Source organism: Bidens hawaiensis, unplaced genomic scaffold (genome assembly GCF_021521415.1).
Source record: "Bidens hawaiensis isolate Kalapana, Puna unplaced genomic scaffold, B.hawaiensis_p1.1 tig00013823_1, whole genome shotgun sequence".
Lineage (NCBI taxonomy): Eukaryota > Viridiplantae > Streptophyta > Magnoliopsida > Asterales > Asteraceae > Bidens > Bidens hawaiensis.
In genome coordinates, this window is record NW_027492183.1 from 57931 (window position 1) to 130019 (window position 72089).

A 72089-nucleotide genomic window follows, 5' to 3' on the forward strand; every position below is an offset into this window, starting at 1 on the left:
TGTGGATACATGTATTGAGAAATAGGACCCGGATAAGGAACCGGGGGATAAAATAATAAAAAGTACCGAGGATGCTGAAATTTCTAGAGCATCGGTTGATGATAAGTCTGGCTTATCGGGCCATAGTTATGATAGTGCCAAATTAGATCTCCCGTTTGACATTAACCAGAAATATCGAGTAACCGTCACTCCCAACCGAAATTAATAAATCCCTTACCCTACCAATACCGGTACCGTATATCTTGATAACCCCCTATGTTCACCCGAACCGCCGACCCTCACGTATGGACGGATCTGTACCTGAACCCATTCCTATTCCATTAAGGTAAAAAAAAATAAATAAATAAATAAAATAAAATAAAATAATAATAATAATAAATTTGATAATAAATGAGCAGATAAAAATAATATATATAGAAATATATATTTGTATTTCTCACTCTCAAACATATGAGACATACCACCTCCAGATCGAGAGTTACCGATTTTAGCGAACCTAGAACGCCTGAGGTCATTGACTGAGCAAGTGATAGAGTTCCCATAATAGTAATTGACAATTTTTGAAGGCAACATGGGTTGCGCGATTACTTTTAACCTTGCAACTCCCTATGTTATCCTTACATCCGTTAGATGCCTATACCCATGTATACTCGAATAGAATGATTACCCATACACAAAGAGGTGTTGGAATCATTATAGCATAGTTGGTTGTTCGTTCGTAGGTGGTATACCGTGTATGCCGGGTATAAAAATAGACACGGATATTATAACTCCGTGGTACGTAATCGTTTGGTGCTCACGGTAAGCATGTATCGGTTATGCTGTCTTGCAGAAGGATATTGAAATCAAGTATATTAAACATTAATCTTTGTTGAGAAAGATCTATATGTCAGTTGGTGACAAGAATTATGAAACATATTTAAACGTTAACCGACGTCAGGTTAAGTCCATATGCTATTATATTTGTGGGACATATATACTAGATACTGGTATGTGTAATATGTATGATAATATTTGGTGTGTATGTGTACCTGCTGTTATGATTGAGCTGGTAACGAGTTATACGGTGAGATTAGTATTGATTACTGCGTACGGGATGGGTACGGCAGAATGACATAAAGAGAGTAACTCCAATGATGGAGATTTATATGATTCAGTAGATTGCTCAAAGATAGCAGATGATGATACCGAATGACGTAGCACAGATCACTGCTAGTGTTGATGCAAATGTGATCGCATAATTATGGATCGAGCAATCACATGAATAGAAATATTTCAATTCTTAGTGGTATTACTAAGAGTGATAATGTCCCACCGAATATTATTATGACAACAAGTATTAATTATAAACTAAACATGAATAGTAGTCGTAATGAATTAGATCCGGTATGAAGGATATGTTTGTTGGTTGTGTTAAGGAAATTATTAATAGTTTGCTGATGGTAAAGGGAGGAATAGATTAGCGAGTGGATAAAAAAGATCGAAATGGTTAAGGATATTGGTAAGAGTCTAGAACATGGTGTAGTGAAATATGCTACAGATATGTTGGTAGATTATGTTGTATCGTGATGGAACACGATGGTACAAAATTATAGTTAGAAAATTATTACTCAGACGATATGGTCAGAATTTAAAATTCTTGTGCTAGAGCACTTTTATTCAAGTAATTAAGTTCAGAGATTGGAAACTGAGCTATGGCAGATAGAAATGTGGTGTGCTGATCACTTAGAACACATTAATCGTTTGAAGGAATTGTCATGTCTGGTAACATGGCTAATTACTCCTGAAACTAAGCGAAGTGAGCGCTATATTGGGGACTAACTCCATCGATAAGGAGTAGAGTCAATCCTGTAAAATATACAACCTTTGGAAGGGTTGTGTCGCAAGCCAGCATTGAAATATTTGACTCTATGGGAAGCGGACTGGAAGGACGTTAGATGAGACGTCGAGTGTTAAAGAAGAGAAATGATAAAGGTATAGTGCAAGATAGGTTTTCGAATAAGTAGGTATGTCCTACAACCCAGAATTATACTAAGACTAGTTCTGGTGTGAAAACATGAACCGCATGAAGGGTCTTTCCCTAAATGTGGAAAATATGGTTATCGGCAGGAAGGAGAATGTCGAGGGATAGTAGGCCACAGGTGTGGTACAGATGGATGTAATGCCCCAATTGTAGAACCAATTGAAGCCTTGTGAACCGGGAACCCCAACCCATTCGTGTACAACCACTCCGAACCCAACAGTTTCAATAAGAATCCATCCAAAGAAATCAAATGATGCCAAACGGTTGTACTTGCTATGAATGTGGCAGTACAGAACGTTTCAAGAGAAATTGCCCAAAGTTGAACCAAGGTGTCGTTGGAAGACGAACCTCATGACAAGCATCAACCTCTGATCAAGCAAGGATCTGTGCTTTTGTGAGTAATTCGAATAAAGCACGTCATGATCCAAAGGTGGTATTAAGTACGTGGTAGTTTTAAATCAATAGGCTTCAGTGATATATTTACGGTCGTCAATAGAAGTTAGTTCCTATTGACCTCCTATCATTTGGAAAGATACCGATTAGTGAAACTATAGAACCCTATACTGTAGAATCGCTAACGGTAAATCACTAATGGTTAACTAAATTGTTTGGAATTGTCCTATTATTCTGAACGATTAACTTTTCCTTATTGACCTACGACCAGTAAAGTTAAGAGGTTTTGACGTAATAGTTAACATGGATTGGCTAACTCAACATGAAGCTGAAATCAAATATGAAAAGAAGATGATTAGAAGCTCTCTTTCGGACGATGAAGCGATTAGATACAGAGAAAAGTGTACGATTTAAAAGAAAACATATAGAAGATATCCAGGTGGTACGCGAATTTCCACAAGTTTTCCCAGAAGAACTTCCTGGATTACCGCCAACCCGACAGGTCGAATTCAGTATCGATCTAATACCAGGAGCATATCCTATTGCCAAAGTATCTTACCGACTTGCACCAACTGAAATGCAAGAATTATCCAATCAGTTGCAAGAATTGTTGGATAAGGTTTTATACGACCTAGTTAGTCACCATGGGGTGCACCAGTGTTATTTGGGAAATGAATGACGAAAGTGTTAGGATATGTATCGATTAGGGAGAATTGAATAAAGTGACGATCAAGAATAGGTATTCACTTCTTCGAAGTAAATGATCTATTTAATCAACTGCAAGGGGCGATTTATTTTTAGAAAATTGATCTTAGATATAGCTTCACCAAATTAAAATCCAAGAGGAGGACGTTGCAACAACAGAGTTTCGGACTCGCTACGGCCATTACGAGTTCTTAGTTATGCCTTTCGGGCTAACGAATGCGCAGGCAGTGTTCATGGAACTCATGAACCGAGTCTGTAAACTTTATTTTGACAAATTTGTCATAGCATTCATTGATGATATTTTGATATATTTGCAACGTAAAGAAGAGCACGAACGAAGGTTAAGGAAAATTGTGGAAGTGTTAAAGCAAGAGGAGTTGTACGCGAAGTTCTCGAAATGTGATTTTGAATACAGAAAGCATAATCCCTTGGTCATGTTGTAAAGCAACAAGGATTTCACATAGATCCAAATAAGGTAGAAACCATTAAATTTGGCAGTCACCCAAGACGCCAAAGGAAATGCGCCAATTTTTAGGACTAGCCGGAGACTATCAGCGGCTTATTGAAGAATTTGTAGCATTACCTAACTCATAATCCTTTGTACGACGCAAATGTACAAATTTTATAGATGATAAGAGACCGCAGTCTCATATTCAACGAAGATGGGTCGAGTTGTGAAGCGATTATGACTGTGACATCCGTTATCACCCCGGCAAGGCTAACGTAGTAGCCGATGCCTTGAGTAGGAAAGATCGGGTTAAGCCATTGCGAGTGCGAGCGCTGGGGATGATAGTCCAGTCGAACCTTTCGGACCTGATTCGAGTCGCTCAACGTGAGGCGTTGAAAGAGGAACGATTGGAAAAGGAGGGGCTTTACGGCAATGAGAAGAATTTCGAACAGCGCGTGGACGAAATTCTCTATTTCAAAAATCGGATTTGGATCTCGACCCTCCATGACCTTCGTGAATTAATCATGGACGAAGCGTATAGATCGAAATATTCCATACATCCGGGATCGGATTAGACTATTGATGATACGAATATCTGAAAGGATTTTATTAATGGCCGAGTTTCGAGAAAGATATGATTACGTATGTTGAAGAATATTTAAGTTATGCAAGAGATAAGGCTGCACACCGAAAACCCTAGGGAACGCCACAACGACAGAAAATTCGCCAATGATAGTGGGAATAGATTACAATGGATTTCGGGACGCAAATTCCCAAGGTATATCAAAGGCATGATGTAAATTGGGTAATCGCGGATCGATTAACCAATCCTCGCATTTCATCCCAATCCATGACGATTACCACAATGAACTCTCGCCCAAGTTCATGATGGTGAAACGGTATCTCGTCGTGGAGTACCATTTTCAATTATCTCAGATCGAAATAGTCATCCTACTTCCATTATTGGAAGGCGGGGAAGGAAGCATCGAGAGCTTGAAGCTTTCTATGGGTGAAGTAATTATCACCAATTTGTTAAATTGAAAATGGGCGTCACTCAAGCCATAAGATTTGAATCGATTCGAGAAACAACCAATCGGATTTATAATATTTAAGATAAGTTGAAAGCAGCGCGAGATTGGCAAAGGATTTATGCCAACATTCAAAGGAAACCATTGTCACTGGAAAGAGGTGACAAGGTATTTTTAAGGCATCACCTTAGAGAGGTGATATGAGGTTTGGCAAAACCGAAAATAGCTCCTTAATATATTGGACCTCATGAGACTATCTCCATGATTGGTCATTTAGTTTATCGATTAAAGTACTCCAGGGGCTAAGTACTATACTTGATGCTTTGCCATGTATACGGATTGAAAAGTACCTAAGTGATGAGGCAACGAAAGTACCAGTAATGGAGGTACTCATAGAAGACACGCTTGATATCATAAATAATTCCGTAGAAATAGTAGACGGGAAAACTAAACAGTTTGGACAAACCAAGCTTTATTGATTAAGATTAAGTGGAATTCACAGCGAGGACCAGATTATACCTGGTAACGCGAGGGTGAATTCTGAAGGAAAAACACCCACCTATCTCTCGGAAGGGGATAGTGGGCGTGTAAAATTTCGAGGACGAAATTTCTTAACGGGGGGAGAATGTAACGATTCCGACTAAACCAGATATGCCCTAACCGGTAGACAATAGTTACGTTATATTTATTGTCGGGTACATGAATTACCATAGTAATTATACGAGAATACATGGTTCACTGTATTGATTGTACGTGAATATATAATTCATCGTATTGATTATGCGATTAATTGATCGATAGTTATTGAAACCCGAACGAATCGAGGGTTCAATTGTTGACGATATCTATGATATTTAGTGATGTTTACGAAGTATTAAAGCTTCGGGATAAGTGAATTAAAGCACAGAAAAAGAATTTTCGATTTAATGGTACGTCGGTACATTAAACGAAACCTTCAATACCAAACCGAGCAAGAGACAATCGATCAAGCCGAAAAAGATGCGCAATTATTAATAATATGATGTTTTAAGTTAATAAATGTCATGGTTTAAGTTTTTTTAAAGTTTTTAAATCGGTTTTATATAAATTTCATTTTTAAGCCGAAAACGACCGTTTTAGCCTCGTTTTAATCCGAATTAGACATTTAACCGAAAAACGAACTGAACCAGATTATCCAAAACATTATCCGGATTTCGAGAATCCAAACATGTGGCTAAGAATGGAGAGGTGGGTCCCACCCCACCCCCCTTGATGTTCCGATCGGACTCCCCCTTACACCCCATTCCTTTATTATTTTTTTTCCAAACAAACATTCAACAATCCTCTTTTCTCCACACCAAGATCCAAAAATCCAGAATTTTAGCAAGAAAACCGAGGTAAAAATCGAGTTATTTACGTGTTCATCTTCGTGTCTTGAGTTTATTTGCAAGAAAATGAGGTTTCAAAGATGAAAAACGATTCTTGCATGATCAAGTGAAGTATACGGGTTATACAAGGGATCTTGGTCCAAGAAAGGAGTTAAACGAACCAAAAACGAATTTTTACGGTTTAAACTTTAGTTTTGAAACAATAATCGAAACTATAGTGTAAGAAGCTTGATTGTGAGTGTAACTTGCTTGGTATTGTGGTATGTTGGTTGTAGGTTCTGTATTTAGTGGTAAATAAGGCGGAAAGACGAGTGTGTAGCTTGTAGTGACTGAAAACAAAAGGTATATTCGGTTTATGTTCGGTTATGGATTTTTGGACAGATTGTGGATGGTTTAGAGTAAGATCATGAAATTTTACAGAGGTGTTAAATACATGAAAATATGAGTTTTATGAAAATTTGGTAATTTTTGGATAAAGGATGAATATTTGGTGAATTTAATGCTCGGTTTTGGCTAAAAATGGTGAAAAATAGTCAAATATCATGAAAAATTCTGGAAAATTGCAGATAATATTTTTATAACATTTAAAAGTCACACACAAAATTTTAGGTCAGTTGGAGAAGTCTAAGTAGGCTTTTCGGTTAAACGAGTTCTAGGATTTTCTAGCTCGGTTTTAGTGAAAATGGCATGTAAAAAAAGATTTTGGTTTTGGAAAAATTACAGGGGATTATGTGGATTGCAGGGGACATCCAGGAAAAATTTGGGATTTTTCTAAGGCCGTTTGGTATTTACGACATATTTAGTGTTTAAATGGTGTTTAAAAATTGATAAATAAATATTAAATATAAAAATTAATTCTGGAAATATTTTTATAAAATTCCCCACTGTCAAAAAGTGATTTGTGCAAAATTTCAAGATCCGAGATTAAACGGATAATTATTTGTGCTAATTATCAAACTTTTAAAGTTTAAAACGCGTAAACCGGTAAAGTTTGCCTAAACGAGCTGACCGGTGTATAAAAACCCTAAAAATGAACTATTTTCATATAACTGAGTTAAACAAGTAAAAATAAATCATCCGAAAATTATTCGGATATTTTGGGTAATTTTAAACGATTTAACAGTTTCCGGTGCACTAAAGACGGAAACGGATCCCAAGGCCAATCGGGGCGTCTAAACCGAACTCTAAATTCACAACTTTAATTAAATTATCAGTCAACAACTATTTTCGGATCGTTTGTGACCAAACTCATTTTTGAAACGTAAAAACGGATAACCGTGCTAGGCACGCAAAACGGGAAAAACTACTAATAGTGATTTTGACTAGTGAACTCTAAACGATATCACAATCTGAGTCCGAAGAAGTGTTTCTGGGTTAACATTGCCCCCGGAATGGTTACAGTACTGGGTTAACAGTGTCCCCAGATGTACCGGTTAACACGGTTAAAGTTATATTAATAGTAATTGTATAGTAACGATCATAGGGATCATATTACAGATTGGACGTGTTAACTGATAATGACTGTTGTTACCTGCTTGCATGTGCTAAGGTGAGTTTCACGAGCCCCTTTTTCTGAATTGTTTTAAATATGTTCCTGGGGCGGAAAGCATGTTACTATTGAAATGTTTAAGTACATACTGAACGCATGGATTTGCGTGTATTTATAAATATTTGATTGTACGGGAATCGTACAGAATGGGTACAGTACTGGGTTAACAGTGTCCCCAGATGTCCCCAGAAGTGTTTCTGGGTTAACATTGCCCCCGGAATGGGTACAGTACTGGATTAACAGTGTCCCCAGATGTCCCTAGAAGTGTTTCTGGGATAACATTGCCCCCGGAATAGGTACTGTACTGGGTTAACAGTGTCCCCAGATGTCCCTAGAAGTGTTTCTGGGTTAACATTGCCCCCGGAACGGGTACAGTACTGGGTTAACAGAGGTTTCACTTGTGGGCTCAGCATAATTACATCGATAATATTATATTTTGATAATGATTTATCATGGTTTACTCGAATTGTGAAACTCACCAACTATTCGTAGTTGACCCGTTTTCTCACATGCTTTTCAGGTACAATTAAGATGAAGTGATTGCTTACGTGCTAAGTGCTTGATGTGTGTAAGATTTGCGTGTGGGATGTTAGGATACATTATATTACATAGAATTATGTATCGTATTGTATGATGTGTGTATCACCTAGACGGTAATGAATTATGAGATAATGTAATTTGAAGTATATTAATGTATTCAGTTTTCTTTATAAACAATGTGGTTGATATCAGAGGTGTCTGTTGCATCCCGGTTACGTTTCCGCTGCGGTTACGGGGTGTTACAGTTCGCCTAGTCCCAACTTGCGATACACAGAATACAGCATGAGATTAATACTGGCTCCAAGATCTGCCAGCGCATGGAGGACCGTATTATCACTCAAGATGCAGGGAATTGTGAAACTCCCAGGATCGGACATCTTTTCAGGTAACTTTCTCTGCAAGACTGCAGAGCAACCAGCACTCAGGGGAATGGACGAGACTTCGGCTAACTTCTCTTTGTTCGAAAGAATATCCTTAAGAAACTTTGCGTATTTGGGCATTTGTGTAAGTGCCTCAAGGAAAGGAATATTAAGATGAAGTTGCTTCAGAAGATCAAGAAATTTGGAGTTTTGCTCCTAGTCTCTATCCCTACGGACTCTCCCGGGAAATGGGAGTCTAGGTTTGTAGACTCTCGGTGGTGTGCTGGGTAATGGTTGGTTCTCGGCCTGTGCTGTACTTCCTGGGTTGTGCCTCTGATGCACCCTGGCCGGTGGAGACTCCAACTGAATCTCCTCGTCTACCTGCTCCTCTACATCTACCGCAGGTTCGTTAACGACTCCTCTCTTCGCTTCCTGAATCACGGGCTCGCTGCGTGCCCATGCACCGCTCCTTGTCGTCACAGCCTTCGCGAACGCCTTCGGATTTTGTTCAGTGTTACTTGGAACTGTACCTGGCGACCTTTCATTTAGACGACTTGCTATCTCTTCCATCTGACGCTCAAGATTTTGAATTGACGCTCCTTGATTTCTCATGAATGACTCGTGCTCCCGGAATTTCTCTTGAGTTTCTTTGTGACGGGAGTCCCCCCGAGTCATATACTGCGACAACATCTGTGTCTGCTGTGCCATCATCTCCTCCAACGTGGACTTCTTCTCCCCACTACTCGTTCCCTCACCGGAATCCTGGAATAGGCTCTGACGTTGCTGGAAGCCGGACTGATTTCCGTTCCTCCAATTGGAATTTTGGTTACCTCTCCACCCCGAATTATAAGAATTGAAAGAACGTTGATTTCGGTTTTGATTATTGACGAAGTCGACTGCCTCCTCCTGGAAACCTACGGGGCATTGAACGGTATCGTGTCCCCCTCTACAGATCTCGCATAACTTACTTTTCACCTGCAAGTCGTTCACGATCTTTGCTAACGCTTCAACTTGTGCCGCAAGTGCGGTGCTCATGTCAACCGAATGCATGCCGCGTGACAGGGAGTCAACGGTTTTGGTACTCTTAACTGGTGGTCGCTGGTATCCACTCATGGCTAAACCGTTAAACAAGGCAATGCACTCATCCGTATCTTTCGTTGTCAGTAGGTTACCTCCTGCAGCTGTGTCGAGCATACTCTGAGTTGTGTACGTCACTCCGTTGTAGAACTTCTCGACAACCGCCCAGTCTTGTAGGCCGTGGTTTGGACATAACGCGAGTAGATTTTTGAACCTTTCCCACACCTCGTAAAAGCTCTCGGTGTCCTCCATCTGGAAAGAATGAATTTGGTTACGCAAACGAGCGGCCTTAGCAGGAGGATCGTATTTTTCAAGAAATTGGGTCTGCATGGCAGCCCAAGTAGCAATGGATCCCTGTGGGAGGGACTCAAGCCACAGACTCGCATGATCCACGAGTGAGAACGGAAAGATTCGGAGTTTGATGGCGTCTTCGGATACGCCGGCAAGATGAAACGTGTCGCAGATACGTGCAATACGAGTGAGATGAGAATGCGGGTTCTCGTGGAGCAACCCGTGAAACTGAGCAGAATGAGCCATCGTGTTCAGAACGTTAGATGGAATCTGCCAAGTCGTTTGAACTCCTATAGCTGGTGGAGCAATGTTGGATCCCGCGCCAGCATCGACCGGACGGGCCCGGTCTGCAACTGTCCTCCTCGGTAGTGGATTCGCGTCGCCCATAATCCTATCCCTAATGACGGGTTTAGAAAAAGTAGGAGAAGAGAACGTATTACCGACGAATGTAGATGAACTGGAAGACGGTTTTCTACGACAAGTAGTAAATAAAAGAAATTATAATTAGCTAAACTATTTTAAACTAACAAACAAAACAAATAAGAAAGACAAGTAGTAAACAAGGCAAGTCTTAACTCGAGTCGTTCTTAATACGCCTCAAACCGTGTCCCCGGCAACGGCGCCAAAAACTTGATGTGCGAAAATATATATATAAATAAAACACACGTCGCAACTAAGCTTTAAAAACCAAACAATCTATCCTAGTTCACACAAACGGCAAGTGTACCGATCGCGTATAGCACAGATAAGGAAAGTCCGGATATCGAACTCGAAGACACGTGAAAACGTTTATAATTACTAAACTCTAATCAAGACTCACCAAAATATTTAATTGATTTATTTTAAATGTAATTTAACTACTTAATTTAACTGAATGAAAACTTTTAACAAAACTTTGAAAACTTTGACTGCAGTGATAAAAACGTCTACCTAGGAATGAATCATGTTGATAGAAATAACAAGACAACGGATTGAAAATATTCAAGACACCGGTTATAAAAGATGACACACCTAAAACTTGTTTAAGAAAGTCAAATTACCTCTCAGTCTCTCTAACAATCTCTAACTTATTTTAGTTGATTTTAAAGAATAAACCGGACAAACAATTATTAACGTGTTCAAATACCGACTCACCTCTCGGTCTCACCGACACACTAACCTAATGGAAACGAATACTACGAAACCAAGGATAGAGGAACAATTTAACTTAACCCAAATTAAACCAACTAATTGCACATAAACACTCAAACTTGACAAGAAAAAAACCCGCTCTCGCGCAGTCTTAATTCTAACAATTAAAAGCAACGAGACAATATTACTTCTTATCACCTCTCGGTCTCAAAGAAGGTGTATTTTAACTGATTTTAGATGATTATATTACCCACTTATCCCTACGGTTGTACTTCCCGCAAATAAACCCAAAACACCAAGTAAAGAGTTTAACAAGCAATCAATTAATCAAAACCGATTCAATTAACTAATGCAAGAGGATTATAAGTAATTACAAGTAAAACACAGCCATCACACACAATCTAATTTATGGTTTAGTTAAACTTTACATCAATAATTTAAGTCTTGAACATTAACAATCCATTAAACAAGTTAAAACCATTCAACAATCATCTATCCTAGGTAGAACAAACAAGTTTAGCTACTCATAGATTTTGGACAGCCATGCATACTCAAGAAAAACACCATAAACATCATCATAAACATTATAAAACTCGTTCAAGATCCAAACAATATCAATAACAAGACAAACAATCAATCAATTGCAAAACAATTCAAAACAAAAGATCAAATCAACAAAGTCAGGGTTCTTGAACAATAATTAAAGTTTCAAGATGTTTTACTAAGTATTATGGCTGAGATCTTTGCTTGTTTGAAGCCCCAAGCAGCTGCCCCGATATTCCTCTTCCTTCTCCAGCCGCCAACAGCCCTCAGCCGCCTTGCTTTTTCTTTTTTTTCTTTCTTTCTTTTCCGGCTGACTTGCGACCGGAACTCTAGGGTTTTAGGGTTCTTTTGTTGTGATTTCGGGATTAGTGGATTAATTATGGCTGGAAACTCATGTTATTCATTAAATATAATAATATAAAAGGCTTTTAAGAAGTGGGCTTGGGTCGGGCCTTGACTTATAAGTTTGAAAGTTGCACAATTAAGCCCCTAAACTCTTCAATTTAACTCTTTTTTCCACCAAACTTCACAGCCTACAAGTAAACAATAATATTTGTAATATTAAGCATAAACAAACCATAAAACTTAATAATTATACTAAAAACAATTAAAACATGATAAAAATGATACGGAAAGTAAGTGTGTTTCACTACACATCAATATGCAAGAAAAATCCTGATAGCCTCAAGTCTTGCAACTGATGCAAAGACTTCCTCAAAGTCTATTCCCTCTTCCTGAAGGCATCCCAGTGCCACAAGCCTAACTTTATTCTTAATCACTGTTCCCCTCTCATCCCTTTTGTTTCTAAAAACCCATTTTGTTCCAATTGCATATATGTTTCTTGGCCTATCTACAAGATCCTAGACATGTAGATCTCTGAACTGTGCCAACTCCTCTTGCATTGCCTCCACCCAACTATTGTCTTTTAGAGCCTGAATAATGTTCTTTGGTTCTATTTGGGATAGAATGCAAGAGTACAAACAGATGTTTGTAGATTCAGAATGACTTCTTGTAACTCTTTCATATATATCTCCAATGATGTTTTCAGAAGGATGATTCTTTTCAACATAAGGGGTTTGAACTGCTATATCTGCAGACATACTTGTGTCAAGATTTGATTCATTGAGTTATGGTTCCTCAATGATCAATTCTGTTTCAGCATCATGAAACTCTGGTGCCTCTTCATTGTTCTGTCTTGAAGTGGATGCACCATTGTTTTCCATGTTCAATCTTTCAAACAAATCTTGAAACCTTGCTGTTGCTACAGCTTCCTCTTCATTTGCTTGGTTGCTTGGGTTTCCTTCATCCTGAACTTGATCATTCTACACTTCTTAATTGTCTTGATTGACATCTGCATGATCTTTTTCTGGACTGTGATTGTTCTCTTGATCAATGTCTTGAACTTGTTCAACAACATCACTTGAGGGATCCTTTATAAATGTATACTCCTTTTCTTTACTAGCAACCTTCTTCCACAACTTTTCTAAGTCCAATGTTTTCTTCTTGTTCTCTTCATTCACACTGGTCTTGTAGAATGAATCATTAAAGTCTTCAGGATAAATCTTGAAAGACCTTATCAATTTCTCATGATCAAATATCCATGTTGCACCATCAACTGTGTTGAACTGATTTACATTAAAGATAATGTCAGATGATTCAATAACACTCAAATGGTCTTTCACATATACTCTGTATGCTTTTGAGTGTATAGAATAACCAACAAAGAAGCAATCCAAGGATTTTATTTGAAACTTGTTCAAGTAATCCCTGGTGTTTAGAAGAAAACATTTACATCCAAAAGGCATGAAAAACTTGATGTAAGGCTTTCTATTATAGAAAATTTCATATGGTGTCTTGTTGTGCCTTTTGTTGATAGGTACCCTATTCTGAACATAGCAGGTAGTATTAATGGCTTCAGCCCAGAATGTAACTGGTAGATTTGCATCTGCTAGCATGGTTCTTGTAGCTTCAATAAGTGTCATGTTTCTTCTTTCTGCAACACCATTCTGTTCAGGAGTTCTGTTGAGTCAAAGATTTGACCAAACTGAGATATATGGAAGATTGGAATCTTCTCAACCTCCTCAGAATTAACTAAGTATGGATCCGGGCACACCTTAGACCTCCGAGCAAGCTTTTACTTATCTGGGTATGATATTTTGTCTATTAGGCAAGGTTATCTTCAAGAAGTCTTCTTCAGTGGATATCCGAGCAAGGTCTGCTAATTAGTGCACTACCGAGTATGGTTCACTGATATATGCATGTTCGGGCAAGGATCACTTTACAAGCAGGTTTGTTCTTCATAGCTAAGTAAAGTTCACTTCCGAGTAAGATTTAGGCTAACCAAGCTCAAGAAACCAAGTATTTGGAAGATCGGGCAAGCTATTCATTAATAAAGATGGTCCATGTACGCCTAGTGTTTAATTAAGTATTACAAGTATCATCGGGCAGGATTCAACTCTAGCAAGGTAAAGTGCCTCCAAGCACACTTTGCTAATAAGCTTATTCCAGGCAAGGAGTTGATAGGACTATTGAAGAACAAGGTTGCTCGAAAGGGTTTGTCGGGCAAAGTCTAATAAAGCCAAGAAGATTGAAGTCTACCCGGTGAGTATTTTACTTGGTAAAATACTCTTCATCTAAAGTCTACCCGGAAACTGATCCCGAGCAGACTTCTATGTTACCAAGTTACGAAGGATAGACGAGCATACTCGGAAAGACAAGATTGATGCAAAGCCTACCCGGAAGACTTGTTTCACACTTAGAATATTTCTGAATATGTAATTTGAATATGTATTATCGGATAAGGTTTCTAGAAGGAATGACAGCTGTCCACAGGTGTCAGGCCTATATAAGGAATAATTAGGGCACACCAAAAAAAAGAGAGACACACAACACGGAAATTAACACAGAGAGGCAGACAGGCACATTTATTGAGAGAGAATATTGTGTGACGGCTGTCCTAGGATTCCTACAAAAACCATAAATCGATTATCCAATTTGTATTAGTAACTTTATATGAATGGAAATCTTTTGAGTGAATCATGTCTGTATTAATTACCTTTGAATACTTATTTAGCAACCATATGTTTGTTATTGATTCCGCCTTTAACAAACGGTAATCTTTCTAAATATAGCAACCCGTCATTAACTCTCTTGTCGACACATTTACATGTGTGAGTTATGACATAATTTAAGTAAGATCCATCTGAAAATCGGGGACCTGACAAGTGGTATCAGAGCTTGTTGCTGCTATTTTGGAAAGATTTGTGTTGCTGATTGAAGATTTGAGGAAAGATGACGTAAGCAGACCACTGTTCCATTGGTTTGTGATGTCAGAAGTTCTGTTCTTTATTTTTCTTCCAGATCTACAATCTACTGGTGTTTTCTCTTCCTTATTTCAATTAAAGCTTTAATCTTTATATCTAAATCTTGCTCTAATCATATCAGACACATCAGATCTGATCAACTTGTTTTTCAGATCTGATTATTTTTAAACTTTGCTTTTTTTCTAAGAAACTAATTTTAAGTCTTTGAAAATGTCTGGATATGAGGAACAAGAGGTGTCTACTAACAAGATATCAAGATTGTATGGACAGGAAAACTTTACTAGGTGGAAAGTGCTTTTTGAGGCAGCAGTGTGCTACAATGATGTTGATATGTGGAACTCCATCAAGAATGGTCCACAAGCTGCTGCTGAAGATGGTGCAAATACAGCTGGAACTGCAGCTCTAAGAGAAAGAATGAGAAAGGTGGATGACAGGGCCTTAGCTATGATTAAGCTGGGACTGTCTTGGGAGATTTTAACCAAGGTGGCACATCACACAACTGCCAAACAAATGTATGATGCCATCCTTGAGATGTATGAGGGGAATACTGAGCTGAAGAACATAAAGAAGCAAAGATTGAAGCAACAGTTGGAAAGGTTCAAGTATAAGGAAGGAGAAAGGTTGAAATCAATACTAGAACGCTTTCTAGGTATTGTGAATGAGTTGAGGACAACTGACTATGTCATGACAGACTTTGATTTAAACACAAATTTACTCAACTCAATGCCAAAGGAATGGTATACTGCTTGCAAGTTCATCCTTCAGAAGCATAATTTCAATGAATTGAAATTGGATGATGTAATATGCTTTCTTCAAGCTGTAGAGCTTGAAATGATTGAGAATGAAATGATTAAGGAAGAAAGACCCTGCTTCAATGTCTCAAATGCATTGATTGCACCAATGGGTAACCTGACTACCAAGAATCAACAACAAATTCCCATTATTGAAGAACCAGTTGAGCACAATGTTGATACTCCAAAATCTTTCATTGGAAGTAGAACAAGTAATCAAGAAAATCAGCAGAGGTTCAATGTGCAGCTGATTGATGACACTGACTCTACCTCTATGGCAAGTGGGAATGTTCCTCACACTGGTGGTGGACATGGTCAAAACTGTGATACACAGGCATTGCTGTATATGTTCACTGAATCATATAATGCATTTGTTGCAAAGAATTTGATTCACACAAGTGTAGTACAAGATGATTTAGAGCAAATTGATGCAGATGATTTGGAAGACATGGATTTGAAATGGCAAGCTGCCATGTTGGCTTTGAGAAGTAAAAGGTTGTATAACAGAACTGGTAGGTTACTGGTTTCTGGTCCTAATGACAAGATTGGATTTGACAAGTTAAAAGTAATTTGCTACAATTGTCAGCAACCTGGTCATTTTGCAAGAGAATGCAATCAACCAAGAAACTTTCAGATGAATCAATTCCAGAATCAACAACCAAGAGGTCAGCAGCAATACCAACAAAATCAGCCAAGATTCAACAATAACAATTTCAATCCCAACAACAATTACAATCCCAACTTCAATAACTTTCATCCTCAAATGAACAATCAACAACAAAGAATGCAACAGAATCAAGGTTTTCAAATGAACAATAATCAGAACCTTCAGGCAGTTCAAAATGTTCCAAACAACACTGTTCAAGTCAACCAAAATCAACAAAGAAACCAAGGAAATGTGGCAATAACTACACAACATGAAGGTAACTTTGATTGGAGTAATCATGAAGAAGACATTGCAAAGGATATCAAGAGAGCAAATGTGGCATTCATGGCCATAATTGAGAAAGAAACTGTATCTTCATCTCAGGAACAGTCCACTCCTCTGAATGAAATATGGTATATGGATAGTGGATGTTCTAGGCACATGACTTGTGATAAAAGATCACTTGTTAACTATGAAGAAAAGTATGAAAGACCTGTAGCATTTGGGAGTGATGAAAATGGTGGAAAGATTGTGGGGAAAGGAATCTTAACAAATTGAAAGGTTTCTTTTGATAATGTGTTTCATGTTGAAGGTCTTCAATATAATATGCTGAGTATATCACAAATGTGTGATAAGGGATACAAAGTCAGTTTTGATGATTCCCATTGTTTCATCCTAAAACCTGAGTTTGTCATTCCACCTGAAATGATTATGATGATAGCACCAAGAAATGGCAACTTGTATGAACTGAATATGAAAGAAGTTGTTTCAAGAGGGGTGCATGTTTTATTTCCAAAGCCACTGAAAATAAATCCAAATTGTGGCATAGGAAACTATGCCATGTGAACTTAAAAAACATGAATAGACTTGTCAAAGGTGAGCATGTCATAGGCTTACCTAAAAGAGAGTTCAAATTGGAAGATCATTGTAATTCATGTCAAAAGGGAAAACAACACAAATCTACTCATAAGCCTAAGCTCATCAATTCAATTGATCAAATACTTGAATTACTTCACATGGATCTCTTTGGTCCTGTGAGTGTGCCAAGTATAGGAAAGAAAAGATATTGTCTTGTGATCATTGATGACTATTCAAGATACACTTGGGTTTATTTCCTAAGTACCAAAGATGAGACTGCAGAGCTGATTAAAGGTTGTGTTACAATGATTGAGAACAAGTTGAATAAGAAGGTTAAAATGATGAGAAGTGACAATAGTACTGAGTTCAAGAATGGAGTTATGCAAGAATTTTGTGCAGAAAAGGGAATACTTCAACAATTCTCAGCTCCTAGAACTCCTGGACAAAATGGTGTTGCAGAAAAAAGAAATAGAACTTTGATAGAGGCTACAAGAACCATGCTTGCAGATGCTAACCTACCTGTTACCTTTTGGGCTGAAGCAATAAACACTGCTTGCTATGTTCAGAACAGGGTGCTTGTAAACAAAAGGCATAACAAGACTTCATATGAAATATTCCACAACAGAAAGCCCTATATCAAGTTTTTCAAGTCCTTTGGATGTAAATGTTTTCTTTTGAACACTAAAGATTATTTAAACAAGTTCCAAACAAAGTCTCTAGATTGTTTCTTTGTTGGATATTCTACACACTCAAAAGCTTACAGAGTATATGTGAAAGACCATTTGAGTGTTATAGAATCATCTGACATTACTTTTAATGAGAATCAATTCAATACAATTGATGGTGCAGCGTGGCTGTTTGATCATGAAAAGTTAATAAGGTCTTTCAAGATTTATCCTGAAGACTTTAATGATTCATTCTACAAGACCAGTGAAATTGAAGAGAAAAAGAAGAAACCAATGGACGTAGAAGAATTGTGGAAAAAGGTTGCTAGAAAAGAAAAGGAATATACCTTTGTGAAGAATTACTCAAATAATATTGTTGAACAAGTTCAAGAAGATAATCAAGATGTTCAGAATGATCAAGTTCAGAATGAGGAAGACTTAAGCAACTAAGCAAGTGAAGAAGAAGCTGCATCTACTGCAAGATTTCAGCATTTATTTGAAAGTTTGAAAATTGGAAACAATGGTGCATCTACTTCAGTACAACATAATGATGAAGCACCAGAATTTCATGATACAGAGACTGATTTGATCATTGAAGAACCAGAACTCAATGAGTCAAATCTTGACACAACTGTGTCTATAGATATGAATGTTCAAACTCCTTATGTGGAAAAGAATCATCCTTCTGAAAACATCATTGGAGATTTGCATGAAAGAGTTACAAGAAGTCACTCAGAAATTGCAAACATCTGTCTTTACTCCTGTTTTCTATCCCAAATAGAGCCTAAGAATATTGCTCAAGCACTGAAAGATAATAGTTTGGTGGAAGCCATGCAGGAAAAATTGGCACAGTTCAGAGATCTACATGTGTGAGATCTTGTTGATAAGCCATTTGACAGATATGCAATTGGAACTAAATGGGTTTTTAGAAACAAAAGTGATGAGAGGGGTTTGGTGATTAAGAACAAAGCTAGACTTGTGGCACTGGGATGTCTTCAAGAGGATGGAATAGACTTTGAGGAAGTCTTTGCTCCTGTAGCAAGACTTGAGGCTATCAGGATCTTTCTTGCAATTAAGGTGTTCTAGCTTGATGTTAAGTCTGCATTCCTAAATGGAAAGATTGATGAAGAGGTGTATGTAGCTCAACCTCCAGGTTTTGAGGATCCTTTGTATCCAAACTTGGTGTATAAGTTAAACAAAGCCCTTTATGGATTGCATCAGGCTCCTACAGCATGGTATGATGAGTTGTCAAATCATCTTCTTGAAAATGGTTTCAAAAGAGGAGCCATCGACAAGACGCTCTTCTACAAAAGAAAGGGATCAGACTTACTTCTGTTACAAGTGTATGTTGATGATATCATCTTTGGTTCCACAAATGAACAAATGTGTATGGAGTTTGAAGGGGTAATGAAGTCCAAATACAACATGAGTTTAATGGGAGAAATGAACTTCTTTCTTGGATTACAAATTCAACAAAAGGCTGAAGGGATTTTCATTCACCAATATAAGTATGTGCAGGACATCTTGAACAAGTTCAACTGTCATGAGTACAAAACTTCCTACACTCCAATGGATACCAAGGAAAAGATGATTGCAGATGAAAAGGGGGAGCCTGTAGATGAACATGAATACAGAGCAAAAATTGGATCTTTGATGTATCTGACTGCTACTAGACCAGATATCATGTTTGCTGTGTGTGTGTGTGTGCAAGATTCCAATCAAGTCCAAGAGTCTCCCACATGTATGCTGTTAAAAGAATATTCAGATATTTGAAGGGAAGACCAGATTTGGGAATTTGGTATCCAAAGAATCAATCATTTGATCTGATTGCCTACACAGACAGTGATTATGATGGATGCAATATGAGCAGAAAGTCAACATCAGGAGGATGTCAATTCTTGGGAGAAAGGCTAGTGTCATGGAAATGCAAGAAGCAAACAACTGTTTCAATCTCAACTGCAGAAGCAGAATATGTTGCTGTATCTGCCTGCTGTGCACAAGTTCTATGGATTCAGAACCAGATGCTGGACTATGGTTTGAATTTTCTGAACACCCCTATTCTTATTGATAATACTGCTGCATATTTTACTGTTAAGAATCCAGTTCAACATTCTAAGACTAAGCACATTGAAATCAGACATCACTTCATTAGAGATTGTAGTGAAAAAGGTTTGATCGAAATACAAAGGGTTGATACAAGTGACAATTTGGCTGACCTTTTCATCAAACCACTTGATAGAACCAGGTTCAACTTTCTTTTGAAAGCCCTGGGAATGATCAACTCTGATGAAATCTGATTAAGGAGGTGTGCTTGGTTGTATACCTCTATGTGCTAACTGAATACTTTGTTTAGAGGTTTCACAAATTGAATGTTGTGTGAATATGTTTGAGTATGATAATGAATATGTTATTGAATATGTTGACTGATATGTGCTTTGACTGATTATGTGTGCAAAAAATGACATAATTGATTTGATCAATATGTTTGCATGTTTATCAGTGAATATGTATTTGTGATGTTACGATAAGTAGTCTTGTTATGAATTATCTGCTAAAATGCTTATCTGACATCACTGACTTAAGTGGTTGAATATGTACTTTATCTGATCTTCTGATGTTATTAAAATAGGTTAGACATTGAATGTTTGTACTGTCTGCTTATCTTGATGATGTTATGCTTGATTAAGATTTGATTAGGTGCTGCAACAGTTTATGTCAAAATGTGTTTTATGTCAAAATTAAGTGATAAAATGAATTTTCTAATGAATTTTGCATTAATACTATATTTTGAATCAAAACATGAGCATGTTGTTAATGGTGAAGAGATATGATAAGATTATTCAGTTCAAGCTTTGATTAGAAGCTTAAAAGAAGGATATTTCAAGGAAAAGTCTCAGGTAGTTATCTTTGCTGAAAATTATGTCATTTGCCCAGTTGAAAGGACATATATTAACTTATATGTTTGTTCCTACAATCTGCTAAGATTAAAGGATAACCATTGACCTAAAAAACTGAATGCATTTGGGGCAATTATAACTTGTTTTTCTATTCTTTCACTTAAAACTATGTCAATAGCTCTGACTTTGAAATGACATATATTAACTTGTATGTTTGGTCCTGTTGACTACTTGTGGTCAAACAGGATAGCCATTTACCTGCCAATGAAGAGAAATTGGGGTGATTGAATGTTAAACTGTTTATTTGGGAAATGATAGTACATTGACTACTTAGCCAATTATATGGATTTATTAGGCTAAAAAGACTCTTAGTACAGTCATTAACATGTATGGTTGCTTTCTCATGTTATGTAAAATCTAAGGTGATATAAACATAAAGAAAATGCTAAGATTTATGTGGAGTTACATTGTTGTCTATTCATGTTCCTAAATAAATCTTTTCAAATGATAGGCAGAAAAGTGATTATCCAGTCATACACAAGCCTGTTGGTCTTTGGTTACCCAAAATTGAAACATCTTTGAAAAGAATGACAAAGAACTGCTGTGAACTACTTTATTTTCAAATATTTAGTCAACCAAAAGTTGATACATGTTCACAAATTTTTATTGGAAAAATTCAAATATGAGGGTTAATAACAGAACTACACGGGTGGAACAGAACTACACGGGTGGAGGCAATCATATAAGTCATTTAAACATCCTGAATGAAAGGCCTGTAAGTCCGACTTGCGTGGCTTGTAAGTCCAACGTTCTACCTCACATATGTTTGTAGATTTGAAAATAAAATCCTATAAATTTTCAAAAATATGTTCTTTCATTAAAAGTTTTTAACCAAAACCAGGGGGTCAAAGTCAAATTGGGGTGTTCTGGAGAAAGCCAAATAAGCCTTGAGGATAGATAAGGAGCATCAGAACACAACATGTGTTATCCATTAAATATTTATGCAAACTTAATTGAAACTTAATCATATCACCATAGAAATGAAAAACAAGTTAAGTCTAGACCTGCTATTAACATGTCTTTGTAGTCATAATAATGCTAAGGATGAAGTATTGAGAAAGCTACTTAGTCAATATGATCCCATTCCTGAGATCTTTTCAGTTTTACAAAAGAAAATGCTTTGAAATGAAATATAACTGAAATTTGATCTCTAAATGCACCATTTGCTCTTAAACTATGACCTTTAAAGATAAAATTGTTCTGACAAGTTGATAAGTGTTCTGACAAATTTAACAGGTGATTTAAGTCAAAAAGTGTTGCATTTTGCCTAAAATAGGTTGAATATGAAAGTTCGGGTAAGGTTTGATGTTATTAAACCTTCTCAAGCACAAACTGTTTGAACATGTATCTTCAGGTAAGGTATGATATTCTCAAACCTTTCCGGGTACAAAACAGTTGAATATGTGTGAGTATGTATTTTCGAGTAAGGTTTAATGTTTTATAACCTTTCCAGGTACACTTAGATGTTTTTATCTAAGTTTACTATTTTCGGGCATGCTTTGAAGTATTTGATACTTTTCGGGTAGAGTTATTATTTTAGTCACTTTCCGGGCAAGCCTGATTGTTTATAATTGCATATGTATTTTCGGGTAAGGTTTGATGATCCATAACCTTTCCAAGCAAGCTTTGTCATTGTTGACTAAGTTTATGATTTTCGGCCAAGCTTTGCATCTTGTTAATGCTGGATGAAATTCCAAGCAAACTTTGTGAACTCCTTGAGTACACCAAGTAAGCTTTGTGTGTGAATATGTTTTCTTTGAAATTACAAATGTTTTTGGGCAAACTTTGTTTTCCGAACACACTTTATATTTCGGGTACATTTTTGTTCCCCTAATATACTTGGTAATTTTTAAAAATCTTATTTTCCGGGTGCACTTTCTGCTAGAAGTCCTTTCCGGGCACACTTTGTACTCTAGGAAGATTATTCGGGTATACTTCGAATAAGAAGGGTGTTCGGGCACACTAACATTGTGAAGGTTGCTCGGGCACATTTTGTTTTCAAGTATACTTGAATGAATGTGTTACTTGATTGAATATGCTTTTAGTATGATTAATTGAATATGTTTCTGATTTTGATAGGGTTTATGCTAGATTAAGATCTTAATTTAAATTTGACAAATATTAATGGGCATCTTAATTGATTCCTAGTAAGAATATTTATTTGATATTTTATACTTGATTAATTTCCTTGTGATTAATTTCTCAAGAAATCTAGTATTTCGGGTAAGCTTTCTTCATAAGTATCTTGACTTTAAATTACATTACTTAACCAAGCAAGGTTTCTGATTAAAAGGGTTTAATATTATTCGAGTAAGCTTTGTATAAGTGGAAATATACCGAGTAGACCTTGCAAAGGATTACTTTTCTGAGTAAGGTTTGCTAAGCTTAAGATGATAAAGTGTTTATATGTTTTAAAATTTATTTTTAAATAACAAATGGATAATGTTGCGGTTTGACAGCTAATAATTCACAAATCGACAAAAAGCATTTAAAACCCACTTTCAAAAGGTATATTTTGAATTTTTTATCAACCAAATGTTGATTGATGTTCACAAAACATTTTGAAAAAAAATGCAAACATGAGGGTTAATTCTAGAACTACAGGGGTGGAGGCAATCATATAAGTCCTTTAAACATCCTGAATGAAATGCCAGTAAGTCCGAATTGCGTGGCATGTAAGTCCAATTTTCAACCTCACATATGTTTGTAAATTTGAAAAGTAAAATCTCAAAATTTTCAAAAATATGTTCTGTCATTAAAAGTTTTGACCAAATCCAGAGGGTCAAAGTCAAATTGGGGTGATCTGGAGAAAGCCAAATAAGCCTTGAGAATAGACAAGGAGCATCGTAAAACATCAGGTGTTATCCATTAAGAATCATACATGTTAATTGAAATTAAATCATATCACCAAATAGATGAAATTCATGTTAAGTCTAGACCTGTTGTTGACCTGTCTATGTTGTTATAATAATGCTGAGGGTGAAGTATTGAGAAAGCTACTTAGTCAATATGATCCCATTAATGAGATCTTTTCAGCAAAAGAAAGAAATTGTTTTGAAAGGAACCAAGACTGAAATTTGATCTCTAAGTGCACCATTTGCTCTTAAAAAATAATCTTTAATGAAAAGTACAGTTGATAATTGGTTTAAGTCAAAAAGAGATGTATTTTTCCTTCAAAAGGTTGAATATGTATTTTCGGGCAAGGTTTGATGTTATCAAACCTTCCCGGGCACAAAACAGTTGAATATGTATTATCGGGTAAGGTTTGATGTTTTCAAACCTTCCCGGGCACAACAGTTGAATATGTACTTTCGGGCAAGGTTTGATGTTTTATAACCTTTCCGGGCAAGCTTAGTCATTTTGGACTAAGATTATGATTTTCGGGCATGCTTTAAAGTATTTACACTTTCCGGGTAGAGTATACTTAATGTACTAAATTCCCGAGCAAGCTTGAAGTCTATGAATATGTGAACAAGAAAGCTTTCAACAAGATATTTCTTGTTCCGGGCAAGTTTTGCATACTATATGCTGCATGATGTACCGAGCAAGCTCTAGTGATATTAGACTTTCAAGCACACTTAGGTGTTTTAATGTTTAGTTTCATTCCGAGCAAGCTATGTGTTAGATGTGATTATGTTTATTTGATATTACAAGTGTTTCCGAGCAGACCTTGCTTTCCGGGCACACTTTATATTCCGGGCACACTTTGTTCCCTCAATATACTTAGTAATTTCAAATTTGACTTTCCAAGTACACTGTCTGCTAGATATCTTTTTCGGGGCACACTTTGTACTCTAGGAAGGTTGTTCGGACACTGGTGTTCGGGCACACTTTGTACTCTTAGGAAGGTTGTTCGGACACTGTTGTTCGGGCATACTTTGTACTCTAAGAAAGGTTGTTCGGGCACACTTTGCATCAAAGTATGCTTGATTGAATGTGTTTCTTATTCTGATAGGGTTTATGCTATATTAAGTTTTTTTTTAATTTGAAAAATGTATATGGGTATCTTAATTGATTCCTAGCAAGGATGCTTATTTGATATTTTATACTTGATTATTTATCTTGCGATTGGGTTCTCAAAGAGATCTGGTATTTCGAGTAAGCTTTCTTCATTATCACTTGACTTTAAATTATTTAATCTTAACCGAGCAAGCTTAGTAAGTGGAAGGTACTGGGCAAACCTTGTTAATTTCATACCAGGCAAGGTTTGACACTTGAACTTTATCTGATAAAATTTAAATGGATAAGTTTTAAATGTTTGACAGCTAAATAACTCACTACACGACAAAATGCATTTAAAACACACTTTCAAAAGGTATATAAGAGATAGTGAGAGATATTTTTCAACATTATTTTCCCTCTCTCTCTCTCTCCTTCCACTGCTTTCTCTAAGAAATCCTAACCGACTCATCGCATTCGCTTTAATCCAAACCCTAACTTTACCAGCCCTCTAATTCCAACTCGGTAAGCATTAATAATATGTTTTCCGATCACGATTAGATGATTATGAACTTTGATTATGTACTTTCGCTAACTCTCATTTTTGTGCGTAGGTTTTAAAATTGTCGAAGAACAGGTTCTTATGAAATTTCTATCCTTTCTTCTTCAATTTTATACCTTGAAATTGCTTAAAGTGATGAACTTTATGACTAATTTTACTTTGAATATGTTTGATTGTGATTTTCAGACATGGCAGATGAAGAAGTTCCGAGATATTTCTTTGAGCAAAAGCACAACATGTGCGCTCTTTTGCAAGTCACGGCCAAGAATGAAGATGTTGACACAATTATACAGTGGTTGCAACGATCGAATATCCGGTTCGCTCTAACTGAGAATCCTGTTTTATACTGGAACCATTCGTTAGACTTTTGGAACTCAACAACGTTGATGGAAGATGTGAATGGCCGATGGATTGAAGCCACACTTGCTAATCAAGAAGTACGGGTTGATGAGGCTGTAATTCGTAGATGTCTACAGTTGAACGACAATAACCCTAATCCTATCCATCTTACAACTGCTCAACTGTATATGATATTTGTCATGTGTATGGGTTATCAAGGGAATACAAAAGATGGGCAATTCCAGAAGGGCATGTTCCCTACCATGTACAGATTTTTTATTCATCATATAATACAGGTGTTTGCACCGAGGAAAGGGTCGTGGACCCTCATGAGCAGAAACTTGGCAAATGCCACTGATGCAGTCTTATTTAACTATCCTTTCAATTTTTCACGAATGATATTTGAAGGATTAGTGCAAAATCTGGAGAAGCCAATCAAGCAAAAGTTTCTGGCCTACCCGAGATTCCTACAAATAATTTTCAATCAAGAGTTGGAGAACTTACCAACTATAGGAATCACTAATATCCTACAAAATCCAGATACATTTAAGAGAATAGAAAATCTGGCTAGCACTAGCAGATTTGATCCAGAGCAGGTGTTTGAGGAGCTGCCATGGTTATTGATTGATGATATTATGATACCTCAATTGAATGTGTTACTATCTGAGGATGAGGATGTGCCAGGAAGTGATGAGGATGAGAATAGTGATGGAGATGATGGTAATGATGGTGATGCAGGAGATAATGCTGGAGATGAAGACATTGGTAATGAAGGGAATGCGGCTAAAGGTGACAACCTATACCAACACCACCTTTATCTCCACAACCACAAGACCACACCACCCAATCCCCAAGCCAAACCTTAACCCTAAGCAAGCTTGAAACATCAACACAAACATGCCCACCACCACAAACACCACCAACCAACAGCCCAATACACACAGATACAGTCATTCCAAGCCCACCCCATACTCAATCACCACCCCAACCAATTACAACAACCCATCCTACCCCTATCCATACCCAAACCATACCATAAACCAGTTCCCAATCACCACCTCAAACCACAACTCAAACCCCACCTGAATCACAAACACTAATTCCAAACATCAACCCTCTACCATTCCCCAGTGAAAACGTTTTTGAATATGCCAACCCACTAAACCCTCAAACCACTAATCAAGACCAATCTGAACCTGAACCTTTCTCTACCTCACCACCAATAACCCCTCCTTCTGGAAACTTTCTATTTCAAAGAAACTTAGATCTAATGATGGAAAATGCAAGGTTGAAGAAGAGAAATGAGGAGGTATCCAATGAGAATGTGCTGCTACTAGATAAGTTGGCCCGGGCAATGATGAAAATTCAAACCCTGGAGCAGGAGGTTGAGAAGACCTCAGCTGCCCCAAAACAGGGGGAGAATATTATTGTGCCAACTGATGCTGAGGTTAATGTAGATGATGTAGTGATGGAGGAGGCTGGTGATAGAAATGTTGATGGGTTGACATGCATTTTGAATGCTTATGATGATGATGAGGAGAGTGAAGAAAGGAGGATGGTGGATGTTGAGTATGAAGCTGATAGATCTGATACCAATTATGAGAACCGAGCCCCGGTGCGGAACCGTGAATAATGGGTATTAACGGTGGAGCTCGGATCCGGGTTAGGATCGTAACACGTATTCACTCTTGAACGATAATAATGGACGGATGTGGAGAGTTCATTTCGATTAACAATAATCAATAAAGTAGGATGAACAATTTTATATAATCGAAACACAATAGATAGATGTAGTAGTATGATTTCATTAACCGAATGATTGTCATGAAGAACACTCATACATACATTCATACATACAAAGGAACGGCCACCCGGGGAGATCTCTTCCTCGGGCAAACTCTCCTAATACAATAATAAATCTCACAATACACACATTACGTAAACAAATTACCTAAATCATCTATTTATACTAGTCTTGTGCCTTGGTCTTCACTCCACCGCCACTTGGATAAGACCAAAGGAATAAAATATAATATAATATTTCACCCATCAAATGCTTCAATTACTCCTTATAATATCTTGTCATCTTTCTTTAATTTCTTATTATAAACGAGTAACGATTCGATGCGTTGGTCTAAAATATAATACCCAACAGGGTGTACTTCCTAAATTCAAAAGATGAGACTGTTGAATTGATTAAAAGTTGTGTGACTAGAATTGAGAATCAATTGGATGTAGGGGTATAGGTAATGAGAAGTAACAATGGAACTGAGTTCAAAAATGGGATTATGACTGAATTTGTATTGCAAAAGGAATATTTCAGCAATTCAGTGCCCCAAGAACTTCTGAACAGAATGGTGTTGCATAAAGAATAAATATAACACTAATATAGGCTGCAAGGACCATGTTAGAATATGCTTATCTACGTGTATCATTTTGGGCAGAAGTTATTAATACCACTTTCTTTGTTCGGAACATGGTCCTTCTCAACAAAAGACAAAACAAATCTCCTTATGAAATTTCGTATAAAAGAAAGCCCTACATCAAGTTTCTCAAACCTTTTGGTTGTAAATGTTCTCTATTAAACACTAAAGACTATCTAAACAAATTCCAAGAAAAAGTCTTTAGACTGTGACCATGTTTGATATTCTTCACACTCAAAAGCATATAGAGTATATGTGAATCATCATCTGAGTGTAATTGAATTATCAGACATCACTTTCCTTGAGAATCAGTTTAATATTGTTGTTGGAACTAGTTGGTTGTTTGATTTAGAGAAGTTAATCAAATCCTTCAAAATCTATCTGGAAGACATTGATGAATATTTTTTATAGAACAAGCGTTCCTGAAGCAACCATTGAAGAGAAGATTGACTTAGACAAGTTATGGTCTAAAGTTGCTAATGAAGACACAGGGTTTTCATTCAAAAGAAAGATTTCAGTGTAATGATGAAGATGAGGAAAATGAACAAAATGGTGAACCTCAAGAACAAAAACACACTGAAACATCTTGTGGTCAAACTGATTATCAACAAGACCAGACTTAACATGACACACAGTCAATGTTTGAGAATCTGTTTCATAATCTAAATCTTTCAAACGATGCTGCTTCTACATCCATCAGAATATGGAGGAAGCTGTTTTGAATGATAGTGCACAAAATGTGAATATTGAAGAAAAACATGTTTACTAATCTGAATCAAATACTTTTTTGGCCAAAAACACGGATTAGGATGTTTATATCGTGTTTTTATGGTTTAAAAGCTCGATTAATAACTCTAATCGAACCCCTATGTTACAAGGCTTGATAATTGATGTGCTCTGCTTGGTTTTGTGATACATGACATGTAGATACACTATTTAGAGGTCCAAGAACCGGAAAGGGCTAGAAAAGAGCCTAAACACCAGAAAACCGCAAAGGTACTAACCGGATACTAGTTCAGGGGTTGTCTGTGTCTAGTTTGTGACATGCTTTTTGTTAGCTTATAAAATTTTTATGGACGTCAGGGATCATATGAATGAGTCCCTGTTCAAATTGGGTAAGTTTTCAATAAATGGAGAATATTTGGCGATTTTATTACTATTTATTTTTGTTTTATTGTGAAAATTAGCAAAATAGTTTTAGAAAATTTGTGGAGAATTCAGTAAGGTCCTTTTAGGATCACACATAAAATTTGGGGTTCATTGGATAAACCTAGCTATGGTTTTCGGATTCCCGTTTAATCAAGTTTTAATAATCGAATTATGCCCAAAAACGTAATTTAGCTAAAGATTTAAATTACGGAAATTTTATAGGTATTATATGAAAGTATTTTAACCACTGAGAAAAATAATCCGATTTTTCGGGTACCATTTGATATAAATGAAGGATTTATCGGTTAAAAATAATATATAAAATGAATTTTATAAATGAATAAGTAGGTTAAATAATTATGAATATATTTTTATAAACTTCTACACATTTTAATTTATAAGTGTATAAATTATCATAATTTAGAAATAAAAATTTATAATAAATTAAAGATTTAAAAAATATATGTTTCGAGAAAACCAGTAACGGTATTATTAACGAACTGACTGTAATATCAAAACATCAAAAGTGTCAGATATCATATTTTTGGATAACTTTTGTAAAAAAAAAGTTTTTAAGAGAATTCTGGACAATTCAGTTCGCGTTTTCTACAACCCAGACCGTATAAAAACGTAAACAAACCCTTTAACAAATCCAGATATCTAAACCCTAACTTTCATTTATAGTCTAAATCATTACATTTACTCAAGTTTGTGTGATCTTACTCATTTTTGAAAAGCGTAAACAATCAACATAACCAGGCACGGAAAACGCTGAAACTAAGCCAAAACCGATTTCGAACATTAGATATTGTACAACATCAAAATATAAGACGGATGACATTTTCGACGCGTAATAGCCATACCCAGACTAGTTATACCGCCAATTCAGTTTAAAGACTATATTAGTATTAACAATACAATACCGATTATATGGATCAAGCTATAATTGAGGCATACTACTTATATCAGCAGTTTCTGATACTATATCACGATAAGGAGAGTTTCATGACCCCTCTTTCAAAACTATTTTACGAACTTTTTGGGTGAAGCATGTTTACATATATAAATCTATCTGGAAAAGTGTTATGATGGCCATTATAATCATTTATATTATAATAGATCAAAATATTAGTTATACCTTATTATATATTAGTTTGGTAATTGTTGACGGGCCATATTACCCTTACTAGCTAATAAAGGGTTTTCTCTTGGTTGTACATAAAAAGAGATAAATATTAACATCAAAACTTAATCATACACACATAACAATTTTGTGGGTTTCCTCTCACCTAAACAGGGTTCCACTCAAGAAGCCTAACACCATCCTTAACTATACATCCTAAAGGGGAACTCGATCAAGCTGACAACTATGTCGTCTACATACATACTCTGCTGCGATTACTACTCTCCATGTTGTAACAGGTTCATAGGTTTAATATTTATTATCTTTTCTATTACTTACATGAAGAATTGATCAACATGTGGCATCAGATAGATGATGATTAATCAGTTCTTCCTGTTTTTCCTAAATATGGAATTGAATCAGAAGAAATGGACTAAAACTTGATGAACCCTAATTTTTTCGGTTTCTTTCATCATGTTCTATTAGGAAAACAATATATGAAACTATTTAAAATCTGTAAAATTCATATTTAATAAACTCTAATATTTTCGAAATCTGTTAATTTCATGTTTAAAGATTTCGATTCCAAGTTTTTTTCGTATGTTTAATTGTTAAAATTTTCGATAATGTTCTTCGTGTTCATCATTATTATCGAAAATTATACATATGTTGGTTCAAAATCTAGATTAAAATTTGTTAATGGTTATTTAGGGAAATATTTTTTAAAATCTTAGATAACTTAGAAGTTTTAATATTTTTCTTAAAAGATTAGAATACCCTTAAAATAGGAAGCAAATATAATTGTTAATCATTAAAAAGATTTGAACCAAATCTTATCATTATTAATTTAGTTAATAAAGATCATCGATTAGTCTATGGGTTTTCAAGTCATTGTATGGGTTTCTAACTAGTTTACCAACCATAAATCATAAACCTCAGAAACCCATAAACCCATTAAGATTCTCGAAAACTCAAAATTTTTGGAAACACAATTTTCCAAGAACTAAATTTTTCGAGAACTCTAATGATTTGCTATTAAATAAATAGTTTTGTAAATTGTTAAATAATATATATATATATATATATATATATATATACAAATCTAAGAAGGCTTAACTTGAATGAACATTTGATGTATCACTTCTGCCCAAAGGTGATTTGTTACATTTACCATATCATTCAAGTCTAATTAAAAGCTTTTGTTAGTTTTTGCCTAAGATGATACGAATGTCTCACTTCTGCCCAAAGGTGATGTGTTACATTTTTATCTAGCAAAACTAGCCCGTGCATAATTAAAATAATTGTATCACTTCTTCCCAAAGGTGATGTGTTACAATTTTTTTGCACACATACTTAAATAAATTTTAGTTATGCTCAAAGGTGATTTATTTTTTGTTTAGGTAGAACTTTTAAATATTGTCTATTAGTTTGATGTTAATAATAGACATATCACATCTTCAATAAAATATAATTAATGATCCTTCATTAATCTAATGATCATAACTTTTAATTTGTATTATTTTAACATCCCTCAATGTTACTCACTATAACATTCTTCTATAATTAACAATCTCATCCAAGTCATCCACTCTAATCTCAAAACACAACTGAATTTGTCTCATAAAAAGTTTTAATAACGTTTAGTTCTTCTCAGTTTTAATTATCTTTTAAGACATGATATGACTATCCTACTGCTCTTTCTAAAAACAATCATTCTATTAAAAACTAGAGCATAACAAATGAGATGAGTCAATCATAATGTCTTTTATGATAATGATAATCAAGAACTTAAATAAATGTTATCACTAGAGTTATTCTAGATTTAGTTTTTCCTAAAACTAATCGAAATAACTCCTAAGATGCATGCATTCCTTCTAAGTTCTAACTATAAGGTTAAATGTCAATACTGAATACATCGTAATATACAATACGTGACCCGTAAAATTAAGGGCTCACATATGAAAATAAGTACAATTTTCTAGTACATTACATTCTAAAATTTTCAATAGTACAATTTGGTGTCTTAAGAATCAACTATAACACTCAGAAGTACCAAAGGAAAATGAGTGTGTTGATGAGCAACATATGTACAAGAAAAGAAACGTCCGGTACTGGAAAATAAGATGTTATTCAACTGACTGATACTGAAACCTAAAAGAGGATAATTCTAAGGTTCATAGAAAAAATACAAGTATTACTTCCATCTTTAAGTTCTCTAAGGAGAAGTCTCATTGCAAATATATGTCATTAGATTATGCATAGGCATTACAAGACTATCCATAATTCAAAAGAACTGGCTAAAATTGATAGTTGTATAAATGATATTTAAGTATGTTAATCCTAATATTTCCATTAACACATGATTGGTTGAGTCTAGTTCTATATGTTTACCCGAAATCAACAAATAACTAACAAGAGTGTCAGTGATAAATTTACATGTTAAGGTTATTAGAACCATGATAAACTGTTTTTCTAATTACCCTTTATGATACCTTAAATATTCTGGAGATTAATCAGAATTTAGTATCAATACTTAAGCTACATTATGACAGTTGTGTGGTTTGCATAGCCAACATAAAGTCACTCTTACCTTAAACTCTTATATTATTTGTTATCAATATCTGGATTGAAACATTTATAAAATAGAATTAGATGATACTACATACTTTAACAACTTTTGTTATCATGCAAATAAGAATTTAACAAAAGAAAAATGACACTTATAAAATTCATCCATTAAAACAAAAAAAAAATTCATGAGAAATCATGGCATGGTTTATGAGGGTGATTTTTCATCTAATCTCATTCTTAGTGATTTTATTTCATGTGTTAGATGCCCTAAACATTACTTGGCTTAAGGAATAAGTATGGGTCCACCATAAGTTATATTACACTGATATTCGTGGAACTTATTCAAAACGGAATATTCAGAAATAATTCTTTTATCATTTAAAAGGCTATCTACTTGTATCTAATCTGACTTCTATGGTCCATTATTTTAAAGAGATCCATTCATATATACTTAATACGATTTCTTCTAAATATGTCCCTAAGTTTATTATGACATCTGGACGTTAATGAAATCAAATCAAGTCTAACATATATATGAGAAATTCCCACATCACATACATCACTGAAACTCCTTATGTAGTTTTTCTAGAGATATTAAAGATCATTGGGAGCCTTAAGAGTCTCAATTATAACTTGCAAGATTTGCAAGAGGTGGTGGAGTGAAAACTTGATAATATATCAATTACACCTCTTATACAAGAAACTGCTCCATCACAACACTATTTCATCAAAACTTACCTCTTTAGAATTTACTACTACTACTACTCTTACAAAAGTTTCAGTGTTGCTTAAACGTGAGCAAATTCAAATTTCTTACTAAAATAATCCTCACAAGAGAAACTACGATAACTTACATCATTAACTTTTCTCTATTAGAATCTATTGGTCTTTAAATATTGACCCTAAGCATGCTAATTTCCTAAAGGTTTCTAAAGTCAGTGTGAGCATGAAAAGTTCTTATAATGACTTGTTAAAAGTACAAGATGCAGGGGGGAAGAGAGTCATTAAATTTTACTCCAAATTTAACTCCAGTTACACACCTTGTACACCATACTTCACCAACTTTTACACACTTAGAATCCTGTAAATGATAGCAACCTAACCAAGAACTAATTCATAAAACTGAAACTTCAAATAAACCCAATAATCAACTCAGGAGGTCATCTAGGTTTTAAAACCTACTAACTTTAATGATTATGTAACCTCCCTACTAAAGTTAAAAATGGATGTTGGAAAGCTTATTGATCAGACATATTCTAATTAAATCATTAGCATCAATCAATCTACTTAATGGACTAAGCTATTATTAGCAAATTAAACTAAACTTCATAAGTCAGAATAACGTTTGAGATTTTGTTGAAACACCTAAGGGTTTTCATGACTAAATTAAATCCTAACACAAACGTTAAGAAATAAAGAAGTGTGACTGATTGTTAAAGGTTATATTCAAGAGGGAATAAATTATCAAAGAATCTTCTTACCTATATTACAAAAGATTTCTTTAAGTATCATTATTGTTCTAGTAGTTTATAATAGTTAAGAGCTACATTGGATGAACATTAAAACAACTTTCCCTAACAACTGAATTACATATTTACATGTTCATAAAACAACCTAAAAGTTCTAAACTGAAGGTCAAAGAACACTTAGTATGTAAGTCAATAATATCCATGTATGTGTTATTGCAGACATAATAATGTGATGAAATACTATTACAATTATTTTCATCAAGAACCAAGTGGATTAATGTACCTACCTCAAGATGAGTGGGAGCAACTAAAAACATATTTGTCTTATATATATGACATTTTTTTGACAATATATGTTACATAAGTCAAAGCATTGTCAACACATACTTTGATATGAAATATCTCAAAGATATCCCTTACGTGATAGATATCATAACATTATGAGATAGAACTAAATGGACATTAGTTAGTTCCATAAGTTTTTTTGCTTTAATGGGTCATTTCACATGTAACAAGCAATATTGCTCTTCTTTAGAGGATAAAGGATCATTGAGATTATCTTCTTATGCGTCATTAAGTAGAAGCCTTATATAGGTTCAAGTCTATACTCGTTTAGATATTACTCAAAATTGCAACACACTAGATATGTCTAGATTAATGTGAAGCATCTAAAAGAGTACTAAGATATCTTTAAAGGAAACGAAAGACTATAATTTAAAAATGAAAAAGTGAGAACTCAATTGATTGATTACTCTAAACTTTGTTATATTCAGAGATAAGAAAATGTAATTTTTGAGATATATTCTTATGTCAGCAGATAAATCTATCTCATGAAGGAGTCATAATAATCTGATAACAACAATCTAAGTTATAATGACATAATATGTTGATCAATCACAACGCAATTAGCAATAAATGTTGTTGAAAATTTATCAGTGGACTCATAAGTTTATTAACTCCATATAAATTATATATAAAAGACTTACTGTGATAAAGTCAGCTACCATGTTTTCTCAAACAGTAACAGTTCTAGAGGTGCTGCATTAAATTTCAATATGAAACTAATTATTCGTTTATGAACGAATTGAGTAATCTAAATTTTCGTATTGAATACATTCATGATATTCTTAAGGATCCGATAACTAAAAGTCTCACCCATAAATATTATGAAAGCGCTTATAATAATGACGGTTTATTGATGACTATGTGCAACTGCATATCATACTATGAATGGTTAACTATCAAATTTCCTCGTCAGTTTTGATTTTGTGCATCTCTTAATATGTTCTGCATGCATAATGACATATAGACGAATTAATATACAAATAAAACGTTCTGAAGGACGTACTTGAAAATTTTGATCATAAATACTTAGGTTTTAAATAAGGACTACAGTATGATTAATGGGGGTCTTGAGCTGATGTTCAATTCAATGACTGTATTTCTCTGCTCCATTTAAGTTTAAAGTTAAAATGAGTGTTAACTCTTGATCAGGCTTATTTAACACTCATAATAAATGATTACTCGGCCAAGTTAGAGAATGTAAGATTAAATATATAATTATATATATATATATGGCCATTATAATCATTTATATTATAATAGATCAAAATATTAGTTATACCTTATTATATATTAGTTTGGTAATTGTTGACGGGCCATATTACCCTTACTAGCTAATAAAGGGTTTCCCCTTGGGTGTATATAAAGAGAGATAAATAATAACATTAAAACCTAATCATACACACATAACAAGTTTGTGTGTTTCCTCTCACCTAAACTGGGTTCCTCTCAAGAACCCTAACACTATCCTTAACTATACATCCTAAAGGGGAACTCGATCAAGTTGACAACTATGTCGTCTACATACATACTCTACTGCGATTACTACTCTCCATGCTGTAACAGGTTCATAGGTTTAATATTTATTATGTTTTCTATTACTTACATGAAGAACTGATCAACACCGGAACATTATACAATTGCACATGACCACATAACTATACATACGTGCTATGTTGTGTTAGACATAGTACTGGGGCATGTGGCAGTTGAGGCCACACGAAGTGTGTGGGCAGTGGAGGCCACGTGATAAAAGCACGTCAAGGGTTCACGTGTGGCTTAGTATAATTACATCATATACATACATAACATGAATACTATAATTACGCATACCGATTTTGTTTAAACTTGTGAAACTCACCAACTATTCGTAGTTGACCCTTTTTAACATGCTTTTCATGTGTACCAATACTGGAAAAAAGTATTTATGAGCTATGTGCTTGGGCCGTGAATGTAACTACTATAGATAGACGCAAGTGTGCTGGTACGGAATAAAGTGGTTAACGTACTGATCAACGTTATGTAACACCTAGTTTGAAAACGAAGTTAGAATGATGTAATATAATTTAAATTAGTTTGTTAATGTTTCTTTATAAACAATGTAGTTGATACCAGAGCAGGGTCAACTCCGAGAAGACGAAATTGTTTTCGGCCAAATGCGAAATTTTTTTGGGCCCTAAGGAAAAGGAACATTTTGTTGGGTTTAAACAATTTATTTTAAGTGGGCATACTTGGTTTTGGTTTGAGTTGTGTAAAAAACTTTTGCATAAAAATAAACTTAAAAATGTCTCAAATAAGACTTGAACCCACAACCTCTAGCTATTTGTCATACCTCTTTGCCACTAGACCAAGATATTGTTTATGTAATTTTGTTGAAACATTGATTATACATGTTTTGTTTCATAAAAATACATATAATTTAAAAAAAAATCGGTCCTAGCGGGTTGTTGGGCCTTTGGCCGTCGACTACCCCGCCACACCCTTGGGGCGGGCCTGTCCCAGAGGTGTTTATTACATTCCCATTTTACGCTTCTGCTATTACTAGTCGGGGTGTGACATAACCTCACAAATATTATTAGGGTCTATCACCCTCCTTTCACATATATTATAGGGTCTGTCACCCTCCTTTCACATATATTATTAGAGTATACCACCCTCCTTTCACATATATTATTAGGGTCTGTCACCCTCATTTCATAGATATTATTAGGGTCTCCCACCCTCCTTTCATAGATATTATTGAGGTCTGCAACCCTCATAACCATACAATCATACAGTCATGCATACATTTCTTTATACATATATATTTATATATATACTTTCTTACATACTCTTAACATTTTCTATATCATTCATATATCATTCGTATATAATTCATATTGCATTCACATATCATACACTTACCACTCAAAGTAAGTGTATTAACTAATCACATCGAATATGCACACAGCCTGAAAACATAACAAGAAAATGGGGCTAGAAACTCACATGTGTTCTGTTCCTCTCTAAGTTAACTGTAATAACCCTCCTTAGATGTGCACGGCTAACTTTGCAATAATTATATGTATTAATTAACTACTTCTAACTATATCATATTTCTACGTTAGTGAAACCCTCAACAAACGGGGGTCCGGGGGCAGCACCTAGTAGGGTCTATGGGGCAGAGCCCCTAACTGGGGTTAATAAGGCTTCATTAAAAATTTATGTGAAATATGCATCTTTAAACGAATCAAATTTTATTCTAATCGAATCGAGTTTTCATTCTAATCCAATTGATATTTCATTCTAATCGAATTGAGTTTCAGTTCGATTCAATTCGTTTCACTTCAATTAGATTCGTTTCATTTCAATTTGATTTGTTTTTTCCTCCAAACGAATCGAATTTCGCCGAAACTTGATTCGAATCTGGTTTTTCATACCTTTGTATTCTAATCACTTTCTTACATCCTGTTATGCCCGTTTTACCGGTAAAACGAGTTCTGGGCCATAACAACCTCATTTTCTTGTTTTAACGTGGATTAAAGAATACTCGGGTGTCCCATTTCATTCAGAACTACTTGTTTAGGATCTAGTTTATGTTTTTCTGACATTATACAGCCCGATTTGCCCTAATATCAAATCTTATGGCAAACTGACCTCAAAAACGTAACCTTTACAACAAGAACGTACCTTACTTGGATCTGGTTTGGTTCAGGTCTGAGTTAACATGTGATAGACAGGTTTCTTGTTGTTTGATGATTCTAAAATCAATAAATCTTCCTCTCTCTAGCCCAGATCAGAATCCGGGTTATAGAAGAGTGTTTTTATGTGTTTTTGAGTGTGTAAGGAGGCTGAATGAAGGAAAATGGGAGTTTTAGGGAGGTTTAAGGGTGTTTAAATATTCCTAATCACATGGACCTAAGACCCATCACCATCCCCTATTTCAACTTTTATTGTCCAAGCCCACACTCTATTCTTTTTGTTTAACTTAACTAAATAATAACACACCATTGAGTAAACGAAATTCTTTAATTTATTATGATCAAAAGTAGGATGTTACATAGATATTGTTTTTGATGTTTTAGATACACCTGGTTTTACTGAATATCTTGCTAGTGAACAAAAGTCTACTAAACAACGAGTTGAGCTACAAAAGAAATTGCTAATCATGAAGAACTCAAATCAGAATGTTACATCTTCTGATCATCTAGAACATTTTGTTAATAAAGTTGTTGAGAAATATTATGATAAGTATGGTGATAGATCGGGGATTATGTCCTGGGGATATGATGGTAACAAGGATATGTGGTGGTAAAAAGGAAAAGTGGAAACATGGAGTACTACAAGAAAAAAGGATATTTTAGATCATGGACTAAAGTTGATCTGACTTAGTTATCTAGATCTCCGTTTCATAATCCATATGGTGAGCCTTAGTCCTGGAAGTTCTTTCACTTCTTGGGTATGCAATCTTCTCTAAGGAATTTTCTGATATCCTACAGGATAATCATATTTCAAGAAAGCTAATAGTGTTATTGTTCTTCTTACAAACAAAACAATGAGAACAGTATTGTAGCCACCTACCGACAAAGTGAAATCTATTCTCATTAATAAAAGGTTTCCTGAAGGTGCTTTGGATACCATGCAATTTCAAATGTATGATGGTGAAACGGCTTCTGTTGTAATCGAAATTAACAAGAATAAATACGGAATCATGGATTCTTGAGACTTGCTAAAGTTCGGAGCCTGCTGCCAAAGAATTCACAAGCATGGTTGCCTCCATTAAAGGAATAAGCTTTTGGTAGAAGCATTGAGGGAAGCTGATGCACATATAATTGATAAGTCATGATAGAAGAAAGAAATAAACCAAATGGGAGATTGTAGGGATATATTAATGGTTTATGCTTTTGTATTTGGCTATATGATTTTGTTAGTTATTTCGGTGGGCTTTGGGTTTAGTATGGTCTCGGCCTTGTTTGGTTTTGTTATACCATATACATTGATATGTTTATTATTGATTATGGTTAGACATCACAAGTATTATCATTCTAATCGGTTATGTTCAAGGGTCTTAAGTACCTGACGTAATATACGTGAGCGTTGAAGTCATACGATTCATCATTCTTATTTCATCGTTGTTCTTGAATCACCACGTAGTTAGTTTCCGCCTAACAACACGTATACTTGACATCATATTGAAAGATCCACCCATGGCAATTACAAACACGGTAAAATAGTGGGGTTCCATCGAAACCGAAGCTAACGTTGTTTGTTTGTGTACCTCCCGCCAAGTCTTACAAGAACTTGGCAATTTGTGTAGGTCCATGTTACAAGCGTTCGACCCCCAATCGTGTTGGCAAGAATTACGTGGGTGGGGTTTGTTAAACCCGATATTACAACTGAAGATTACTTCGCAAATTAACCTTAGTTAACGGTCCAATGTGTGTCAGTGCTTTTAGTAGGTAATTGATGTGTTGCAAAACACGTATATTTTCACATTTATTTTATTAATAATTCATGCTAAACTTTATCATTTATTTATTGGAATTAGCATAAAATTACGTGATTTCATATCTCCAGGTACCCATGCATGAAAGGAGCGAAACAGAGGCTAAACGATGGGAAAGCAACTTGTGTAGGGATTTACACAAAGACCGAGGAGCGAGAACGAAGTAAAAAAATAAAAAAGAATGAAAAATCTAGTAAGAACCTTCCTCGCTATGCGAGGATGCTGGAAAAACAAGCCGATCCGGCTTATCTGAAAGTTTACTCCCAACTATTTTGTCTGTTGCGTAACGTGATAGACGTGGGCAGGACCGTGGCGGGGTGTTTTATCGGCAAAAACATATATATAGTTCAAAACCTCGTATTTTGCAACCCTAATGGGGATTATTCGATCCCAAGCTACCACAGAGTATTCTTGGATTAATTTGTAAGAGGATAGACAATTGGAATTAATCAGGGAGAAATGGTTGAAGATTAACAAGTTTAACAAGCTGAGTAACTCGGGTTTTGATTTTGATGCTTTAAAACATTTTTCATCAAGCCATGAACATGTTGAAATACTTCTTATCTTCTGTTGTTTTGATTGTTATGAACATGAGTTGCTAAACCCGTTGAACTACCTAGGTTTGGTGAATTAACGTTGATTTGAAGATTGTTTTGGGTGTTTAAGGAGTCTTTGATTGATTTTCGATAGCCAGTTCATGTTATGGTGATTTTATTCTGTGATTGTTGTTATGTTTGATTTATTTTGATCTTATTGAGCTCCGTGTGATCCTATCTTGCATGAATTGGTTTTGTGTTTAGTCTAAGGTTGCATGTTTACTGATTACTTGGTGTTTTCGGTTATTTGTGGTATATATCGCCATCGGGTTTGTTAGGTTGAAGTCGCTTAGACCAGTAGGTTTACCCACTTTTAGTTGGACTTAAACATTATGGTCGGTTATCTCTTTGGCCTAGTTGATTTAGTTAGCCCGTACGAGACCTCGATCAGCTAAGCTTTCTATTGTGAAGATCTAGTCATTGTGGTTTTCTAGCCGTTACGGTCCTCTAGCAGTTGATTAGGTTAATTTGTAAGCTGAGTTATTTAAGCCTTAACATTAAATTACCCCGTATCTCCTAGGTTTGTAAGGATATGAGCCTTAGGGGAGTTTGTGAATTTGATACAGACAAGTAATAGGTCATTAGGGTACTTAGAGAACAAACTGTGCCTGTCATTCTTTCTAGACGCAGTTAGGGTTTTTAGTAAAATTGATCGTGAGGACCTACTCACCCTTATCATTGTCTAGTTTGTTAAGACTTAGAACCCGGTTTCATAGACTTTTTGAAACTCGAGTGTCATTCATAGTCGTTGAGGATCCTCATGGGCTTTCATCATTTCTAAGAGTTCGTTAAGCTTCCTTAAGTTCTTTTGTTAAGTTATTTAAGTAACTTAGTTTTAGGTGATTAAAATAAAGAGATTACTCTATAGAATAGTAACCAAGTTTTGAAGTTATTCCAATCAAGTCAATCATAAAATATTTTGTTCTAATCAGGTCAGTAAACTATCTTTTGTGTTTTAATTCTAGATATTTTACCTAGATAGCAGGTTATGTAGGTTTGTTTTATTTTTAAATAGTTTGACATTGAAAAATATTTTTTTAAAAAATGGAAAAACTAAAGAAAAATATTTTTTAAATTGTGAAAAATTGCAAAAATAATAATAATAATAATAATCTGAACTTATTTTTTTAGATTTTTTTTTTTCAATTTTTGGCTATTAATAATTTTTTCCATCAATTTTACTAATTTTTATACAAACTTAAGTCATTAGTTATACTTTTAGGGTTAAAAGGCCCAACTGCACAATGCAATGTTAGAGAAAAGTATTAGTGCAAAAGTATTTAAAAAAGTATAGTTGGTCCGAAAAGAAAAAAGGAAAAAGTAAGAAAAGTTATGTATTGCGAAAAATAGCAAAGAAGTGTTCTCAAAAATAGATAAAAAGGCCTAATGCGCACATAATAAAAGGCCTGAAACTTTACGCACTAAGGTCTAGGTTCTTAGTCAAAATATATATATATTAGGGAATACAGAGAACAAAGTCCACTAAAATAAACTTTTAACCTTTAAACCCACATCCGAACACCCCGTACTCACCAAGAAACAATCAACCAATCACCCTGTAAGCATGTCCAAACACACCTTAAGTATATCAATAATAACAAAGAAACACAAGTTAGAGCCATACAAAATAACATACATAACTTCAACCCTGAAAACAAGAAAAAAAGCACAAATCTATCACAGATTTCATTATCCACAATAAACTTAAAACAATAACTTGATTCACATACAAATAATACATCATAAATGGACTATAAAATGATTTGCACCTTCAGAAATAAACTAGTATAACGGGCTCGGGCCAAAACATATAAACACCACCTCATTCACCAAAAGTCCCCTAACGAAGACGAATTTGAGGGCGTAAAAAATGACAACCTCCGCCTTTTGTTTGAAAGATTATTACTCTCTGAAAACTCTTGTGAAGCATAGAATTTATCAAGAACCGATTTGAGTGCTTGATAAAGCGAACTCACAATATCTTTAATGTTAACATTATCTTTGCAACCGGTGATTTCAAAAAGATTCATCATACGTGTACCTAACGTTGCCATTTCTGTACGGATTGTTTTAAAATTGAGGCCATCAAGAGTATCTTTTAAGTCACATAAAACCTCATGTGTATACTCACAACATAGAGATGCCCTTATGGAGTATGATGATTCATCAAGATTATTATCATCTAGTTGTTCAACTTTAACTTCATCGATATCCATAGGGATCAACATGCCTTTAGTGGCTTTTGTTGCGGTTTTCTTTAATTGTTTCAAATTCAAAATTACTTCCGCAAGTAATGAAGCTTTGTCCATCTGTTAGTTCATAATAAACGTCATGAAACCGAAAAAAATGATCAGCAACAAAAGAAAAAAAAATAAACGAAACATAGACGAAACCCAAGGGTTTGGTTTTATGTTTTTGTAAAAACTGAACTGAACAAAATTTACGACTTTTCATTTTTTATTCTGAACTAGTAGCTCACCCGGCGCGTTGCGCCGGGGCAGGTAGGTAAAACCCTGGTGATGGTAAACCCAAGTGTTGTCAGTCACGGGTGTTGATGCGGTAAGTCAACGCGAATTGACTGATTTTAGTTACGTACGTTATGTATTGAAACTAAAACAAAAAAATATATAAAAACGGGGGTGGCCCAATGGGGTTTCTGGTCAGTAAAGTCGAGCGTTGGTAAAACCCCAGCGTTGTCAATCGTTGGCATTGAGACTGTGAGCCGACACAAATTCGGTTGGTCTTCGTCACGTTTGTTACATATCATAACCAAATCAAAACAAATTTGGCACTCTGTCGATTTTCGTTATGTTACTGAAATTAAAACAAAATGTAATAAGCTTATGCAAATTCAGTTGGTTTATATGGCGTTCGTTATAGTACCAAAATTAAAAAAATAACGAAAAAATTTGTCATTCGGGCGGTTTACGTTATGTTTGTTACGGTATTGGACATAAAAAAACAATATTTTTTCGACCACTAAGGTGCCGCCAAGTGGCCCAATAGGGCACTTGCGGCACCAAAGTAGTCATTTATATCTATTAGTAATGTTATGTAAATTTAAAAATTTAATAAATAATGTAACACAAATATTTTTATTTTGAGGATAGAAATTCTTGGAGAACTAGAATTAAAGATAACGATTTTTAGGGATAAATGAACACTTTAGGGCGTCTATTTACCTTATTCTTGTCACACACAATAATGGTATTTTCTTCCCATATATATATTATTATTATTATTATTATTATTATTATTTACTGTTGAACTTTGATTTCTTTATATTGCCCCATACATATTAGAGCTGAGGGTTTCTCTGGAAGCCACCTCTTTATCCATTTGGATAGAGGTACGGTGTGCTTATATCCCACCCTCCCAAGACCCTACTTATAGATTTGCTGTTGGTGGAACTTCACTGGGTATGATTGATTGATTGATTGAAATATTTTTGCACAAATATATAATAATAAAGTAATCATTGATTAATACTATAAAAGATTTAGTCCTAAATCCATAATTTTGGGCCACTTTTTTCGCACAAAAAATTTCAAACACAAATCGTAAAACCTAGTAGAACCAAATCTATGGATTTTCAATTATTATAATAAATCCTAAGTATTTATAAGAATTTAATAAGTGTGTAACACAAAAGTTTAGCCCATATGATTACTAATCAACTAATCATTAATTAACTATAGATAAATATTTAGACCCCAATTTATTATTTGGGGTCAATTTCTCCGGCCGAAAAGTTTCAAACCTAAATGATAAAAACGAAAAATCCGAAACTAAATCCAACCCATATCGAGAAAAGAGAAACCGAATGATGTTCAAAAATTCAAAAATGGAACCCCAAATCTATAAAACGCTGACTAAAATTATGTATACACTAATACACCCAAATAAGGTTAGGTTCAAATGGGTTTGATCTAACAAAAGTGGCAGGCCAATAAACGGAGCATATGGGTTGGGTTGTGGTTTAGTGGATGAATGGGTCGACCAGCAACAGGGTTAAAAAAAATTATAGGTTTCACATGCCAATCATTTTGACCAGACTAGTTAAAAGAATTACAAAAATCAAGTCAGGTTTGAGTTGCGTTTTCGACATGGTTAACTAAACTACTAAGGTTTTGCGTTGTGTGGACTGTGGAGCCAACCCACACCTACAACTAGAACACAAAACGAATTGTCAACTCTTCTTAACGGGTTAACAAGGGTAACTTTTAGCGTGGGTAAAACACATTTAGTTGACCCAGTACACTTTTTCAATATATATATATATATATATATATATATATATATATATATATATATATATATATATGTGTGTGTGTGTGTGTGTGTGGTAAAAATAGATAGGGTGTAACTCTTCTTTAAAACACTAGACATACTTAGGGGGTGTTTGGGATTGCTTATTTACACCAACATATAGCTTCTAAACTTTTAAAAAAGTAATAAGGTGTTTGTGATTGTTTATATTATGAGAGGAAAATTTCCATAAGTTACACTTTTATAACTTACTAACTTAATGAAAAGTTATAAGTAAAACAAGGAATCCCAAACACCCTCTTGAACAAAACCTATTTGGTTTTCGACTTCTTTAGTAGTTAAAATGAACATAAATGGTTGAATATGTTAGTTGACGTTCTAGGGGTTAGCCGACTCTTCATGTTGGTAAACACCAAATAAAGTTTTCTTTTTTTTTTTGGGTAACATGTTAATTTTGACCCATTTAAATACTATAATCACAACTATGTTTACCAAACACTATGTGTGACATGTTATCAAACTAACATGAAATAAAATTGGTATTAGTTAGGCAAAAATATGAATTTGTAATAGGGGTGTGAATTCCTGACACGACGACCCAAAACCCGACACGAAAAAATATAGGTTTTGGGTCGGCCGACACGGCTTCTTAAACATGTCAACCCGAACCCGACATGTTTAAAAACAAATCAACCCGAACCCAACCCGTTAAAAATAGGGTTGATCTGTTAACCCATTTACAATATTAGAGAACTAAATATTTTGATTTTAAGGATAAAAAGTTTTAAATTTTAAAGTTAAATAATTAGATTTTTAACTTTTCATATATCAATTAACTTTGAAAAGTAAAACTATATTTTTACACTACTTTTATCTATTTTTACTTTCAACATTTTCATTTTGTTAGTTCTAACGGTCTATTTTCTAGTTATTTTATTCATATGTTCTTATCTTTAAACTAAATATGTGAACCTAAGTTTTTAATTGAGAATGAGAGATAAATATAAAAAAAGTTGGATTTATCACAAATTATTAACAAGTTTTATATGAATAAGCGTAATTAATTGTTTAATTTATTAATAAGTCAATAGGTATTACTCATATTCGTATATGAACGTAAAATGGGTTGACCCGAAACACAACCCGAACACGACAAATTTTTATTTGGGTCGACACAACACGACACGGATAAATATATGGGTTGGTTATGGTTGAAGAATCTCAACACGCCAACCCGTTAACCTGACACGATTAACACCTCTAATTTACAAGTAGTTGAACTAAACGTAATACGCAGCTGAAAAAGACCCAACTTAAAATTGGCATAACTTCGCCTACGTTTGGAGTTATAGCCAAAGTAAAACTGACGTTAATAGTCATAAGTTGTTTGTTCCAACTATTAAACTTGAATTCCATCTACAAAAGCACTGAGGGCATTTTGAGATTGAGTCTAGAAACAACTTATTGATTTGTTGATTTTTTGAAAATGCAAATAAGTTAATGGAAATGTATAGCAATCACAAAAGTGTTTTTTATTTTAGTTTTTTTATATGATGGCTTGGGCCAAAGCATGTCTGCGGTCGAGTATAGGGTCATTCTTAAGTACCGTTTGATGGTCCCAATGTACCCAGAAGACGAAACATGTCCGATCTGCCGTAAGGCCTGCCTGGATAAATTCGGAGAGCATGCGGTTCATTGCAAGGAGATGCCTGGGTTCAAATACCGACATGATTGGGTGCGGGACGTTCTTTGGGACATCTTAAGGCGAGCTGGGATATCAACTAAAAAGGAAGCCCCCGTAAACTTTCTTACAGACCCCACGGAAGGGAGATCCACTCTACGACCGGCAGATTTGCTCGTCTTTGGTTGGGCCGGGGGAAAACACGCTTGTGTTGACCTCATAGGGGTATCTCCCTTAGCTGGTTTGAGGGATAATGGGTTTGTAGCTGGGCAAGCAATGAAAAGGGCTGAAACGAAGAAGGTGGAGAAACATGCTAAAGCCTGCGAAGAGAACCAACATGTTTTTGTCCCTCTGGTTTTTGATACATTTGGCTCCTTGGCACCGGAAGCTATCCGTTTTCTAACCAGGGTCCAACAGGTTGTGCATAGCAATGTGTCGACTCCAAAGGGGCAGGGGTATGTCTTTAGCAGGTTAGGGTTTGCAATTCAGAAAGGGGTGGCGGCGCAACTTGTTGCCCGCCTACCTGCTATATTGATGTAATATCTATGTTTCTACATATTGGAACCCAATTTTTGACACATCTAAATAAAGAAGATGAGAATATTATAAAAAAAAAAAAAAAAAAAAAAAAAAACAATTCCAAACACGCCCATATTTCAATTCTTATTTGTTTCCTTTTATCTTTAAAAATGCATGAATTTTATTTTGCTAACTAGACAATCAATTTCAGTTTTTTAATTTTGGCTCTATCTGCCATACGACTTAAAAAAAAGGCTTTATATAACTGTTTAAGCATTTAATTAAATATTAACTTTAATCCAATTGTATATTTCTCATTTTTATTTTTGCTTTTCTTCATCAAAATTAACAACTATATAAATTAGATAAAATTAGGAAGAAAAAGAATTGACGGCAGATTTTGAGTTTTTTTTACTGCGAACACTTTGACCCGATAAGTCAAAACAAGAAACGGACCTTGGTTGTGCCGGGGACAAGGCTACGGAGCACAGACAAATGGCTATTAATCCTCTCTCGGCGGCGGCGTTCGGCTTCACTATGATTCCTCAACGCCATTAGCGCCTTATCCGCTTTCACCCCCTTGGGGTTGCTACGAATATTATTCATAAACTGATTGTAACCATTACTAAAACTCCCAGGCCTCACCAACGCCCTAACAATCTCTCCCTTGTCACTATCTAGCACCAGCGAAGAAGACGAAGATGACATCCCGTCTCTCATCATCATCAGTTCCTTGAGCACATGCTCTTCTAAAGATGTAAACCCCCTGAAACAATTTGGAGGGAAATCCATCATGATGATTGATGAGTTAGTTAATAATTTAGCTGGGGGGCTTTAGATTATGATTGGAAGGTGTCATGTTGATTGGGTGCAGTGGTAGGATCACTGAAGCGAGAATTACGTAAATTAGAGATATTTAAATAGCCTTTATTTTGTCGGGTTCGTAATAACAAGTTAGAATCAAACATAATTAAATATTACATAGATAAGACTGTTATTATTAATTATATTTGTTCTCATCTCTTCTCTTCTCTTCTCTTCTCTCCTCAATTTTCTCTTTCCAAGTTTTAATTTACATAAACCAGAAAAAACAGAAACATTTTGTTTGGAACGGCTTTTAAATAATAATAATAGGTTACAAAAGTCGTTAAGCGGATACAGCCAAAGAAAATTATTTTTTAAATATTATATATGTCAAATATCATTAGTTTACTAACATTTATAATAAAATATATGAACATCAATATAAATAAGAGAAATGCATTTTTAAATAATAAATTATTCTAAAATTGTTAGTCATTATATAAAAAATGATATTTATTATTTAATATTAAATAAATACGAGTTATGTTTTAATTTTTAAGTAAAAATCGGACAAAGTTCACCGACTAGTTAATATTAAAGAAATGATATTTATTTTTTATGTTTATTTTCATTATTTCGTGTGTCTTTTTTCCTCAACATTGTGTATTTTCTTCTTTATATTGTGTTATATTAGTTAACATTGTGCTATATTTTGTTTGACGTTGTTTTATATTTGTGATTTATTGTGTCTTTTTTAGTTATATTGTCTAGGGGTGTTCTTCGGGTTTGTTTTTCGGGTTTCGGGTTTTCGGGTCGGGTTATTCGGGTTTCAAAGTTTTAAATCTTGACCCGAAACTCGACCCAAATCTCTCACGGGTTTTTCGGGTTCGGGTTTTTTCGGGTTGGGTTAATCGGGTTTCGTGTATCCTAGAAAAAAACACAAAACCAAAAAATTTTGAAAAACTATAATGCTAAAGTTAAAACAAAATATTTTTCTTTGCTTATAACATACATAATCAAATAATAAATTAACTTAACTTGATAAAACAATTCAAATGAAGAGTAAAACTAACTCGAACCATAATCGTATTCGATCGGGCGTGATTTGGTTGTTCGATTATGGTTGCTATTAGTAATAAACGGAATTCATAAATTAATAATAAGCAATCGATGCATAATAGTTAGATTGACAACAGTCGATTAGAGTCAGATTCTGATAACTTTAGTTACTAAGACTTAACATATTATACATTAAAATATACTTAATTTCAAAATTAAAAGTTTATTCGGGTTGACCCAAATCTTATAAATCAAACCCGAGAACCAACTCGAATTAATTCAGTTCGGGTTCAGGTTAGTCTTTTCTCGGGTTCGGGTTCTTCGAGTCGGGTTAGTTCGGGTTCGGGTACGTGTTTTTTCGGGTTGGGTTTCGGGTTTCGGGTAAAAGTGACAGCCCTAATATTGTGTATTCTGTTCATTTTCGTCATTATTATGTCTTTGATCTCGGCATTTTGTCTTTTCGTCATTTTTTTAACGGGAATGATGGGTAAACATTTTAGTTGTTTTAAGTTTTTCGTTTTTTATTTATATTTTAAGTTATCTTTTCTTTATTATTATTTTTGAATTTACTTTTATGAAGTTTTTTACGTGATCACAAATTTTTCTCACACTTCTTATTTTTATCTCCTTTGTATTTTAATTTAACCTCCATTTTATGTAAATATAACACAAGTTACATACGTCAATAGTTATGTAAATATAAAACAAGTTAAATATAACACAAGTTACATCCGTCAACGCTAGCATGCTACATACATATATATGTGTCACTATAAATTAGATATATGTACCTAGATACATATATGTAACCTGAAGTGTTACGCATGTGTAACTCAAGGAACATGATCATATAGAGTGAACCAATTTTTAAATTTATTTTCTATTTACAGATGAACATTTCGAATAACCATAATAATTAAGAAACAAATATGACCCATTTTGATTTAATGCTGTAATTTCCTTTTGGTATGAAGACATCCCCACCAATTGTGGGGGTCGTGTATTCCCGTGACCTAGCACCGCTACCTCCACTTAAAAACTAATCGGACCAAAGGTGTTATGTGGTGTTAGGATGACGAAGACATCAGTCAGTTTTTGTGTTGATTTTTGGGATTAAGAAGGGCTAGGAGAAAAACGATTTGAAAGTGGAGCATGATCGGATGATCTTAAAAGATATGAACGATTAGTAAGCGGAAAGGTTAAAATAGAGGGCGACAATTACCAAATTACCAAATTATCAAAACGCCTTTAAATAAAAATGGGTAACTTCATAGAATGATAACCAAGTTTTAAAAGTAATCTAATTAGTTAATTCAACTTTATAAAGTGTTCCAATTAAGTAACTCAATTTTCATATTTGATTAAATTAAAGGTTTTAACATGTTTTTTTAGCATTTTTCATTTTTGTTTCATATAGGAAATTTTTTTATCTGTTTTTTTGTTGACGTTGAGTGGTAACGTGAATTTTATTTTTTATTTTTAAATTTTAAAATAATTAACGTTTTTAATTTTTTTTAATATAACTACATATATTACAAATTCCGACCCTCACATCTTATCCTCCATTTCTTTCTTGATGCACACAAAAATTGGTGAGACTCAATTTGAAGATTTAATTACACAATTTGAGAAAAATATGCATGAGTAACCTAATTAGAACACTTTGAAAGTTGGTTACTATTCCATGAGATATTCTTTAAAAATGCAACTTCATAGAATAGTAAACAAGTTTAAAAAGTGTTCCAATTAGGTCACTCAACTTTAAAAAGTGTTCCAATTAAGTCACTCAATTTTCATATTTTATTAAATTAAAAGTTTTAACATGTTTTTTTAGCGTTTTTCTTTTTTGTTTCACATAGGAAATTTTTTTTTCTTTTCTTTTATGTTGACGTTGAGTGACGACGTGGATTTTATTTTTTATTTTTAAATTATAAAATAATTAACGTTTTTAATTGTTTAAATATAACTACATATATTGAAAATTCCGACACCCCACCATCTTATCCCCCATTTCTTTCTTGACGCACACAAAAATCAATGAGACTCGATTTGAAGATTTAATGACCCAATTTGAGAAAAATATGCATGAATTACCTAATTATAACACTTTTGAAAGTTGGTTCCTATGAAATATTCCCTAAAAATAAATAAAAGAAATCTAAATTCTTGCATAAACGATTAATATCAATTTGTTAATATGGTTCAAAGCGTTGTTTATGAGACTCAGTGTCGGAGCTATGGATTTTTTTTCTTACATGTCTAGGATTTTTCGGTACACGAATTTTTTTTGGCGTCAAAGTTTTTGAGACTGGACGGATCAAATAATTAAAAAGCAATATCAGTATCTAAAAAAATTATATCGTCAACAGTAAATAAAATACAAAGTAGTTTTAAATAAAACAAGACATTGCATATTATAATTTTTCCAAATACGTTTTCATGTTTTGAAAACGATTTCATAACATCTACAATTGCGACTTTCAAATATTAATATAATCCAGTTATGATTGTTCTTTATCAGTTATAATTTATTAAGGGTTAATTGGGTTAGTCTTATTGAGCCATTCTACAAATATTTTTGGGCTTTTGTATTAATTTATTGCTAGTACACGGTTTTGCGTCTCGAGTCTTTGTATTTATCGTTTATTTAATGTAAAAGTTAATTATATTTAAGCTAGTTCGTTAAGGAACATGTCTAGTTCGTTAAGGATGTTTAGCGAACTAGCCCTTAAGTTCCTCTTAATTCGTTAATGATGTTTAACGAATAAGGGGTTGTTTCGTTAAGTTTATTTGTTAAATGTATTGTAACGAAGTAGGTGTCTAGTTCGTTACGGAATGTGTAACGAACTAGACCCATCTTCTATATATAGTGGTGTAGTCCACTGTTTAATTTAAGTTTTGAGTTTAAGATTAATGAACCTCTGCCCGATTGTTCTCTCAAGCTTCTTCATAATTATTCAATCTATATTATACATACACATATCTATACAACTAATACTAACTAATATATACAACCTATAACGTATAAGAGCCACTATGAACTAGATCCGTAATTGTTATTGAACCTTAGATATGAGATCGATATTAGGGTTTTACAAGTGGTATCAGAGCTTTCGGTGTTCGATTGCTCTTGATTTGATTGATTAAATTGTTAATTAAGGATTGTTATTAGTTATTTTGGTCTCATTTGGTGACGGTTTGAGTTTGGATCAAATTCAGTGTGAATTTGATTGGGAAAAGGATTGAATTGGTTAGATATGTGTTTGTTAAGGTATTAGGAGGTTGTTGTGAGTTGGAATTGTGATTTGAATTGGTTTGTGTGATTGTGTGGTTTGTATCTGGTTTTGGCCGAAACAGGGGATCGTTTGGGTTCTAATTGGATTCGAGATAAGGATAATTGGGTTACGAGAGGTGTTGGTTTGTATTTGCGACAATGTTACGAGTAAATTGATAGGTTATATGGACAATTTGGTTTAGTATTGATAAAGTATTACAAATCTGGGTTTTCATTTTGGTGGTCTTAATTTGGCCAAAATCTTAAAATTCCAGATGAAGATTTGAAGATCTTCATATGTGTTTGAATATTCCTTAAATCCTTGATTAGTTGGTTAACTACTGTTCATCAATTCATTACTTGATTCGCTATATTTTCTGATTCGTGTCTTCTAGTTCGTGAGACACGTGTTTTAGTTCGTTAACTTTAATTCCAACAACTTTTGCCATGTGCCAATAGTTGTCAGAGTTTGTTACAACCGTTGTAACAACCTAATTCGCTATAGTTGATTCGTTATCAACTGTAGCTAATTCGTCATCTTGATTCGCCACCTAATTCGTTAACAGTGACTTAGTGATTCGTTAAGGAAACACTGCAGTTCGTTACCTTAATTCGCTAAGCTTACACTTAATTGATTCGTTAAAGGAACCACCTGATTCGTTAAAATATTTCGTCAATCTAATTCGTTACTTTGACTTAATTCGTTGAACTAGTTCGTTATAACCAGTTCGTGTGACACTGTTCCAGATTCGTTAAACTCACAGATTCGTTAAAGTTGTTTCCAATTCGTTAGCGTTTACAGTTCGTTAAGATATTTTTCAACTTTAACCCTTGAAATTTGATTGTCTTGTCATTTTTCAACATGGCTGGTATGTATGAACAAATGTCGCAACTGGACACTGAGATCGGTTCACATTCAAAATGTCCACGTTTAATGAAATTTAGCGATTTTGCCAAGTGGGAACCTCGTTTCCGTGCTCATCTAGGATCGGTTTACCCTGATTGTTCGTATTACTTGGATGAGGTATATACTGTTCCTATGATTGGAGATGAGACTATCGGCTTCACACCTAAAACCATCTCTCAATACTCTCAAGAAGAAAAGAAAGCGCTGGAAATTGAGACAAAAGCCTACTCTACTTTTACAATGGCTTTACCAGAAAACATCTTTCACCAAGTTGGTAGCATAAAGATTTGTGCTTCGTTATTCCAACACATTCGTATGAGGAGTATGGGTAACACCGCTGAAAGCAAGAAAGTCATGCTAAAGTTTCAATTTAGAAACTTTAACTTACTTAAGGGTGAGACTGTCGAGGAGATGACAACAAGGTTTAATCATTTGGTAGCCGAGATGGATAAAATTAAGTTGGAAACTTCTGAAGTTGATAAGATTGATACCATCAAGAGTGCTTTACCGAGTTCTTATTCTACGTTTTTTAATGGTTTTGAAAGAGAACAATTACTTCAACAATGAAGACTTTACAGCATCTGAATTCATGCAAAACATTGAAGCAAGAGAATACGATCTCAAATGTCAAAAGTCTTCAAAGGATAATCAAGATCCTGCCTTTTATGGTGGGAGTATGCCCTTGAGTTCAACCATCTTTCCAATCACTGCATTTCTTACACAACATGCAAGTGATAATGCTACAACTATTTATAGTGATCCACGAGCATGTTTCTACAGTGTTGGAAATTCTGGTTCACCAAATGTTTCTAGTTCTTCTGGTGGATCTGGAAATTCATCCACTACAAATCAATTCTCACCACCACCGACTTTCAACATGAAGAAAGCTTAACAAAACTTTACTTTCTTATCATCTTTCATGTCTTCTTATGAGAATTTGGTGAGTCGTAAGATAGCTACGAGTGATTTGACTGAGGAAGACTATGATCAGATTGATCCGGATGACTTAGAGATTATGGACTTGAAATGGAACATGGCGATGATTGTCTGTAAAGTTAAAAGGTTTATGCAAAGGACCGGCAAAGATCTTCCCGCTTTAAACAAGAAGTTGGGGTTTGATAAACTGAAAGTCAAATGTTATAATTGTCAGGAATTTGGACATTTTGCAAAGGAATGTGATAAGCTGAAAAAGGAGTATACTGGTCCTCGTGGTCAAAACCAAAGTTCTTCTACACCACGGGTAATGATGCTGAAAAGAAACCGTCTACTTCTGGGTCACAAGCAATGTTAGCTGATGGAACCGATTGGTCACAACAACTGCTGTGTAATGACAATCAAGCCAATTTGGTTATGTTCAAGACAAATGACGTTTTTCAAGATGCAAGCGGAAGTGAGCTATCGTCTGATAATGACACTGAATCGGTTTCTGATGATTCATGTGATAAATTTCCAACTACGTTTTCTTGAATGGCTAAGATCAATGAGGTTAGTCCTTCTATCTCTGCTACTTTGTCTGCTAAAGTATCCTGTGTTGATGTGAGACTAACAAACCTAAGTTAGAGTCTTTAAAAATTCATAATGATAATTTAGTGAGGGAAATTGCTTCACTAAAGGATACTTATCGACAATCTCTTGAATCTCAAATGAGATCTCGAGAAAAGATTGAAGCTTTGTCGACAAGTAACCATGATCTCAAGGCTGAGTTATCTGTTAAAATGACAATCAATGATCAAAACTTTCAAGAAATATTGAAATATCGTTCAAAGATAACCGAGCTTGAGAATGAGGTTCTTGAGTTAAAGAACAAGTTGGGAAAATTTCAAAACTCTTCCTTTTTGCTAAACGAATTAATCGAAGTATCTGGTAAGCAAAAAGATTCAAAAAAGGGTATAGGTTTTGTTGAAATTCCACCACCTTTTCACAATGATTATAAAGAAAATCCCTTTTCTAGAAGAGAAGAGGATGTGATTGTAAAAGAACCTGTGTTTTCTGAAAAATCAAAACCAGTGAAAACTGAAACTGTTAAAGCCCAACCTACAATTCAAAAACCTCATGTTGAAAGCAACAAAGTATTTGTTGAAAATGTTGATAAAGTAATTATTGAGGATGTGTTTGAACCTGAGGTTATACACAAAAATAAGAACATTCCAAGTTCTAATCACACTTTTTGTGAGCCTCATGACTTTGAGGAGGCCGTGTATGGTTCACACACAACTCATGTGAGAAAAGAAGACCAAGTTAAGGTTAAACCAGTTAAGGCTAAGAAAACAGAAAAGCCTAAAATTTCTGATGAGGATTTGATGCGCTTTATCAATCCTACTGTTTCCAAGTTGACAACTGGTCGTGTGTTTAAGTTGAAAGGAATTGATACAATGTTCACTGAGAAAGACATTCCGATTCGCATTATCAAACCTGAGCTAATTGAAAACGTTTTTCACAATGAAACCTCCAAGATACAAGATCTTGAATGCCAATATGCTTGTGCCAAAACATCAAACTCATCAGAACCATTGATTAAAGCTAAGCAATTGTTAAAACATGCTAAAAAGGTTCATTTTGTGAAATCAACTGGAACTGATACATTGCAATGTTTTTCCAACTGTTCTAACCTTGACTTTTATATGAAAAAGAAGTCTGTATCGTCTGGTGATTTGGCCAAAAGTTTTACTAAGAATGTGAGTCATCAACCTTCTGTGGCATCTGTTTTTGCCAAATCTCAACATGATCATATGGACATGCGAAGTTGCTTTTTGTGTGGACAACAAGGTCATGTGGTGAGAAACTGTGGCCAGAAGGAATCTAAGAACCTTCACCTGTATCAAGGACCAATCAAGACCAGTTCCTGTGATAAAGGAGATACTGAAACGACCTATGTCGTGTGATGATGATACTCACATCATGTTTTCAAACGTGAATCCACGTAAGGTAATTCATGTGAACGAAACACATGGTCAAGTAAAACCAAAGTTTGTTCCAACTGAGCCTATCTGCAAGAACGTGAACTCAAATGTCGTACAAGCTTCCTATCTAAGACGAAAGTCTAAGAAGTAGGCAACTTCTTCTCAAGTTGCTGAACAACAGTTGAATTCTGTTCAAGTTAATTTTCCAAGAGAAACTCAAAAGGTGCCCAAGACTGAGGCCTGGTCTGTCTTTTTGAACTAATCACTTTTATTTTGTGTATAGGGTACATCCAAGACAGTGTCTGGTGAAAACTGGATAATGGATAGTGGATGTTCTCGTCTTATCAATGGAAATCTCAACCTCTTAACAAATGTGAGAAATATTCAAGGGGGTTATGTGGCGTTTGCTGGGAATTCTAGGGGCATGATAACACAAGAAGGTGAAGTTTCAAATGGTCACATTACATTTGAAAAAGTCAATTACTGTGACAAGATGGACCATAATTTATTTAGTGTGTCGCAAATATGTGACAAAAAGTACACTACTATATTTACTGATAAAGAGTGTCTGATTTTGAAACCGGGATACGCGATTCCTGAGGACATGGTTGTCATGCGATCACCTTGATCGAATGATATTTATGTCTTGGATATGTCTTCTAACGTATCAACTTCTATCGAAACATGTTTTGTCTCAAAAGCAACCAATAAGGACTCTATTCTATGGCATCATAGAATGGGTCACATTCATGTTCGAAAGATGAATTATTTAATGGCGAATGACTTAGTTGAAGGTGTTTCTTTGAAGAACTTTAAATTATCTGATCACTGTGTTGCTTGCAAGAAAGGCAAACAGAAGAAAAAGTCACATCCATCTAAGTTATTGAATTCCATTGATACTCCTTCTTGAACGACTTCATATGGATCTTTTTAGTCCCATGAATCGTGCTAGTATCTCTGGAGATTGGTATTGTCTGGTAGTTACCGATGATTATTCAAGATACTCATGGGTTTTATTTATGAGTTCAAAAGATCAAACACCTGTTCTGGTACAAAACCTAATCACTAAGATCGAATCACTATACAAGCAAAAAGTGAGGTGAATTCGAAGTGATAATGGTTCTGAATTTAAAAACACTGTATTGGATTTGTTTTGAATTCAAAAGGGAATTTATCGAGAATATAGTGCACATTATGTACCACAACAGAATGGTGTTGCTGAAAGGAAGAATAGAACTTTGATTGAAGCTGCAAGAACTATGCTTGCTGATTCAAAGTTTCCTGTCAAATTCTAGAATGAGGCGATGAATACAGCTTGTTATACGCTTAATCGGGTTCTAACTATTAAAAGACTCAAGAATACAAGTTATGAGCTTTTGAACAACCGAAAGCCTAACTTAAAGTACTTGGAACCGTTTGGATGCCCTTGTACGATGTTGAAGAAGGATGTGGGTAAATTTGAAGAAAAAGCTATCAAGGGATATTTTTTGGTATATGCTTCTCCAAAGAAAAGAGTATTTAATTTTACTTCTAGTTGTATTGAGGAATGGTATCATGTGGACTGTCAAAAGTACATCACACCTCCTCAAGGGAAAGGTCCCGACTGGATGTTTGATTATGATGGCTTATTTAATTCATTCACTCCATCAACTGAGCAACCAGATGAAGACTTGGTTCATGCATACTTTGAAGATTAATTGGTCATTCCAAGATTTTCAAGTTCTAATGATGTTGTAGCTCCAACTGAAGATCCATGTGATTATCCTCAAGCTTCTTCTGATAATGCTTCTATTTCTTTTGATGATACTCCTGATGTTGATGATACAGTTGAAAGTGATAATTTATCTCCTGATCTTGGAGAACATTACACTAACTTATTCGAAAATGTTGCTGTTCCTGAGAATCCCACTCTTCGGATTCATAATTATCATACACAGGAAAACATCATTGGAGAACTTGATATGGGTGTTCAAACACGTCATCAAGTTGCTTCGTCGAATGAGAATAATGTACTGTGTGCTTATGCGGTTTTATATTCATCTGGAATCGTAAATATTGCCAAATTCACTTGTTTTCTATCCCAAGTTGAGCCGACGACTCGTAAGACACTTGAAGATTCTTCTTGGGTAGAAGGCATGAAAGAAGAATTGCAGCAATTTGCACGTTTGGGTGTTTGGGAGCTTATTGATAAGCCTGCTCGAGTCAAGAAGGCTATTCCGACTAAGTGGACATTTAAATGTAAGGTTTTCATCAGCAAGTGGGTATTGACTACACTGAAGTATATGCTCCGGTTGCAAGATTGGAGTCTATTCGAATCTTTCTTGCGTATGCTGCGTATAAGAATATCAAGGTCTGTCAAATGGACGTTTAAAGTGCTTTTCTCAATAGTGAACTACACGAGGAAGTGTTTGTTTTACAGCCTCCTGGTTTTGAAGATCCTGATTATCCGGACCGAGTTTACCGATTAAACAAGGCACTGTATGGTCTACATCAAACCCCGAGACCTTGGTATGGCACGCTTGCCGACCATCTGACTGATAATGGCTTCAAGCGAGGGACTGCTGACTGTACTTTATTTTATAAGACTGTTGGTGAGGATCTTCTCCTCGTTCAGATTTATGTCGACGACATTATCTTTGGGTCTACAAATGACAAGTTTGTAAGGAGTTCGAGAAGTCCATACAAACAAAGTTCGAGATGAGCTCGATCGGAGATATGAACTTCTTTCTAGGGTTGCAAGTTCACCAGTCTACAAAAGGAATCTTTATTCACCAGACCAAATATGTGAACGATGTCTTGAGCCGATTCAAGATATCTGCCGAAAAAATTTATTTAACTCTTCTCCCCATGGGTCACAATTTTTTATCGGATGAATTGGAGGACACCGTTGATCCTACCCTCTATCGTGCTACGATCGGATCTTTAATGTATCTAACGGCTTCTTGCCCCGGCATTTTGTTTGTTGTTTGTCTTGGTGCTAGGTTTCAAGCAAGTCCACGAGTGACTCACCTAGCAGCGGTCAGGCAAATTCTTCAGTATCTGAGGGGAAATCCAGACATCGGGTTATGGTACCCCAAGGATGAAAACATTGAACTTACCGCCTTTTCAGACTCGGACTACGGAGGTTGCAAGATTAACTTCAAATCAAATACGGCAGGGTGTCAATTCTTAGGAAACCGGCTTGTTTCCTGGCAGTTTAAGAAGCAGACGACGGTCTCTACTTCAACCGCTGAGGCAGAATATGTTGCAGCCTCGAGTTGCTGTTCCCAAGTTTTGTGGATTTAACAACATCTGCGCGACTATGGTTTGAAGTTTCTTACTACTCCTTTTTTGATTGATAACTTTGCTGCCACAAGTATCACCAAAAATCCCGTACAACATTCTAAAACAAAACATATCTAAATTCGATATCATTTTATACGGGATTGTTTTGAAAAGAAATTAATCGACCTTGAGAAAGTACATACTGATTTTCAGAATGCTGATCTATTTACCAAAGCCTTTGACAAAATTCGATTTCAATTTTTGCTTGGTTTAAATGGATTAAAGACCCTTGCATATATCCTGAAATAAGGATCACTCTCTTTCTTTTCTGTTTAATTTTTCATTTAAATTTTATTTTGGTTTTGGGTTTTAGGGGGGTGAAAACTCGAAAATACAAGAATAGTGTGCTTTTTGTTTGTATAGATAAAACCCAAAAACATTTGAAAAATTTAAAAGCCAAAAACATTTGAAAAAATTTAAAAGCCAAAAACATTTGAAAATTTAAATAATTACAAAAATATTGTGTTTTCTGGTTCTTTATATTTTTCCTTTAAATATTTTGAAAATCCAAAAACAATTTAAAATCCGAAAATAAAAAAAAAAATATTGTGTTTTTCAGCTTGTATGGAAAAATCCAAATATCCAAAAAGATTGTGAAGTTTCTTTGTTTATAAGAAAATTGAAAAAGACAAAAGGATTGTGTTTATATATTTAAAGAGAAAAACCAAAAAGATTTTTGCTTATGTTCGCTGAAAAGTATGTCAATTACTCATATTTGAAGGACATGTTCGCGTACATGTTTGGTCCTGATATTTAATCGTAAATGTTCGGGATAGCCATTTACCTGACAATGGAAAGTAGTTGGGGCGTTCATTATGCGTTTTATTTTATTTTCTCGTTGAAAATTATGTCAGTTATTTAAGTTTGTGGAGCATACTTGCATGTCTTGGTCATATTATTCACTTGTTGAATTGATAGAATAGCCATTAATTCATGGATTTAATGTAACTGGGGCAATCTAGTCAATATGATTCTCTGCTCAAACTCACCAAAAATATGTACTGCTTTTGAAATTTCTTACAAAAACACAAAAATATTTTTCTACTTTAAGTTTCGGCTATTTTTCTAGTAAATATTTTTCATTAACAAAAATTCAAAATACCAAAAACATTTTGCTTTTTCATTTTACATATTATTTATTTTTCCTCTTTAATTTAAGTGTTTCGAAATATATAACACATTAAGGTATTCGATCATCGAAATATGGGTTCTCGATTATTCATTTAAGTTATTTCGTTTTATTATTTTATTAATATTTAATTTAATAGATTTAATTAATTTAATTATTTAATTTAAAATTACATAAAGTAATTCGTTACATGTGATTCGTTAAATTTTAACGAATTAAAGTCATTTATAAAGAACTGAACTCCAATTCGTTAACTTTATTTCGCTTCCGCCACTCTGTAACGAACGACTTCTAATTCTTTAAGATTTTAACGAATTACTTGTAATTCGTTTAAGCCACGTGTTAATTTTAAGATAACGAATCACCTGATTCGTTAATTCAAATTCAAACGAATCAGATGATTTGTTACATTGGAAACTGTGCGTGTTAGGGTAATTAGGGATTTGTGAGGCGATTCATCTTACACTATTCACTTTCTTCTTCACCTTTTCCTACTGTTACTCTGGCGAATTTTTTCCTAAATAGAGTATCATCGTTATATTGTGTTTTAATCATATATTCTTATTCCCAAGGTAAATGCGATCAAAACGTGATGTGTTACGTCATCTTTGATGAATGTTTGCTGGTTTAATTATTGGGTTTTACTATCGGGTTTTATGCTCTATATAAACCCTTAATTTAACTGATTTGTACCATGTTCTGGTGCTACAGCTCAATACCATTCTAATCGCAATGGGTTTCTGAGATCCTTGTAATCATTTGTTCAGTTATCCATCGTTGTTTATGGTGGAATTGATTATAGGATTGCTAACTTGAATTTTAGTGTTCTTGGTGATTTTGACCTTGACAAATTAGTCAAATATTAAGCTTAATTGGCCATTCGTTATTGTTTAACAAATTGGAACTCATTCGTATCCAATTCGTTATACATTTCACACGAATCAAGCTAATGAATTGTCACTTATAACGAATTAGAGTCTCCTTCGTTATTTATAACGAATTAGACCATAATTCGTTAAACTTATATTAGTGATTCGTTATGTCTAATTCGTTAATTATTTACTTGATAACGAAGTAGCTGATTCGCCTTAACGAAATACCATTTCGTCATAACGAATCAGAATATCTAACGAATGACATGTTAATTATTTTAAAATTAAAAGTTTTATTAATTGGTTCATTTTTAAATTATATTTGAGTATTATTATTTATTATCACTGATTCCCGAATTTGTTTATATAGTTCAATGACTGAGAACATGAATCAAGATCTTCCTGTTGATGCACCACAAGAACAACCAGCTCAGAATGTTCATTTGCTTCTGTATGATAAAATGCATAACGTCTGTGCATTTGTCGATATGGATTTTCCTGATGAGGATGTATTTGGAGCAATGATAGCATTCATACGTCGTTCTCGTATTCACTTTGCTGTCACCGCGAATCCTGACAATTCGTTTCCGTATTGTTCGACAATTCTGGAATACTGCTCGATATGTGGAGATAGAGAACCACATTGCTGTTGAGGTTAATGATCGACCTGTTGTAGTATCTGTTGAGACCGTTCGAAGGGTATTGAGGTTCGATGACACTATTGATGACCCGAGCGAGTGACACAAAGATCTGATCAAAAGGTTGTTTTGATGTTTATTGTATTCTGGTAACCTTGATGACTCCATGTACAACAAGGCATACTTGTGTCCCCAATAAAAGTACTTACTTCATGTTCTTATACACTGCCTTGGTGGACGAAAAGCAGGGTTTGACGAATGCCGTATCATGCTCCAATCGGCATTTGTTGCGTTAGTGTTGAATAAACTCTACAATTTATCGGAAATGATTTTTGATCATCTCAAAGAAAATTGTATTGTTGGGAAACGACGCGTAAATTTCTTAATGTATCCTCGATTCATCCAATTGTTTTTTCAAGATGCAATCAGGGATTTGGTGATCGATCCAACAGATGTTAATGATAAATTTATTTTGGATCACATGAAGGCAGTCACTATGCGAAGGATGAAGTCGTATCGTCAAACTCCTCCTCCTAGATTCAAAAGATTGATTGGTCATCTGGTGAATCCAGATTATGTATGTCCTGACAATGATGGCTGGATCCACGATTATTCCGATTCCGATGCAATCAGGGATTTGGTGATGATGGTAATGTTGGTGATGGTAATGCCCATGATCAACAACAAGCTGCGGTTGAAGCTGCTTTAGCTGCTACTATAGCCGCTCAACGCAAAAGGAAAGGAAAAGAGTTGGTGGGTGAAGGTTCGTCTAAGCGAAGAGTGTAGGCTAGTGCTTGCATCTCATTTGGAGTTCAACCTCCAAGGTCGTCCGCTTCTCAAAGACCGGCGGTGCCGCTTACTACTAGCAACCCAGAATTAACTTTGACGACCACACTTACGTCGGATCCGAGGCTTGCGATGATTCTTCAATCGGTTTTATCTACAATACCAAGGCCTACAACTGCGACTTCGGTGGTTTCTCCAACACCGATGATGATGCCTCCACCACCTATGGAGTTTTCATATTTTAGGATTAACCGACCCCAAGGAACGTTTCAACCAATTCCTTCTTCATTTCTTGCTATGTCTTATGATCAACAGATGAACATGGTCTTGAGTCTACTTCATTTGTATGAAAATCAAATGTCTGCTGACCGAATGACTCAAGAACGCATGATGGAAAATCAAAAGCATGATGGAAAATCAAAAGAAGCTGGTAAGTTATGTATCTTTCTGCCAGAACGAGACAAAGGCCATCCGTGAGATTGTTGAGTCTCAGGGACTGAAAATAAAACAGCAGGAAGATCTTATCTTGCATCTTACATGCAAGAATGATGAACTAAAGAAGCTCAAAAACAATGAAGAAGATCCAGATGCTTCGGGTACTGGAGGAAGTAAGCCTAAACAAACTCACGGATCGGCTTCTGGAGCTGGTACAAGTGTAGCTGGTGATTCGGAAAAACAGATCATCGCTTATCATGATACTACAGCTGCTACACACATTGAGATGATCGAGGCTGATACTGTCATCTTCATTGATGGTGCTGGGGTGGTTAGAAGCTTTGTTAATGCGAATGAGATTGAGGAAGGACAGTTTGTTGAGAGGTCACTAAAACGAGAGCAGATTTCCATACTGCTTGGTCTAAACGAAGATGAATTAACCGTGTTAGAGGCTGAGGACGATGTGGAGGTTGAAAATGATGAAGAGATCTTAAATGATCCGACTATTGAGATGAGTACGACATTTATTTATGAGGATGAGGAAGTGGAGATCAAGGACATGACTGCTGAGGAATACCCTGATTTATTCCAACACACTAATGTTGATCAGGGTGCTCCTATATTTACTGAGGAAACGGTCAAAGCAGCAGAAGGCAATTTGGAGAAGATTTCCAAGGGCAAGAATGTTGTTGATACTAGATTTGATTCAAAGCCCGATCCGTCCGTTGCTGACATTCAAGAATGGTTTGCTTATCGGTACAAGAACTCTCGTAAGATTATTGAGTCATTCCGGTATGTGGATAAAGAGCAGAATGTTGAAGCTGTTGCTCGATCTCAAGCAAATCAGATGACCTCCTTCAAGGCTGTATCCAAAGTTCAAGGTGATATTGTTTTGTGGTTGTTTAATTATGATTTAAATGTATGTATTATCAAATGGGAGAAGGGCATTCAGTATTATGCGAAGATTACTGACGTTCTTTCGTTACCAAGATGGGACGTGCGGACTTTGACGTACCGTCCTTTTATAAACCGTGGGGGAGTTCAACATGCAGATTGGTTTCATAAACATATGTTGTTTGAGGTCAATCATGGGTTTAACTTCCTTAAACCACAGGTCCCTAAACGTAAGCGTATCAATGAAATTGATCCAAGGACAGGTTGGAGGAAGTTGGTTCTTAAGGTAAAGCCGCCAAAGACCATGAAGCGTGTGCTGTTGAAGACATTGAACCAACACATGTATTTATCTTTCAACCGCTGATACTACGATAACCGAATTGTCGAGGCTGTTATTGTGCTGGGTAAAGGATTAAAGACCGAGTTGATAAAGATCATTGATCAGATGTGGCTTGTGAATTTGACGGTGAACGATAACGAAGTGCTATTTAAAAATAAAATAGTGATAGAGCGTCGTGAAGACTATGACCGAGCAATGCAATTTCAACGCGTTGTTCCTGTGAGTCATGAACATGGTATTCACAGCTGCAGAGATTGGCAGACAAGACGCTTCAAGTTTTAGTATCATAAATCGACGTTAAGTTTTTTTCCAAAAATTTAAATTGGTTTTTTAGGGCTTTTGATCGGAATGAAAATATGAATCGATTGATGTAAAACATAAATCGAAACGATTCTTCAAACAACTTGATTTTTGTTAAATAAAAGGTTAAACACCGACATTGAAGCATCATTTGAATGTAAGTTTTACATTAATCAACGTGTATACTCGTTCTGATCAAAATCCTTAATGTATCAATTTGAAATTTGGAAAAAACTTAACGTCGTTAAGTTTTTTTTAACGGAGGTCCAATGAAAACAAATATTGTGAAAGTTAAGACCGGTGCCAGTTATTTCCAAAGTTGAAATTATTATCGATCAACTGTATTAAGTTAGGATTATTACAATCCAATTTTCCTTTAAAAAGATCATGTTTTCCATATGGTGATGATATTACATTCGTCTTGATTTTCCTATAATTGTATTATTTTACGATCTCATTAATACCAAAATAAAAACATAGGTTCTTATTGGTGAATAATAAATAAAAGTTACCGGGTTAGGGTGTGAAGAGTAGCACTTTCTTTCGAATAACTATTGTGTATCATTTTGACGAGTCATCTGTTCGATCATGCTTTTAATAAAGTTTACCGTTTAGAAAATACATATTGGATTTTAATAATCCCAACTACATGTTATCGGCCGACAATAATCTCAACTAAGTTTATTCCTACGAGTTGTCCCAAAGTTTAAAAATTGGCTCTTAGTGCCCCACGCTGTTAATAATCTCAATAACGTTAAGTTTTAATCGAATTTCTAACAAATTTTTAGGGATTTTGATCAGAAGGAGATTACGGGTTGATTGATATAAACTTAACTAGAAACGATATTGAAAACAACTTAATTATTACTTCAAATCGGGTGTTTAAACTTCTAATTAACATAAATTAAGTTGTTTAGAGCATTGTTTTTAACTAAGTTTTACATCAATCAGCTCGTATCATCCTTCCGATCAAAAGTCCTAAAAGTTCATTTTGAAATTTAGAAAAAACTTAACGTTGTTAAGTGTTTTTTAACGGTGAACCATTGAGAGCCAATTTTTATAAACATGAGACTACCGGTGAGAATATACTTAGTTGGAATTATTATCGGCTTATACCATTTAATTGGAATTATTATCGGCTTATAGTACTTAGTTGGATTATTAAAATGCAATTTGAAAAATAAAGAAGTTTCTATAACATATGATAATAGGCTCAACAGAAACTAAAACTTGTATAGTCATCGGAGCTATGGTGATGTGACATCTATGCTTAAATTGTGTATTATAATTGGTCGGCTCACTTAACCCGTACCAAATTTGACGTCATTTATATATTATAAACTTAACCATCAAATATATTTTTGAACACAGGTCAACTTAAGGTTGACTAGTAATATTTAAACTGCGCAGGTTTGGAGTTGGTTTAACCAAATTAATTGTTAATTTATAAACTTCCAACAAGCTGCTTTTAGTCACAAAATTCGGACGAGTCTTTTTTGATTTATTTAATTTCCACAGTAAAGTATTAAACATAAAAACTAGAATACATCAAGTATAATCAATGATACTAAAACTGTAAAACATATGAAAGGAAATCTGTTGTGAACAACAATAATACTAAAACTTAACGACATTAAGTTTTTTTTTCAAATTTCAAATTGATATATTAAGGATTTTGATCAGAATGAGTATATACGTTGATTAATGTAAAACTTACCTTCAAATGATGCTTCAATGTCGGTGTTTAACCTTTTGTTTAACAAAAATCAAGTTGTTTGAAGAACCGTTTCGATTTATGTTTTACATCAATCGATTCGTATTTTCATTCCGAACAAAAACCCTAAAACATCAATTTAAATTTTGGAAAAAACTTAACGTCGCTAATTTTTTTTAACGGAGATCCAATAAAAACAAATAGTGTGAAAGTTGGGACCAGCGATAGCTATTTTCAAAGTTAGGATTATTATCGGCCAACTATATTAAGTTAGGATTATTTAAATCCAATTTTCCTTTTTTAAAAGGCCGATTTTATAACAAACGAAAAATGAATCATTCAGTAGGAGCAAGAGATCTCTGGTTATAGGAAAAACAGGTAACAACTAACAGTAAGGCATTTTTTTGTTAGTGGAGGCCGGAGGGGATACAAAATGAGTATTTTTTTGTCATGTGGCGCCCAACAAGTAATGAGTGGTTTTTGTTTTAGTGATGTATTGGCGTGGTAGCCTAATATATATATATATATATATATATATATATATATATATATATATATATATAATGTTTCAAATAAAAAGAAAGAGTTTCCTAAAAATGGTAAGAACCAATAGATTTTTGACAAGTGGCATTATAACATATGGTGAAAGAACAATTCTAAGAAACTATGCCCGTTATAATGGTGAAAGAGTAATTATAGAAAAATATGTCGATTTTTGGTAATTTTAAATCTCAACCATTGATTAAAATGATCCAATGACTATGATTTATTTCTAGTCTTCTTAGGAAACTGTTTCTTTTTAGTATAACTCTCCCCTATGTATATATATATATACATAGAGAGAGAGAAAGAGAGAGAGAGAGAGATGTTAAAATAAAAAAGTGATGTTTTCCTAAATAGTGTAGGAAGAATTTTCCACAATTAGATTAACATCATCTATCAAGGGTAGGATTGTAATCTTAGTTTATTTTCTTGTTATGGTATGTAAATATATAATTAATAAAAATTAAATAAGATTCAGAATGTGTTCCTTGATAATTGATATTTAGTTTAACATTAAAAAAATAATAATAATTAACAACCTAATGATATTATCATGCACGATCTTGTATATTCTGGATCAATATATCATGCTATTAATCTCCTAATGATAAATATCTCACGCTAGAATTAATCTCCGGTATTCTTATTTTTCTTATTTACTATCTCATTTATTCATATCAATTAATTTCTTAATCAATACAATATTCAACATGAAGACCTTCATGGATGAACATCAATTAGGTAAATTCCAGCATTCTTGTTTATCTCATTGAGCCTTTAGGTGTTTTGTAAGATGGTGTGTTATGTTCTTCTGATTTTTGTCTAACTATAAAAATTCGGTTACGATGTTATGTAAGTCATCATAATGGTGTGTTTAGTAATTCCTGATCGTAGTTATGTTGTTTTTGATTTCTCATATACTGTTCTAGTGATAATTAATTTTTTTACGAGTTTGTTTTTTGATTCCGATGATTGATGTCTCAAAATATAATGATGCTGTTATCTGTTCGTTGGTGTGTTTATTATTTGTGTACGATGTGTTTATTATTCAAAATATAACTTGGTAGTTTTTGATGACGTTGTGTTTTTTGATTTGATTCTTCATTTAATATTTTATAATTTCGTGTTTGTTGTTTTGTTATGATATGCCTAAATAAGTTCAATATTGATATGGTCTTATGTAATCTAGTTCAAAAAATTGTATTCTCATGATTATAGTGTGTTATGTTAATGTAATTCTTTGACAATATTGTGTGTTATTTGGGTGTTTTTAACCACGTTTGGTAGACGTTATTAGAATTCAACCTAAGTGACGGGGTCACCAGTGTGTTCTTATCAACATAAGTTTTTGTTATTTTGACTTATATAATGTGTGCTATTTATTCGTTTCCGTTATTTTTATCGTAAGTGCGTTTCATATACTACTTTATTTGTCTTATGCACACTTTTCTTCTAAGTTATTTTGAATTTAAGTTGATTAGTTTCCTTGTATTTACTTCACAGTTCCACCAACCTACCAAGATCTTGGGATTCAACACATCTCTCTGAATTCCGGCACTAACACGGACACGCCAATTGTGTCTGCGTCAATATGAAGGTATGATTTTTGATTCTGTCGACGCTACATGGCAACTCTATAAAAGATATGCTTCAGCGGGCGGATTTTCTATAAGGAAATGCACACAATGGGTCGTTAATAACGTTCTTCGGCTCAAGTATTTTGTTCGTACCAAGGAAGGGTCAAGAACTATTAAGGATGTTGACACGCTTAGTCAAGATTATAAAGGGAAAAAAAGTGTAGGCGACCTTCTCAAAGAACCGGTTGTAATGCACAACTCCGCTTGGTTCTAACTGATAAAGGAAAATATATGGTCAAATGTTTCGGCGAGGCACACAATCATCCTTTTGTTAACGAAAATGATATGCATTTTCTGACTGCTGCTAGGGAGCTTACATTTATTTACACACAAAAAGATGCTAGATGATTTGGCTAACATCAACATTGGTCCGGTGAAGGCTTTTAACATTATGCAGACCCTGTATGGTGGCTTCGATAAAGTTGGCGCAACAAAGTCTGATTGCAAAAACTACAAAAGAAAGATTAACTTGTATATTGGCGACTACGATGCAGAGATGGTTGTTCAACGTCTTATGGCGAAAAAAGATTTTTGTCCTAATTTTTCATGTGACTGTATTACCAGCAAGGATGGCACATTGAAGGGTTTATTTTGGGCTGACAAGTGTGCAAAGAGAAATTTCTATGTCTTCGGGGACGTTGTCTCATTTGATGCTACATATCGTTATAACAAGAACAAAACTTTTCATTCCATATTATACATTTTTTCCTTTCAATTATACAAACAAAAGTAGTGTGTATTTATTTCGTTTTATATTCATTTATAGGTATAACATGGTTTTTGTCCCATTTACTGGAGTTGACAACCATAATAGGAATGCTACTCTTGGTGTGGCTCTACTTGGCGATGAAATAACTGAAACTTATGCATGGTTATTGAGGTGTTTTAAGAGTGCTTTTGGGTACGAACCCCCAGTGGATGTAACTGACCAAGACCCCGCCATGAAGCGAGCAATTGAAGACGTTTTCCCTAATTCTAGACACCGTTTGTGCATGTAGCATATCATGGATAAACTATCTGGGAAGGTTCAAACTCCATTTAATTATTTCCCCCCTTTTTCTTTATAACAATAATGATTATATTGTTTCTAATTCTCTGAAAAAACTTACATTCACAAGTCAGTTCCAATCTATGCAACACTACCGACTTTAAGACTCAGCTTTGTAATATTGTATGGACTGATTCTATAACACCCGAATTGTTTGGGAAGGAGTGGGGTACAATAATGATCGATATTCAGTTAAACAATCACGCCTGGCTGAAAGATATTTTCCAGATTAGAGAGTTGTGGATCCTAGCATACTATCGTGAAGAAAACATGTCTGGTCTAATGCGTACGTCATCAAGATCAGACAGCGAGAACTACTTTTTTGGGAAATTTTGCAACGCACGTTGCACTTTGGTCGAGTTCTTGGCACATTTTGAAACTACATTGGAACATCAAAGGCATGAACATCAGAAGAATGATCATGGTTGTCGTTACACAAGTGCAAAAATAATGAGTAACTACACTCTTGAAAAACAAGCTCATGAAATATACACTAGAACCATCTTTTTTGATGTCCAAATGGAAATTCAGCAAGCACTTCACAACTACACTTCCCGAAGCTACGAACAGGTCGGTAATTTTATAAAGTTTAGTATTCGAGACTTTGAGCATCTACCTGCTTCTTTTCACGAGGTAAATATTACACGGCCTTACATTTTTTTATATTTAGTGTTTTATACATACTACTAGTTTATTAATCATCATTGGTAATGATTCTCTCGGAAGACGTGACCGTGTATTGCAGCTGCAAGCGGTTCGACCAATTTGGTTTATTATGTCGCCACATTTTTAAGGTCCTCCACATTGGAGATATTAGGGTTTTCACAAAACAGTACATTAATCGTAGGTGGACGAAAGATGCTGTTTCTAATAGCCCAATGCGTTCTATTGGTTTTGATGAGCCTAACATAGACATAACTACCGACGTCTATCATGTTGTTTGGGATATTAACATTGCTAGCATGGTTCTTGCAGCTTCTATGAGTGTTCTGTTGTGACAATTGTCAATTTCAGGTTAATTCCGTTAACTCAACTCCGTCAATTCAAACTTAAGATCAATGAATCTATAACGCACACCTCATTACATTTAAACTAGGGTTTAAATGACGCTTAACACTTACTACATGTGTAGTCTTTCGGGAATTGCACCGAAACGTAAACGAGTTGACGCAAACGATTGGTGAATAAACGAAAAACGTCAAAACAGTAATTATGTGATAATTATGTGTTAGACTTATGTGTTGTGTGATAACATCGTTATAAACACTAACTCAAGATGTAAACAAGTTAGTTTAAGCTAGATAAGTAATACTTAGAAGTGGAGGGGCCAAAGTGTAACATAGTATTATTATAAATAATAATAATAATAAACCCTAACTCATTCTTTTCTTCCCCCCACAATCCCGATCGGACTTCTCCCTTGGCTCCCTTGGCTGCCGCCACTTATACACACACATACAACCAAGAATTCAAGCTTTTGATTGAAGATTAAGGTGCTAGGAAGGTATAAATGACTATCCTATGCATCCTTTATACTTAATTTTGATGTTTAATGGGTTAATTGAAAACCCTAGAGGCCGATTTTATGTGTGTATGTAGTTCTTATGATTGTTGTTGATTTGTTGATGATTTGATAACTAGAATGGATATTGTTACATGTTAATTGCTTGTGTCTTTGATTTGAGTTCAAACAAAAACCCTAATCATGTATGTAATGTATAATTGATGTGCATGAGTAGTGATTATGGAGTCTAGAGTGTTATATGAATGAATGATGGTCCATAGATAGTTAATATGTTGAGTTTGGATGCAAACAGTTTCTGGACAGATTGTGTTATTGATGTTTAATTGACTGTAACGAAGTGTAAATGTGAAAATTGGTTGAGATTATTGATACTACAGTAAACTAGGTTGAGTCTAGTTTCTAAAGAATATAAACTTGTAATTTTTGGACAAGTAAAGGTTAACTTTTATGATTTTACAAAAACGTTGTGCAAAGCTGAGCTGTTAGACCTGCTGTTAGGTTGTTTTGTAAATGTTATATCTCATGAACTACGAGACCAATTGGGTTGGTTCCACTTCTGGAAGTTGACTCATTGAGTTAGGAACCTAACCCAAGTGGTCTCGCATTTATTGGATTTTTCGTTTAACGGGAATTTCAAATAACATTCTGTTGCGCATGAATTTGACTGTTATGAGTTTGCTGTAATGATTTGATGATTGTCAGAAACCTGTCTGGAATAAAAATATAATAAAATATGTTCTGGAAACCTAAGAAATATATGCTTTTGTGATGATTTTTGGTAAATTAATTGTGATGCTAT

At 34.7% G+C, this 72089-nt stretch overlaps 1 protein-coding gene across 1 annotated transcript; it reads right to left on the reverse strand.

Moving 5' to 3' along the window:
• Positions 1–42429: 42429 nt before the first annotated feature.
• On the reverse strand, positions 42430–47955 carry LOC143545127 (putative transcription factor bHLH107). The gene is made up of 2 exons (XM_077037064.1): positions 47618–47955; positions 42430–43001 (listed from the first exon to the last, which is right to left on the reverse strand). The coding sequence occupies exons 1-2, from the start codon at positions 47951–47953 to the stop codon at positions 42519–42521; spliced, it is 819 nt and encodes a 272-aa protein (XP_076893179.1). The 5' UTR covers positions 47954–47955; the 3' UTR covers positions 42430–42518.
• Between the last annotated feature and the right edge of the window lie 24134 nt (positions 47956–72089).

Coding starts and splice junctions, on each gene's coding strand:
- LOC143545127 (XM_077037064.1), bottom strand. CDS start 47,953: ATGGATTTCCCTCCAAATTGTTTCAGGGGGTTTACATCTTTAGAAGAG. Junction 43,002..47,617: donor TTGTCCCCGGCACAACCAAG/GTCCGTTTCTTG, acceptor ATGAACTAACAG/ATGGACAAAGCTTCATTACT.